At 37.2% G+C, this 70,777-nt stretch overlaps 5 protein-coding genes, 6 long non-coding RNA genes, 1 other non-coding gene and 1 pseudogene across 22 annotated transcripts in view; 5 read left to right on the forward strand and 8 right to left on the reverse strand.

The window, feature by feature from the left end:
• Positions 1-3,233: 3,233 nt before the first annotated feature.
• On the forward strand, positions 3,234-3,782 carry LOC147924407 (uncharacterized). The gene is made up of 2 exons (XR_015585741.1): positions 3,234-3,411; positions 3,492-3,782. It is a non-coding gene; the product is annotated as an uncharacterized LOC147924407 (long non-coding RNA).
• A 3,785-nt stretch (positions 3,783-7,567) lies between these two features.
• Positions 7,568-9,362, forward strand: LOC147924408 (uncharacterized). The gene is made up of 7 exons (XR_015587658.1): positions 7,568-7,707; positions 7,995-8,086; positions 8,253-8,343; positions 8,441-8,530; positions 8,643-8,692; positions 8,762-8,820; positions 9,112-9,362. It is a non-coding gene; the product is annotated as an uncharacterized LOC147924408 (long non-coding RNA).
• A 5,967-nt stretch (positions 9,363-15,329) lies between these two features.
• On the reverse strand, positions 15,330-20,701 carry LOC104757866 (uncharacterized). Its single transcript, XM_010480652.3, has 10 exons — positions 20,346-20,701; positions 20,134-20,258; positions 19,832-20,039; positions 19,204-19,741; positions 18,874-19,125; positions 18,595-18,783; positions 18,439-18,513; positions 15,994-18,342; positions 15,602-15,890; positions 15,330-15,500 (listed from the first exon to the last, which is right to left on the reverse strand). The coding sequence occupies exons 1-9, from the start codon at positions 20,552-20,554 to the stop codon at positions 15,612-15,614; spliced, it is 4,224 nt and encodes a 1,407-aa protein (XP_010478954.2). The 5' UTR covers positions 20,555-20,701; the 3' UTR covers positions 15,330-15,500; positions 15,602-15,611.
• Positions 20,702-22,063: 1,362 nt separating this feature from the next.
• Positions 22,064-37,581, reverse strand: LOC104757865 (protein disulfide-isomerase 5-2). 4 transcript variants are annotated; one of them, XM_087495169.1, is made up of 6 exons: positions 37,149-37,581; positions 36,788-36,891; positions 36,150-36,520; positions 35,726-36,033; positions 35,315-35,647; positions 22,064-22,478 (listed from the first exon to the last, which is right to left on the reverse strand). In XM_087495169.1, the coding sequence occupies exons 1-5, from the start codon at positions 37,356-37,358 to the stop codon at positions 35,336-35,338; spliced, it is 1,305 nt and encodes a 434-aa protein (XP_087351295.1). In that variant the 5' UTR covers positions 37,359-37,581; the 3' UTR covers positions 22,064-22,478; positions 35,315-35,335. The 4 variants fall into 4 exon arrangements, with proteins under 4 accessions (XP_087351295.1, XP_087351297.1, XP_087351296.1 ...); XM_087495171.1 differs by lacking the exon at positions 22,064-22,478 and adding an exon at positions 32,153-32,391; XM_087495170.1 differs by lacking the exon at positions 22,064-22,478 and adding an exon at positions 35,108-35,161.
• On the reverse strand, positions 22,861-23,769 carry LOC147924409 (uncharacterized). Its single transcript, XM_087496758.1, has one exon. The coding sequence runs from the start codon at positions 23,767-23,769 to the stop codon at positions 22,861-22,863; it is 909 nt and encodes a 302-aa protein (XP_087352884.1).
• LOC147924410 (uncharacterized) lies at positions 25,014-27,350 on the reverse strand. Its single transcript, XM_087496759.1, has 5 exons — positions 27,044-27,350; positions 26,390-26,463; positions 25,824-26,124; positions 25,657-25,730; positions 25,014-25,601 (listed from the first exon to the last, which is right to left on the reverse strand). The coding sequence occupies exons 1-5, from the start codon at positions 27,348-27,350 to the stop codon at positions 25,014-25,016; spliced, it is 1,344 nt and encodes a 447-aa protein (XP_087352885.1).
• On the reverse strand, positions 26,741-29,743 carry LOC147924411 (uncharacterized). The gene has a single exon (XM_087495172.1). The coding sequence runs from the start codon at positions 28,632-28,634 to the stop codon at positions 27,441-27,443; it is 1,194 nt and encodes a 397-aa protein (XP_087351298.1). The 5' UTR covers positions 28,635-29,743; the 3' UTR covers positions 26,741-27,440.
• LOC147924412 (receptor homology region, transmembrane domain- and RING domain-containing protein 6 pseudogene) lies at positions 30,854-32,998 on the forward strand (annotated as a pseudogene).
• Positions 37,582-39,790: 2,209 nt separating the features above from the next.
• LOC104757864 (uncharacterized) lies at positions 39,791-42,161 on the forward strand. Of its 6 annotated transcripts, XR_015587621.1 has the most exons (5): positions 39,809-40,022; positions 40,437-40,474; positions 41,174-41,225; positions 41,327-41,422; positions 41,784-41,841. It is a non-coding gene; the product is annotated as an uncharacterized LOC104757864 (long non-coding RNA). The 6 variants fall into 6 exon arrangements; XR_015587622.1 differs by lacking the exon at positions 41,327-41,422 and having other exon boundaries at positions 39,791-40,022; positions 40,437-40,554; positions 41,787-42,161; XR_015587620.1 differs by lacking the exon at positions 41,327-41,422 and having other exon boundaries at positions 39,811-40,022; positions 41,787-42,161.
• An 883-nt stretch (positions 42,162-43,044) lies between these two features.
• Positions 43,045-43,738, reverse strand: LOC104757863 (uncharacterized). The gene is made up of 2 exons (XR_762545.2): positions 43,609-43,738; positions 43,045-43,485 (listed from the first exon to the last, which is right to left on the reverse strand). It is a non-coding gene; the product is annotated as an uncharacterized LOC104757863 (long non-coding RNA).
• Positions 43,739-44,932: 1,194 nt separating this feature from the next.
• LOC147924413 (small nucleolar RNA R71) lies at positions 44,933-45,039 on the reverse strand. Its single transcript, XR_015587882.1, has one exon. It is a non-coding gene; the product is annotated as a small nucleolar RNA R71 (small nucleolar RNA).
• Positions 45,040-68,128: 23,089 nt separating this feature from the next.
• The window catches only part of LOC104770856 (uncharacterized), a 2,892-nt gene continuing 243 nt past the window's right edge, over positions 68,129-70,777 (reverse strand). For 2 of the 3 annotated variants that reach the window (XR_015585773.1, XR_015585772.1), the window contains exons 2-3: positions 69,902-70,048; positions 69,250-69,504 (exon numbers count right to left, since the gene is read on the reverse strand). This is a non-coding gene — a long non-coding RNA (uncharacterized LOC104770856). Of the gene's footprint in view, positions 68,486-68,574; positions 68,746-68,809; positions 68,904-69,249; positions 69,505-69,901; positions 70,049-70,777 lie in introns of those variants that run through there. The other variant, XR_015585774.1, reaches the window with a different exon arrangement.
• Positions 69,797-70,519, forward strand: LOC147924414 (uncharacterized). The gene is made up of 2 exons (XR_015585775.1): positions 69,797-70,094; positions 70,190-70,519. It is a non-coding gene; the product is annotated as an uncharacterized LOC147924414 (long non-coding RNA).

The following is a 70,777-nucleotide window of genomic DNA, read 5'->3' on the forward strand; positions in this document are numbered from 1 at the left end:
TTTTTTTTTTGGTGCAAAAACAAGTAAAATTCTTTTAACCCTTTTATTACTTTATTTCAGAATACGTTAAGTGTAATAAATAATATTATCGCATTACTAATTAACTATGGCTTCTTATATGAAATGACATGTGCCCTCCTCATTTGCAAGACCTAACAAAGTTTCACCATGGGAAATATAGCATTTAATGCCTTCATCAAACACTTCTCTGTAAATTTTGCTCAAGTAAAACAAATTAGTCAACTTAATGAAATTGGTAAAATATAATATTTTATAATCATTTTTTATACATTTATTCTTAAAAGGACGATGGTTGTTTTTGTCTATAATATCTATGTCTTTATCATTTATTCAAATAATTCATACTATATGTTTATCGTTGCTGACTATTTGATCTTATATATTTTCTTGAAAATATTTTTTAAAGATAAATATATATATATATATATATATATATATGTATAAATATTTAAAGTCATTTAATTTATTAAAGATTTTAGTCTACATAATATAGTATTTGTTAGACCAAATATTTTCGAGATTTAAAACAAAAAGATAAAAAATGCTTAGATTTCTTTTAAAAGGAAATTTTAGTTATCATTTATTTTAGATTTTTACTTAGTTTATCATTTACTTTTGGATTTTTTTCTTTGTAAAGAAGTACTATGAGAAATGTTTTAGAATCGGTTTATTAACGAAAAATTAATTTTTTGACAAGGAGATGTCATATTTACGTCGAATGTAGATGTATTTTGATAAATTCACTAAGAATTGATTTTCATTGCTATATTGATGTACACCACATTTATGACGAATTAACAACTAATTAGATAATTAATATACATAAGTTTCTTGTGGTTTAAGGTAAAATTAATTTAAACTATCAAACAAAGCTGTATTTAGAAACTCACCATGATTTTTTGTTTATGAAATCATTGAAAGGGGTGCTTTCCATTCTGGATCCCTGCACGTATAGGAAATTCTTCATAAAATCTTTCCACTGTAAGAGATGCTTCCACTCTAGATCCGTCTATTTGTTTTTCATAGTTTGTATTCTACATGATAAACAAAATATTGATTAATAAAAAAATTAAACAATGCTATAACATAGAAAAACTTATTAAAGAAATTTGCAATATTATTTTAAACTCCTGACAAATATTTTGAGAAAGTTTATGTCCCAAATATAAGTTGTACTGAAATATCCAGCTCAATTATACTAAATAAAAGTAGGAGTTATAAGTTTGTAAGGCTATCCACCTAGGATTTTAAACATCCAATAGGGATTTGACATGTCACTAATTAACATTTTTAGAAATTTGCAAAATGTTATATATTAAGAATTATTTTAAACAACCTATCAGGATTTGACATGTCATTAATTAACATTTTCTAAATTTCCAGACTTTTTTAGAAAAAGGAAAATTTTTAATTTATGGAAATAAAAAAAATATGTACAATATTCCACATTGGCTAGATAATTTTTAGACGATGGTTCAAACCAGTATAAATAAGATTAATATGCTTCCAACAACGAATGAGCAGGAAAGTTTGATTTATCAGGCGTCCAAGTTTAAAAGTTTTATTCGGTTTGATCCGGCTTTTTATTTGATCAAACTAAAACTTTAAAAAGTTTCAAAAAAATATTATAATATTAAAATTTTTAAAAATTTTAAATATTATAAATATTGAAAATTTTAAAAGTTTAAACTATTATAAATATTGAAACTTCTAAAAGTTTTAGCTTTAAAAAGGTTTCAAAATATTATAATTTTTAAATTTTAAAAATTTCTTAACATTTAAAAGTTTTTTAAAAAATTAAAATTTATAAATTTTAAAAATTTGAAATATTATAAATATTGAAACTTTTAAAAGGTTCAAATATTAAAATATTTCAACTTTATAGAATGTTTTAAAATATTACAATTACTTAACCTTCATAGAAATTTTAAGATAGTATATCTATACTAATAAAAAGTTGAAGCTATAAACTCCTAAAGTTGTCCATATAGGATTTTAAAAAACCAATAAGAATTAGATATTTCGCTAAGAATTTTTTTGGAAATATAGTAGTAATCTATATTATTAAGATTTGTTTTCTATATTATAGAAATATAGAAAAAAGAAATATGTATATAATATATTTTTTCTATATTATTTCTATATTATAGAAATAAAAATATGTACAACGTCATACATCGGCTAGAAAATTTTAGACAATGGCTGAGAACCATTATAAGTAAAAATAATATGTTTTTAACTTTAAATTTATCAGGTTTGCTTGATTTATGCTTATTTATCAAGTTTCCAAATTTAAAAGTTATTTGATTTATTTTAGCAAATTAAATTTTTTAAAGGTTTAAATATTTATTATAGAATGTTTAGAAATATTATAATACCTCCATAAAAATGTTAAAATATTATAACTATTTAAACTCTATAAAAAGTAAAAGGGTCATTAATATTTAACTCTAAAAAAAATGTTACAGATAATTAAACTACATCTAAAGTTTGAAATATTTTAAATATTTAATTTGTTTTAATAATTTAAAAGTTAAAGAATTACTAAATATTATATATCAATTTTTTTAATATCTTGAAAATATCTTATTTATCTCTGTTTGTGCTGTGTATCTCTTATGAGCTATAAAACATGTTTTTCTAGTATCACTTTACAGATGATTTGATATTTTTGCAGTAAAATTTTTATTTTTAAGTCTAAGAAAAAAGGATTGACGTCGCAAGACCTTGATTTGATGTTATTTGAGTTTAAAGAAGAAGGATCGACGAAAAACACAAATATTTTTTTTACTATCACTACAAGAAAATAAGTTTATTGAGACGTATTTTTGAGACAAAAAATTTCCGTCACAAATTTGTGACACTTTAAATACGATATTATGACTAAATTTATTTGTAACAAATTCATAGTATTTTCGTCACTATATTATGACGAAAAAACTCAGTAACAAAAGTTTATCACAATTAGTGACGAATATGCTATGATAGTATTAATCGTCACTCTTATGACTACATTGTGACCAATATGTTGTTGCAAATTAGTTATGAACTTATAAAAGATATGCAAGTTACAGTTTGTGACATAAAAATGAGTAAACATTAGTCATAAAATAGTATAAATTGTTATGTCATTTATACAAAGCCCATTAAGCCAAGTCTCTAACCCTAATTTAGCAAGACTTATTTAAGAGATGATTAAGGTTTTATTCTTTATAATTTCGTGCCTCCATAACCTAGAGAGAGATAGAGAACCATTTGAGAGAAAGAGAACAAGGAGCCACAATTGAGATTAAGGACAGATCTTACATGCTCTAGGAGATGGTGGAAAATAAGGGGTAAACGGACTTTTTTATGGACGAATTTTGGTGAGAAATTTCCCAACCCATATATGTAAGTTTTCCCCAAAGGATTTTGTAATCCCTTTTGTAGATTAAAAGTTATACATGTTTTCTCAAACCTATTCTGCGCAGATCCGCGAATTAACATCAGTCATCTTGTGAAATCGTTTCCCACTGCTACAAATTGAACCAGAAGCTGATCTACCAACCGTTAGAAAGATCTGAGTCTTACCTTTCCAGAAAGCCTGAAATCGTTTCCATAGGAGTTATAACATGGAAGTTATCATCGAATATGTTCATCTGGACGAATTTGTGATTTTTTTTTTTTTGTAAGAATAAAGATAGCTTATAATGTATATCTAATGTTTATGATTATAAAATTTGTATGATAATAAATTTAAAAAATAATATTGTTTTGAGATTGATTTTTTAGTTATAATTTTTATTATATGCAATGAATTTTTATTAATAACACCATTTGAAAATAACTTCTAATGATAAAATTGGACATTATGATAGTGACAAAATATCATGATTTTTGAGTATTTGTTAAAATTTTGCGACAAATTTCTAATTATCATTTGTGATCATTTGAGACTATAGTTTCGTAACAATAAGATACATAATTAAAACGTTATTTTAAACACAAATTGTGACGATTTAAAGACGTTTTGTTAGTCTGTAATTAAGACAGTTTTGTTACTTTTTGGTGTCGTAGTTATTGATGACAAAATGGTTACTAATTTATTCGTTGCAACTCTTGTGACGTTTTTGTTACAAATAAAAATTTGTGACCATTGTATTGCAACCATTCAAAAATCGTCACAAATTCGTAATAATGTTTATATTGTAACTAAATACTTTGTATTGTGACTAAATATTTCATCTTAATAAAATTATTTTCTTGTAGTGTATATATGTGTTCATATTACTTTCTGTGCAAGTAAGGATTTTGGTTTGAGAAGTATATGGATGAAATTATCAATAATTGGGTGCATGTGTTGACTATGCTGGTTTTCATGAATTGTACAATTTTTATGAGAAAAAAATGATTTTGGTCTTGGAGTTTGATAGGTTAACAAGTTGTGTGGTAGTCTAAAAAAAAAAGGTTTTTTCAGTGAAAGAATATGAAAAAGTTGAAAAGGAAGAACAAGAAGAAGAGTATAACAAAGAACTGAACGGTAAAAGTAACGATGACAATTGATATAAAATTTGACAATGAAAATGACGAGAAAGAATATGAAGAATAAGAAAACATTAAATAAAAAATACGAAAACATAGGTGATAGTGATCAATTAAATATGAAAAATGAGATAAATTCATGATTATAAAATTGTTTCGTTTTTCTGGTGGCCAAAGAAATGGTTTAAGATATGTGAGGTCACCAGTTTGATCCGCCTCGCCTGGACATCGAGTTAGATTCATGATTTTTTATCAGATTTGATTTTAGAACACAACTGATTTTTATATTTTTTAAAATTATGTATATGAAATTTAATTTTTTCCTTAATAGTAATTTAAAGTTTTCTGTAATATAATATTTCATTACCTCATCAATCATATATAATTTTTATCAAAATATATCAAACAAATCCACGCGTAGCATGGGTTCAAAACCTAGTGTAAATAATAAATGCAAATAAATAAAGAGAGATATTTGAATAGATGGTATTCATAAATTTCAATGTGAAAAATAATCTCAAATCAACTTAAGAAAATATATATACGACTAAATGGATGGATAGCCAAAAGTCGTTAAGATACAAATATATTGTTCTCGGGAAATAATTCATCAAACTTCTTAGAAAAAAAAATAATTCACGCCAAATCTAAAAAAAACTGTAATATTATGCTAATGGTTTGGCCACCAAAATTTGTTGCAAAAAAATTAACATGAATAGATTTTTATTCTAAAAATCAGTTTATTTAAAAAATACATATACTATGGTGGCAAAATTTTGATGAAATAAACAAACTCAAAACTTATAAAAACAAATTCGGGTTGAAAAAATATTCACCTCGATTTTAAGAACATGATGCTTCTAAAATTAAAATGACAAAACAATTGGAATCAATATACTAATTATGTCAATTCGAGATATTAAAAAAAACAAAGTATAATTAATTAGACAGTTTTGCGCTAGCTTCATTACTGTTGAGTGCAAAAATCTGTTGAAAAACTTATGAAAGCAGTTTTATACTTAAAAGAAAACGTTTGTAGGTAGATAATAAGATCTTTAAGAGATTTACCATGATATTTTATATGCATGAGCAATCAAAAATAAAGAACTCAACTGAATAGACAGAAATCATCTCTACATCTATTTGTTTTTATATAATCTTCGAAATCATAATTAGATTTTTGGTTGGATTTTTTCCTCTTTTTGTCAATATTAATTATTAAATGTGAGATTTACTACCATTAGATACTCTTAATTTAAAGTAATAAATTTAAAATAGTCAAAGTAAATAAATCTCATTGTGAAAAATGTGGATTGTGGACCACAAAGATTTATTTCCTTTTTTAAAATATATATGATTTGTTTTTCTCTCTTGTATTTAGTTTTTAATTGTTATTAGATTGTTCTTTCTTATATTGTTATAGAAACTTTTTTTAGCTTTCACTCCTCGTTGTTTATTTGGATTAATTATCATTTAAAAAATAAGTTTACATGTCGTGTTTGGGATTTTTCTTGGTTACTAATTTAAAGGTAGTTATATTCTTTTAAATGTAGATTCTAGTGTATGTATATTTTCCACAAAAGCTAAGCAAGTTACGCAGTTTGTTTTTAGATAGTCAAAGTGTTCATCGAAATTTTAGGATACTTCATGCTTTGGTCAATGTAGACAATTTGGAAATATTAACTCACGGTTTACCCCACATATTAATTTGTCGTATTTGGGTTTTTTCTTGGTTACCAATTTTAATGTAGTTGTATTCTTTTAGATGTAGTAAAGTCTAGTGTATGTATTTGTTAAAATAATTTACTTGGTTTTTATCCTTAATACTCCCTTTCTTTTTGTTTGTGCAAGATCCCTAATTCTATCTATTTAAAGAAGCAGAGACAAAAAATATTATTACTAGTTCACCGCTACGACGCTACGTCAGGGGAAAGACCAACCTCTCAACATTCAGTAAATGATATCAAAAATTACATCGGACGATGTGTACATGAGGATATACAGATTATTACAAAATTGATTAGATACTGATTTTTTTTTTTTTTTTTTTTTTGACAACGAAATGGAAAAGAATCAGCTCAAAAGAGCCAATTTGGAGGAAACGAGTTCACAAACAGAACATGCTGCAGAGACAGTCTCGCTTGACGAGCGATACTGATTTTTTAGTTTTAAAAAATAATTAATAGTGCCCTTTCTTACTAAGTCTTCTCTCTCATATGTATAAATTGGTCCAAGTTGTTCTGACTAAATGTGTAATCTCATATGTAACGAAAACGATTGTCTTAGTCTGTTATCGACCTTTAGCTTAGAGACAGAGTGACTTCTAAATATTTGAGTCATTTACCTTTTCGATTGAATTCTTTTCTTACTTTCTTGTCCCTTACTCTTCCATCCTTCATTTACTTGAATATCTAGAGACTTTGTTTTCAAAATAATAATAACTAATTTGACTATATAATGAACTTGAGTTGTTACCTCATGGTTCTCATGCAAAGAAATTGTTCAGTGCTATTTTCGCCGTATACGCACACCATCGTATCATGGGAAATTCAAACATTACATTGTAAGCTAGACAATATATGAAGACTACACTACAAGAAATATCCACATTGATAGCACAAGACAATAGCTCATTTTTTGTAACTGCTATGAAAGATAACTTTTTTTTTTTATTACTCTATAATAGCACTCAAACAACACTATAACAAAAAATCATGAAGCGGGAAGTTAAAATTACTTGTTCCGCCAATATTTGGGGAAAATTTTCACTTAAGCGTCGTATGTAAACAAGTCCATAGAAAAAAAAAAAACTTACCTTTAAAAATTAAAACATTAAACATATCTCAAAAGAAAAAAAATTAGAAACTCTCCTTCCTCAAGGGTTTCATCTGCGAGACCGTCGTTGTCTCCATCTACGACATTAGTTGTTGGAGATTCAGTAAAGTCTAATCCAATGTCTCTCGACTCTCTCCCGACCCAAATTGGTTTCTTTTTCTGAGATTAGTGCCCAATCTCTTGCCAAGGCGAAGAATCTGGCCCTTCTCCCAACAGATCTGAATTTAGAGGATGCAGCTTTGGTTTCTCCGGAAAAATCTCTCACTACTGCGAAAACCACAGAAGTGGAGGACCCAGAATCCGGCAAGCGTAGAGGAAAATTGGTCGAAGGTACTCTCTCTCTCTCTTTCTCTCTCTGACTTGAGACTCTGTTTATCACTGAACCAACTCATCCATATTGATTTATATCAATTCCACCACCATCGTCACAAAGAGGCTCTCTAAGTCTCTATCGGTAATCTCATCTTCTTCTGCTCATCTCTAAGATTTTAGGGGTTTCTGCAACATTTGTGTTGATTCACTCTCAGATTTTAGGGGTTTCTGCAACATTTGTGTTGATTCACTTCTCTTCTCGCTGTATGAATCCGTACTGATCTGGGTTTTCTTGTTAATCCAAGTAAATTCGTGAAATTTGTGTTGGAATTTTGAGCTCAGAGTGGATGGTCGTGGCCTTTATGATTACCACAAGCTATACTATCAAGTTTGGCAAGTTAGTTCTTACTCTTTTCTCCTATGTTGTTTAGCTTGAAAGCTTCGATTTTTGTGAGATGTATGAATTTAGTTTTGGGTCTCTTCAGTTTATTACTTTTGATTTCTCTGGTTTTTGTAATATTGTGAACTGATGGCAGATTTATATATGTGTGAGTTTTTAATAGGGAATATGGTCTCTATTTTCACGGAATTTTCTCCAATGGCTAATCCCTCGTTTGAGCTTGGCCGCATTATAGATCTTGCTCTAACTCTAAGGTAAACTTCTCTTTTGGATTGATCTCTGTTGATGTTATAAACAAAAACTTTTGGATGTTGTGTCTGGATTGATGTGTCTTTGTGTTGGTGGTTATAGAGAAAGTCGTGCAGTAGATACAGTCATACAGAGTCGCTCTCTGTTCTAGCCGGAAAACTGGTCTGGTCTGTTCGCATTGGACAATGGAGGGTAGGTTTAATTGGCTGCATTTCTTCTTCATGTGTAGGTTCTTGTTGTAACAATGATCTTTTATGTGAATTTTGTTGCTCACTCTCTAATATGAACTTGGTTTTTTTTTCAGAAGCCCAAGTTGTTGTAACACAAACTCGTTAAGAAGAAACCTGCAGAGAAGTAATACTTGTTAATTGTGATCTATCTGCATTTCCTTGCTGTGTATTGACAACAGTCGGATATATCTAGACTTGAAGCCAAAGCATAACTCCAGCAGAAGGATAGGGAAATTGCAGCTCAAGTTTCAGGTAAGATGCTTTTCTCTTAGACTTTTTGTTGACCAGGTTTGTAAACACTTTGAATATATTTTCCTGTTTTTCATTTCTCTTGTTTAATCCTTTGTGCGTCCTACGACTTCACCAACTGTACAAAAAATAAGATGTTTACCATTGCTTGTGAACCGATTCAACTTTTGACTCTTTTTTTGTTTTGGTTACAATTACAATTTAGGGTTTATTTATCTCTCGGTGATTGGTATGTGCTTATAGGGTTAATGGCAGATTGTGGCTTCTCATGATTCTTTTGTTTCATATGAGCAGATGCATATGGAGAGGATAACATGGAACATATCTTTTTCATATATTCAAAGTGAACTAGTGGCTGTTCATTGGATTGTTTCAAGGCAAAGTGAGCAGAAGAAAGGTTTGGATGGGTTACATGTACATGTAAAGTTTGTCTTTGTTCTTTGTAATGTTAGTTTTATTTTATTTAAGACTTGGTGACACTTGATGTTATGTAAGACTTATTTTGGTTAATGTAATATTATTTTATGAAATTTAAAAATATAAAATCTAATTTAATAAATTTTGAAAGAAAAAAAAGATATTACCATATTATATAAAATAGCACTAACTCCTAACATAGCGTGTAAAATGACTTATAATATTAGTTTAAAATTTTAGAAAAGCCCCATAACAGAGCATTTTGGTACTGCTATGGTAGAAGACTTTATCATAGCATACATATCTGGCGCTATTGTATGTGTGGTACCTATGATAACAGTGGCCTAACATAGCGTTTATAAAAGAGCTATGAATTACATATTATAGCGTTTCTCTCGGGCTAACAATGTACATATTTGTTGTAGTGCTATGAAGCCTGGCAAAACATCTTTATTTTTATTATTATCCTAATCAACACAGTATATATATCAACGTAGCACACATGAGAAGTTTCTAATTCTTATCTTTATATTGTGTATTGTTGTAAGTAAGTTGCAAAAATTATGATCTGATCCTATTTAATATTTAATTGAGAGAATTTACGTAGACTTGGTAACGTTGTTGGATACTTCTCTATAACTGTACGTCTCGGCTCGTCCATGTTCACCATGTTCAGAACCTTAAAACCTGCTTATGATGTTACTTTACATAACTCGACATACAATATACACAAAATTTTTCTAAGATTTGTTCTAGGCTTTTATTAATATTCATTACATACCTCAAACGCATGGAGAATTGACGTCTTCTTAATTTGAACAGACACTTAGAATCAGGTGGAGAGAGTATTATTTTTGGGATGACAACCTTGTTTTCAACTGCTGTACCAGTTAAGATCTTTGCTTCAATGACTCTAGCACCCCAAATGTCTCATAATTAATCTAGTTCCATTACGAAATCCTTCTTTTTGATGCATGTTTCATGAGAGCATAACTAGAGAATCTATCTTTAGTTTAAAACAATGATCTGGCAGACCTGAAAATTTGAGTGAGTTCGTATCAGAGATAATGTGTATATCATTATAAGTTTAGGGATCCACTTGTAATTATTATTGTAACTCTAGTCTCCTATGTACTATATATATGTGTGTGTAACTCATTATTATCAATCAAGTAATATTACAGCCTCTATATGGTATCAGAGCTAACGATCTGACCTAAACCTAATTTTTTTTTTTTTACACCACGCCTCCTCCTCTATGACTACATCCAGCAACGCATCTCCTTCCACTGGTGAAGTCATCATGACCTCTACCACTCCTCTCTTCAACGTCAACACATCTAATGTTACCAAACTCAATGACACCAACTACTTGATGTGGAGCCTCTAGATCCATGCCTTGATTGACGGCTATGAACTCGCCGGTTACCTTGATGGATCTCGCCCTGCTCCGTCTCCCACCGTTACAACTGATGCTGCCACCGTTCCAAACCCAGATTTTGTTTTCTGGAAACGCCAAGATCGCCTACTCTACAGTGCTTTGCTTGGTGCCATGTCTCCTACTGTTCAACCGTTGGTGTCTCGTGCCACTACTGCTGCTGAGGTATGGGCAACCCTTACGTCCATTTTTGCTAAACCAAGCCGTGGTCATGTTCAAGGTATCAAAACTCAGATTAAGGTATGGACTAAAGGTAACATGACTATTGATGAGTATGTACGTGGCCTTGTTATTCGCTTTGATGAGCTTGCTACTCTTGGGAAACCGCTTGATCTTGAGGATCAAATCGAGAAGATTCTTGAAGGTCTTCCTGAAGATTACAAACCGGTCATCGATCAAATTGAAGGCAAAGATGTTCCACCAACCATTACCGATGTTCATGAACGCTTACGTAACCGTGAATCTCGCCTCATTGCTGCTGCTGCTGCGTCTCCGACTCCGTTTCCGGTCTCTGCCAATGTTGTTCAACGTTGCATGGACAACAATCACAACAACACCAAAAATAACAACAACAACTACAACAACAGGAACAACGGTCGCTCCCGGAACCAACCAGTCTCGCTCATTCAACAACAACAACTGGCAGTCATCTCAAGGTAACAACAACAACCGGTCTTTCCGTCCTTACTTGGGTAAGTGTCAACTTTGCAACACTCAAGGACACAGTGCTAAGAGATGTCCTCAACTCCTCTCGATGCAACCTGCTTCACGCAACAACAACAGCCCCTTCACTCCGTGGCAACCTGGAGCAAACATGGCTGCTATTGTCGACTCGGATGCTACACACCACATCACTTCCGACCTTAACAATCTCTCGCTGCACCAGCCCTACAATGGAGGTGATGATGTCGTGATTGCTGATGGCTCTACTATGCCTATCACTCACACGGGTTCTATGCTTCTTCCTTCTCAAACTAGAGCTTTAAAATTGGATAAAGTTCTTTGCGTTCCTGATATACATCGCAACCTTATTTCTGTATATCGTCTTTGTAACGCTAACAGTGTTTCTGTTCACTTCTATCCTGCCTTCTTTCAGGTAAAGGATCTGAGTACGGGGTCCCATTACTCTAAGGCCGAACTGATCGTGGCTTGTATGTGTGGCCGGTGACGAATCCGAGTGTTGTGGCTATGTTATCTTCTTCTGGTCCAAGAACAAGTCTTGTTTCATGGCACTCTCGCTTAGGGCATCCCTCTCCACATATTTTAAACACCATTATTTCTACTTTTTCTCTTCTTGTTGCTTCTTCTACTCAAAAACACTTATCTTGCTCAGATTGTCTTATTAATAAAAGTCACAAGTTGCCATTTACACACTCCACAATAACCTCCAATCGCCCTCTTGAGTATATTTTTTCTGATGTTTGGACATCCCCAATTCTCTCAACTCAAAACTACAAATACTATCTTGTTCTTGTTGACCATTTCACCCGTTATACGTGGCTATATCCCCTTCAATGCAAATCTGATGTTAAAGACGTGTTCTTCACTTTCAAGGCACTTGTTGAGAATCGTTTCCAAACAAGAATTGGGACTTTGTTCACCGACAATGGCGGTGAGTTTGTGGCTCTACGACACCAGCTCTCCACACATGGCATTACACACCTTACTTCACCGCCTCACACTCCTGAGCATCATGGTTTGTCTGAGCGCAAGCATCGTCACGTTGTGGAAACAAGCCTCACTCTCATGTCTATGGCTTCACTACCGAAAGATCATTGGCCATATGCATTCGCTACAGCTGTTTATCTTATCAACCGGATGCCTACTCCAGTTCTTGGACTTCAGTCTCCATTTCAAAAGCTTTTTCAACAACCACCAAATTATGAGAAGCTTAGAGTTTTTGGATGCTTGTGCTACCCTTGGCTTCGGCCTTATGCACAACATAAGCTTGCTGATTGGTCTCAAGGATGTGTTTTTCTCGGCTACTCTGCTACTCAAAGTGCATACCATTGTCTTCACATTCAGTCTGGCCGCATATATACTTCGCGTCATGTTCAATTTGTTGAACACGTTTTCCCTTTTCGTGAGTTGGTATCACAAAGCACTGTCCAACCTGGCCTGTGTGCTGGTGCACCGTCGTCTCCGCCGTCAGTCACCACGATTCCAGTGGCTCCGTCTCCAGTGCAACCACCGCCATCTCCACCTTCGTCCTCCCCGTCGTTGGTTTTCCCATTGTCGCGACCTCCTATCAATCATACATATCAGCGACGTAATAAAAATGTGGGCCAGTCTCAAGGCCCAACAACAACACTTTTTACTACACCACATGGATCCAAGGCCCAACAACCAAATGCCACTTCAAGTCACGGTCCACTTATTTCATCTTCTTCCTCTGCTCCGACGTCGACAACGTCTTCTACACCACCACGTTTGGGACCCTCCGACAACGACCTTCACCTGCCATCGTCGATCTCTTCCGGTCAACACCCTCAGGTATCGTCTTCTTCACCCTCCTCTTCTTCTCCTCCACTCTCGGGGCCTACTGCTCCTTCTCACAATGAGTCGAGACCCACGACTCAGCCACCACCTCGATCCACTGAGCCCACTGCTCGACCACAAAATGAGTTGCAACCCACAACTCAGCCACAACCACAAAAAATCCACCCACCGCACCAAGCTGTTCCCACTCGACCACAGAACCAAATACGACATAATGAACCACCGCAAAATCACCACAAAATGACAACTCGCTCCCAAAATAATATACACAAACCTATCCACAAATACGGTTTTATGGCTACTGCTCGTCACTCTCGCTTGACTGAACCGACAACAATTGCTCAAGCCCTCAAAGATCATAGATGGGGACGGGCGTGTTCGGTTGAGTATGATGCTCTTGTTGCTAACTTTACTTGGAATTTGGTGCCTCCTAATGCTCAACAGAATATTGTCGGCTGTCGATGGGTGTTCACTACGAAATTTCTTGCTGATGGGACTCTCGATCGCAACAAAGCTGGCTTGGTGGCTAAGGGTTTTCATCAACAATATGGCAAAGACTATGCTGAAACTTTTAGTCCAGTTATCAAGTCTACAACAATTCGGGCTGTGTTAGATGTTGCGGTGAAGAAAGCATGGCTTATCAAACAACTAGATGTCAATAATGTCTTCCTCCAAGGGGAACTCACTGAAGAAGTTTATATGTCGCAGCCACCGGGTTTTGTTGATAAGGATCGACCCTCTTACGTTTGTCGGTTACGGAAGCCGATCTATGGCCTTAAGCAGGCCCTTCGTGCATGGTACATGTCTCTCAAACAATACTTACTTGATACTGGCTTCACAAATTCACTTGCTGATGCTTCGTTATTCATTCGCACCTCTGGCCAACACATCACGTACGTTCTTGTCTACGTTGACGATATCATTGTCACTGAGAGTAGCTCTAACATTGTCGCCTCTGTTCTTACTGCCTTCGCAGACCGCTTCTCCATTAAAGACCCTGTTGATCTTCATTATTTTTTGGGTATTGAGGTTTCCAGGTCTCGACATGGGATGCACCTTATGCAGCGAAAATACATCACTGATCTTCTTCTCAAAACCAATATGCTTGAAGCTAAGCCAGTCTCTACTCCATTACCAACATCGCCCAAACTCACACTTGCCAGCGGTTCACCTCTAGACGATGCTTCTCAATATCGGTCTGTTGTGGGAAGCCTACAGTATCTCTCATTTACTCGGCCAGACATTTCTTATGCTGTCAATCGTTTTTCACAATTCATGCATCGACCGACACAAGAGCACTGGCAAGCCGCAAAACGTGTACTGCGCTATCTTGCTGGTACCACAACACATGGTATCTACCTTTACGTCGAAAATTATGCAAGATATTTTTCTAAATAAAATATTTTCATAAAAGGAAATATTTTGTGTTTCTGAATTATAGCATTGTCGATATTTAGGGTTATCAAATAGAATTAATGATTATCTAATTTTTAATAGAATTAGGAATACATACAATTTACCATAATTTTGGGAAAAAAACAATAATTATGCCAACCACAATTTTTTTTTCTGTTTATTGTTTTGTAATGATCGATGATGATGCATTTTAATTGTTTGACTTTTTGGATTTAAAATAGAAGAAAATATATAGTTTTAGATTACAATGAAATGAAAATGTATGAATATGGACTACATATATAGATATAGTCCATTTTTTGAAGTTGGTTTTTGCATATTTGTGAAAGTTGGTTTTTGCGAGAATGCGATATAGCTATAGGGACTAATTTTTTTCTAATGGACAAATGTCAACTCCAGAAATGTAAGTGTCAAGTTCTCTAAAACAAATTTTAGAAGAGAATTCTACTTTATTATATAAGATGTCATAATAAAGTTGTTAGTACATCACTTCTTCTTGTTTTACAAAGACACAACAGTCCATCTGTCATAAAATTCTCTCCATCTCTTTTTTTTTCTCCATCTTTGAAAAGAAAATCAACTAAGAAAGAAAAATATGTAGCCAACATTCTCACATTCTTGGAATACGACAAAAAGATATAGATTATAGGCCATTTAATCGGTAAGAAATCTATGAACAATCATTGACTTGGCTTAGAGCTTTTGATAGAGTAATAGAGAATTGTGGAAGTTATTAAGATAGTTTATGATATAAAATTTATAATATTGCCAAGAAATTTAAAATTTAAAATACCATTCTTTTATGATTCACACTATCACACTTATTCAGAAAACTAGCTTTAGTTCTGATACCATTTTATACTACAAAAGATGATGGTTTCGCAATCGCATCATTGCCCATGTATGAGATTGCCTAAGAAATATACAAAATATTAAAAAAAAATATTAAGCATCATTAATATTAAATAAAATTATCAGTTTGGTCAGAAACAAGCAGAGAGAAGAGAACATTACCTAGTTAAAATTATGATGTCCACAAGACATGCATAGCGTTCAACTCACCAAGGTTTGTTGACTTAAGTGATGCTTTATATAGCTCTCTTAGTTTTCTGGAGTCTTCGGATCTTCCACAAGTCTGAGACTTGCTTGCCGGTAATGATAAGGCCAACATACGCTTTAGAACCATCTGCAATTGGGCCCAGAATTTGGTGTAAAGCTCTGGGTCCTCGGTTCTTAAAGATTCTGCATATGTTTTGGGGATGTGACGGCCTTCCAGCAAGCGAGACAAAGCTGACTCAAGCATCTTAAGCAAAAAAAACAAGAGAAGTTAAGAATCTATATACGATAAATCAATAAAAAAAAAAATAAAAAAAAACAAATACAGCTAGAAGGAATTGAGCACTTACAGCGTTTAACTGCCAAAAGTTTGAAATGCTGAAGGAAAGAGCCGATCTCTCTATCAGGATCGTAAGAAACATGGAAGGACGATTCTCGGGGCCATAAAAGTCCATTGATTTCTGCCAATTTCTATCTGCCAACAAAGCGTACTGCTTGGCTCTCTGGATGACATTAGTCTCGGGTTTAGGAGAACTTCCTTGACGCTCCGTCTCCAAAAACCTCAAGCAGCAACTTTTGTGATACCGTGCTAACTGAAGGTAAGCGTATGCGGCTTCTTGTTTGCGAATTTCCCCGAGAGATTCATATAGAGCCAATGCCTCTCTTATAGCATCGCTGGCTGATAATACGTCATGTTTTCTCAAGTCGCTGGATTTTCCATCAGAAGAAGAATCATGAGTGTTTTCTAGGATGATCTTCTGTTCGCGATCTGCAGGAGTTGTATCTTCGTTTGCTAGAAGCATTCCAAATCTGAGATATGTATGGGCAAGCTGTGTATAGACTTCAACTTTCAGATTGTCTGGAACCGAACTAGCCTCTTTCGTGGCAACATCGAGTTCTGTCTTTGCTGCCATGTAATACCTAAGTGACTTGCTGTATTCTAGTTTTGCAGTCCCCAGAGCTTGTTGGTAAGCATTTTTAAAAGCAGGATGCAGTTTGAGAGCTTCCGTCTTTGGAACCATTTCTTCAGCCAGAGCTCGTCGTCCGTGACCCAAATTGCAGTTAATTAGTATAACATTTGGATGATCGCAGACTTCCTTGAATGCCACTATAGCATCAGCAAAAACGTCTTCAGCTTTGTTGAGCTCTTTGCTCCCGAGACGGTTCCGACCAAGTTCATTACATACCCACCCTTTCTTTCTGAGAACAGACTGCAACTCAAGACAGCCGCTTGGAAGCTCCTGTAATGCTCTTCGAGTTTCCTCATAACAATTTAGGGCAGCCAACAGATTGCTTTCTGCATCATCAGTCTTAGACACCTTAATATATTTGAAGATTCCACCCTTTTTTGCTCCTGGGGATCCTTTAGAGTTGAATTCATTCTGCTCCAGAGGAAATGCTTCCTTTCTTCCCTTGGATGTACTTTCTTCTTTATGGCTCGTGTTCTCAACTTTGAAATTAACACGTTCATCTTCAACATTTCGTGAGAGCCTGCTAGCGACATTCTTGGACTGTAATTTTCTATTGTGCTTCCTGCTATGAGGCACAGTACGAGCACTACTTCCATTGCTGGTACTGCTGCTACTTGCGCTGCTTCCACTGCTTGCTCTATCACTCTTACAGCTGCAATTTACTAATGAACACGAGGCACAATTTTGACTATACTCAGTTAACTTTTTCTTGAGCCGCTGTACTTCCTTAACTACTTCAGACGGCATTTTTAAATGATTGGTTGATGTCTCCTTTGTTCTTCTGGAGAGCTCCTGACCTTTAAGAATGTGGAACTGAACATATATGTCGCCAACCAACATCCATACTTTAGCCCAAAAGAGGCGTGTTGATGAAAGTTCTCTGACACTGATGTCACATGGCCCTGATTTTTCTTCTAAATCTTCCACTTGCGTTGTTGCTTGCGATTTTGACTGCAATGAAAGAGACTTGTTCATCGAGGAAACAAACAATGTCTCCTCAAACTTCTGGGGCATTGATCCATAAATCGAGCAAGCTAACTCCACAGTATTCAAAGCTTGGTGCAATTGTCCATCTTCTTTGTAAGCTTCCCCTAGAGACAGATATGATTCACCGAGAAGCAGAACGAGGTTCCACAATTTCCTGTCTAGTTTGGATGTTGGAAGCCACTTACGTATATCACAAACCTCAATACAATCAGGATCACCACATGCACACTTGGAAAAATCAGGCAACATATCATGAAATGCATCCTCCTGTTCTGAAGATTGTAGTTGACGTGTCCACCTCAGAGACTTTATAGCTTGAGAAACATGGTTTACTGCAGCTACTTTAGATGAAATCAGACTAGTTGCAGTTTGGCATACCGGACCACAATCGAAATTAGTATCTGAACTGGTGTTCACTGCAGAGCTTTCAGTATCGTGGGAGTCTGGAGTATCTGAATGTACGAGTTCATTGCAAGGCGACACATTTGTTTCCAACTTTGGTGTAACAGATATTAAAGGCGCTATAGTAGAAACTGAGCAATCTTCTGTGAACTTGTCCTCTGAGAAAATCAAGGCCTCATTTGCACGGTCAACAATAGTAACAGGATCAAGTGATTCCTCCTCTAGGTCTGTTATTTTCACTTCACGTTGCACACTATTAGACTCAAAAGTCGAATCAAATTCCTCGTCATTGTTCAGAATAAGCCTTGCAAACTGCTCGTGTGCATATGCTCGCACAACCTACCAGAATGGTATCACTAATGAGTACCCATCAAAAGTTTAAAGAGAAAACAGTTCACTGATATTAAAAAATATATATATTTTAACGACCAATACCATATGATCAGGCCCGTCCAAGCAATTTAAACATTGTCTGAGGAACCTAGCGCACTTGTTCCTATCATTCGGCACCTGCAAAAGATGCAAAGTGTCAGAAAGTGGAAGTTAATATCTTATTGATGTTACATGAAGATTAATGCTCGCCCTACTCACCACTGACAAAGAAAGCCTATGACCAACACGGTAAAGAAGATTTCCTAAAGAAAACATAGAGTCACTTCTCCCAGTGTGAATCAAAGAAGGTAATGAGCTTGCACTGTCGTTATGAACGCTTGAATGGTTCTTTGAAATAATGGAAAGATCAAAGAGCTGAAGCACATCTTCACCAGCGCTTTTGTAGAGCTGAAGAAGACATAACCAAATCATTCTGAGTACGCAAGGAAAATTTTTGGAGGAATGATATAACAATTTCAGAGATAATTAAAACATTACCCAATAAGCTCCAGGATCCTCTTTGCAATTTGATTGAAGAAACCTTAAAACAGTAAGACCGTTTTGCTGAACAACATGAGGATTGAAGGCAGGTGTACCATCCTCAGAGATACCTTTTAGTAAAAAGATATCGTCTGTTTTCAAAAGCTCATACCCTTGGACAATACCATTCTCATGATAGCAAATTGCTAACTCGGGCACACTGGCCATTACATTATCAAGCCAAGCTTCAAGCCAGGTTAAAGGTGTAACCTGCGTGAAAAGAGAAAAATTAACAGAGGTCTACAGAAAAATTGGAAAAGCAGAACCACTTAGAGTTTTAGCAGCAACCTTTTGGCTAACATCCCACAAGTGCAAGCTTACAGCCAGATATTTTTCATTGCTGAACAGAAGCAGATCACTGCCCAAAAGCATGCGGAAGTTGTGGAATTGCCAAAACAGAACTCTTAAAAATTCGTTGCTCCCACCTCTTCTATGTTTATCAGAGTCTCCGGAAGGCTTGATCTTTTCACTGATTTGAGTGTTTTTTTTTACCGGCTCACGTGCCTTGGTTTTTTTGCTCTTCTTAGGTTGACAAATGAAACCATCCCGTTTAGATTGTTTACTACCTCCTGCAGGGTTATCAAGTCTGTCGTCTGGAGCACTATCACAATTCTGTTGAAGCCCATGAGAGTTCTCCCCCGCAGGGAGAGCAGACGAACTCGAGTAGTTCTCTGTATGTGGACGATGCGTCGGGGGAATATCACAAGCCTCCATCCTCACTGAATGCATAGCAAAGTTTAGAAACAAAGATTCATCCACGTTTTTTGTACATGTGGGTTGATTGTTATGCCTCCTAATCAGTTTTTCTCCCTCCTCAACATCAGGTCTGCAACACACAAGATGTAAGTCCCAACATCAAGACTTGCTCATTGAAAACTACAAAGATTGAAATAACAAAAATAAGTCAAAGACGCACCCAGGATTCAAGACTAGAGTCTGTCCAACCCGCTGAACTGCTATGGAAACGCGAGCTTTCGAGTAAGGTATCTTAAAGATTTGCTTAAGAATATCAACAGGAGCAATCACATCTATCTCATCCCCATATTCCACTAAACCAGACACAGCAAGGGCTTCACATTTCTTGCTAAGGTTCGAAGCAATCACATTAGCCTCCTTAGATATATCTGTCAAGTGAAAACACCATAAACAAAATAAATTGTGGAAAACAAAGTAGACTAATTAAACGCCACAAGTATAACTAGAACAACTAAACCATACCTCCGGTGATCCTAGACTTGACGGCGGCGAGGGGTAAAACATTATCGGGAAAATCCGTCAACAAAGGAGGCCGATTAAGATCTGTCTCCATCGGAAGCATCTGGTACCTTGGAGCAGTGACGACGCTGCAACAAATTGAAAATAAAAAAGCTTCAAACAAAGTGTAAGCAGAACCGTTATATGACGAAGAAGAAGTGGGAGATGTAACAAACGTTTCCTGAGGAGGGAGGAGAGCCGAAGTAAAAGCCGGATACGAGTTATCGGCGAGAACAGGTATGGTGCCACAGAGAAAACCGACTGGCTTTGGCCGGACGATCTCCATAGTTCCGATACATTGAAGGTCATCTCTCGAAGCTTGAACGGAGCTTGGAAGATATGGTAACGGCATCGACGGAGGTTGTGGAGCAGCCGATTGCTCCATTAGTTCTCTCGTTCGTCGTGAAGATTGATCTCAATTTTGGACTGATGAAAGTGGTCGTGTCGTGAGAATTAGAGCTTAGAAGGTCCTGGAAGGTTCGCCGGAGAGAATATGGAATTGGGAGAGACCTTTAGAAATGGGCTGGACCCTTCTATTGGGAGAGCTCTCTAGAAGGTCATAAAGTTTGTTTCAAAGCCCATTCTTTTTTTTTAACACTTTTCAAAGCCCATTCTTTATGGGGATTTATTTTTTTTGTCGGCCATTTCATTTTTATTAAAATGAAAACCCAAAGGTCATTACAGATGGTGTAATAAAAGCCCAATTCCCCCAACATTTACAACTTCGTTTAAAATTAAGCCCACTTATCCTACCCAATTCAAGATAAGAATAACAGATTAAAGTGCCATGTGTGCACATGTGTCCACACGTGAGAAGGAGGAGATTTGACACGATCGTAACCGACCAGATCCACGACCAGGCTCAGCTCCATCGCCGGACTTCAGATCCACCATCGCTAACTTCTTCTACTGATTCGTCCGCAAGATTGGAATTCTTGAAAATTTTCAGATTTTTTCCGACTTACAACTAAATCTGAGACAGAAGCTCCGCCTTTAGACCTAATCTGAGGTCTACTCCGTTATTCATCAACGAAGAATTTGTTAGCGAAGATATTACTCCATCTTGAGATAAGTTAAGCCGATGGCTAAACCAATCTTTCTTTTGCGGGATCTGATTGAAGTTCCTGTAGAAAGAAGAAGAAAAACAAAAACAAAATCTAAAATCCAATCTTAGCTTAATAAATAATAACTATAATAGCTAAGATGGAAATATATACATCCGACACAGCACAACAGAGTCAAGCTTGTCGGAAAGAAAAAACAAAAAGTCCGGTGTTCACCGGAAATCTCCTTTCTCTCTCTAAAAGATAAGAGTGGTGTTAAGAGAGAGAAAGTCAGTATTTGCTTATGGAGATTTTTTAAGTTGAAAATGCTAAAGTTGTTTCTCTTTGAATTTAAAACATAGACAAATATCAATTCTGTTGATCATAAAAAGAAAAAAGACACATATCAATTCTAAGAAAAAAGACACATTGTAAAAAATTGTCTAAACTACTCCATTAGACTTATCTGCAGATCAATTGGTGACATCTTGTCCCGTGGGAAGATTGTTAAAAGGTGGAAACCAGGGTTCGAGAAACACCTGGCACACCAATAACCTACTGGTGGATTTGGATATCCATAGTGATGGGCTATGATCGATGCCCTGCAGGAGCAGCTTGGGATTCGTTAGGGCGACTAGCAGTGAGGCTAGTGGGCTAGCAGTGAGGTTAGTGGAGTCCATGGGACAGATTATTACAAATATCAATAGAAGCTTTAGTAAAAAAGTAATACTAGTACTATTCTAAAATAAACATGTGAATTTGACGGCACATTTTTGCAATTTCCCACGATGTACGGGGTCGAGTTGACTAAATATACTTAGTATATATAATATTTGATTAAAACATATTAATGGTGAAACACATGGTATTATTATACTAAGTAAATGAAAGAAAATTTACCAATGGAAGTCTATGGGTGTGCAACTGTGCATCTCTTCCCTTGTTTTGTATCCCTAATTAATCTTTTCCAGTTTTCTCTCTATACAATATATAGTTTTGACTTTGCATGTTGTTGATTTGGCCAGTAGTGATTTATTCGTTCGAGTTGGATTAAAACCCTAGGGTACGTACAGTACAACATGAGCCGTAGTTGGATCATAATCCTGTCTCTGTGGGTAATATTGCAGCTGGCTTCGTCGAAAGTTTTGTTGATCGGGAAAAACACAATTCTCTCCTTTGATGATGTCGAAGCAAGTTTCAGTAAGTATATCTCTCTCTCACCCTTTCTGCTTTGGATAATTTGAAGAATATAATTCGTTCTACGCACTACAAAACAAAAATGGTTTTACATCATTTATATTTTATATTTGTATTAGGTTTAAATGATCAAAAATATATTGCATCACTTAAGTAAATGATTTACATCAATTGAAACAAATATTTGCTTCAGTTATTAGAATTGATGTTCATTTACATCACTTCTAAAAAATGTTGCAAGTCTTACATCATTTTTACTAAATTGATATAAAATATTTGCATCATTTATCAAAACTAATGTTAAATATTTATATCATTTCAGAAAACTGATGTTGAAATCAATAATATAATAAATTATATGAATATAATTTTTTCTTTAATATAATACTTAATTATTTATATTTTAATCATATTTGTTTATATATTCATTTCATAATTACAAAAGATCAGCTCAAACGAGCCAATGGGAAGAAAATTTGTCTACAAACAGAACATGATGCGGAGAGGTACGCGCTTGGCGTGCCAAAGAGTCCGCAGTTACATTAGCTTTTCTTGAAATATAAGATAAAGAGAAAGAAGAAAATTCTTCCCTATCCATCGTGATGTCGTCCAAGTACGTCGAGAAAGCTGGCCAGTTAGAAGAAGAAGACACCATCTTCACCAAATCTGCACAGTCCGTATAGAAAGACACGTCCCGGAAATCATGGCCAATCATGCACTGCATCGCCCACAGGAAAGCTTCAGCTTCGGCATGTAATGGAGATAGACTTCGTCGAAAACTCCTAGCGCCCATCAACGGCGACGCAGCCTGTAGTGAGGTACAACACCATCCAGCGCCTGCAAATTGGTCTCCTGCTTTCCAGGAACCATCTATAAAGTAGCAGTAACCCGAGAACTCAGTTGGAAGTGAGGTTGTAGCCGCCGGAACCGATATACCTACAGGGAATGAAACAGAGATACCGATATCCTCCTCGAGTTGTGCCTTCTGCCACCCTGTAGCTTCTCCTTCTGCAATCCTAACAATATCCTCCGGTTTCTCCACAATATTTTCAAAAACTCGTACATTCCGGGCTTTCCAAATATACCACATAAGCCAAAGAAAGGCCACAATATTTGCCCCTGGATTTTGCTGCCCTAAGAAGTGGTCCACATTTGCATACACCGATTCCATCGGAAAGGAGAGTGGGCCCACCAGGACATGGGCCAAAGCCCATACCTGATGAGCAGGAGGGTAGACAAAAATTGCATGATTTATTGTCTCCTCATCCGATCCACAACGAACACATCCAATGTCACATGCAATACCTCGACGCCCCAGGTTAGCCGAAACCGAAATGCATCCAGTTAGGACTTGCCACATAAAATGTTGAATTTTAGGAGGGCAACGGACCCTCCAAACGCTAGCTAGGAGGGGGTAATTTCCGGCCCAGAACCACAGGGCTTAAAAGTTCGCTTTTCATCAAAACGTGCTGTGTGGTAGCCCGATTTGACTATATACCGCCCTGTTTTCGTAAAATGCCAACCGAATAGGTCGACCCTCTGATTACCACCTAGAGGTATAGCCTGGATCAAAGCCACATCGTCTGGAGCAAAATGCTCATAGAGCATGTCCATCCGCCAAGAATTAGTCTGACGATCAATTAAATGAGTCATTTGAAGGGAGAGGTCCTTTACCAGGCCCCTACTTAAAGCTGGTCTCGGGAATTGAGCTGGCACCCAAGGATCAGACAATATGGAAATGGTGTCCCTGAAGCCAACCCATTTAATAAGTCCTTTGTTAACCAGAGAGCGAGCGGAACAAATACTCCTCCACCCATACGATGGGGAGTAAGACCTAATTGGATCCAACGGATGCGTATTCCTATAGTACCTACTTTTAAAAACCCTGGCAAACAGGGAATCCGGAGCATCAATTAATCGCCAAAGCTGTTTAGCCAGCAAGGCTGTATTAAAATCATCCACATTCCTAAATCCAAGACCACCTAGCTGTTTACTAACGCATAATTTTTCCCAAGCAAGCCAATGCATTCCCCCTGATTGTCCATTAGAACTCCACCAAAAATTCGCCACCGCACTAGTAAGTTTGGATGTGATTGTTTTAGGGATCCGAAAACAAGACATCACGAAGGTCGGCACAGCAGTAGCTACAGATTTAATTATTACTTCTTTCCCCCCTTTCGAAAGCAAATTTGCCGTCCAACCATTCGTGCGACTCTGAAGTCGTTCACAAACAAAAGAGAAAACTTTGGTAAGCCTTAATCATGTCTGTTTTTATGGCCATAAATTTCGTCTTACAAGACGGGTTAGTACGTAAACTGTGAAACATCTCTTGTGCAATAAGTATATTATCTGAGATCAACTGGCCGGGAACAAAGGTCGATTGGGTCTCAGAGATAAGACCAGGTAAAACCCTCTTAAGCCGCTGACACAGTATTTTCGAGATGATTTTATATCCCACATTACATAGACTAATCGGACGCATTTCTGCCATCCTAGTAGGCTTTGCCACCTTTGGAATAAGACAAAGATGAGTACGATTCATATCCTTTTCAAAAATCCCCTCCACAAAAAACCTATTAACCAAAGCCACTACGTCCCTTTTCACTATTCCCAAGCTTTCTGGAAAAACAGAGCAGTCATCCCGTCCGGGCCTGGGGCTTTATCCAGGTGCATCATAAACAAAGCTGACTTTACTTCGGCCTCTGTTACCGGACCTATAAGCCGCTCATTCTCCTCATCAGTAATTACCGGAATTACCTCCCTTAAAATCTCCTCAAAGTTGTCCGGATTTGTTGATGTAAACAATTCCTCGAAATATGATACTGCCGTGTGACAAATGTCCCCATCCTCAGTTGACCAGACATTGTCCTTAGAAAACAAGCCAGTAATCCGATTGCGAGCACGTCTTTGCTTTGTTTGGGCATGAAAATATTTTGTATTCTGATCTCCTAATCGCATCCACTTACTCCGACTCTTCTGATACCAATGAATTTCCTCATCCCCATAGGCCTGGCGCAACCTATTCTGTAAATCTGAGATAACATCAGGAGGAACAGTATCATCCTCCAGAGCGACCTCTAATTGTCTTTTCAAATCCTCAATGGTTTCCCTACCAAAAGGAACTTGTGCCTTGCGCCACTGGGAGATTTCCCGTCTGCAATTCCCAATTTTTTCCACGAAAGAACCTGGTCCCTGGTCCGAAGCCCCTCCCATCCCGAATTAATCGCATCCATCAACCCTGACTTACCAATCCAGCGCCGGTATTAACCAAGAGTGGCTTATGATCGGATGCTATCATCAGCAAATATTCAGTCACAGTATCTGGGAACAAATCATGCCAATCCTCATTCCCTAAAGCTCTATCCAAACGACAGCGAATAGGTTTTTTATCCCATCAGCCCCTCCTGGACAAACAGTCCCCAAGATAGGGGAACTCCAAAAAACCACAGTCCTGGATCATACCATTAAAAGAGAGGAAGGAGGAAGGATGACGTAACTTCCCCCCACGCTTCTCATGATTCCCTCTCAGCTCATTAAAATCCCCAACCACAAACCATGGAGAGGAACGAGTAGTACTAATCCGTACAAGACGTTCCCAAACCAAATCTCTGTTCTTAGGGACTGGATCACCATAAATAAAAGTTAAGTATATTATCCGTCCTTTGAAAACCGCTTCAATATCAATTAACCGATTAGACTCAAATAAAACATTTACCTGAAAATCAGCTTGATTATAAAAGAGGGCCAGACCCCCACTACACCCAATAGGTTCAATTGTTTTTAAATTTTTATACCCAAAGTGTCCCACAAATTTCTCAACAAAAAAATATGATTGTTTCGTCTCCATAAGAAATAAAAAATCAGGCCGATGGTTAGACCATAAATCCCTGAGATGTCCAATAGTGGCCTTGTTACCCAGGCCTTGACAATTCTAACTTATTATATTCATAAAAACTTTTAACAAAATGGGTATGAGAAACCCCGAGGTTTCCTTCTCCCACCCTCTGGAAAAGGATACCATGACAAGTACCAGAAATAAACCGTTGTACCAAGCCTGTCAAAAAAGTGCACACCAGAAAAACCCATAGTAATATGAAAAGAAGCAAGATTTAAAATAACAGCGGAAATGGGATGAGAAGGTTGAAGAAAAATATAACCCACCGAAGATATTAAAAACCAGAAACTCGAGACTAATTTATCCATAAAAGGCCCAAGGAACGAAACTGTCATGAGACAAAGAAAAAGGCCCGATAAGGGCCCATATCCTGATTCACACCGAAACCTCAAAATAAAAATACGACACATCCCATAATTATCCCAATACCGAGACATGTATAACAGTAATTCAGTAAACCAAATTAAGGGCGAACAGGAAGGTTTTATTGCTTGAATACATAAGAAACAAAGGGCACAACCCAGAATGAAACAGAAGAAAAATAACAACCAAACCAAAACAAAACTACAACCATGCGGAATAACCACTGGTGCCTTATTCAAAGAAAACAAAACAGGATAAACCAAAAAGCACACCGAAGCCCAGACCAAGGCTTGCTCATCACCACCATGCTGCCCTCGTCGTAAAACACACATAAATTAAGCTGGGTGAGTTGGAGGCTTTCTTCCTTGGTGAGAACCGACTTTCCCAGTCAGTCCACCCCCTTTGGCAACCGCCTTCTTACGCGGAGATGTCAAGGAAACCATGTTCCTTTTCTTTGTACTTGCACCCGGAAGAGAACCCTTCTGCTTCACCACTCTGGCCGATACCGGAGGCACAATACCACCAACAGCCTCAGAGACAACTTCCTCACCAACATTAACCTCTTCACTCGAAGCTTGATCCGTAAGAACCACCCCAGCAGAGCCCTCATCAACCTCTCTCTCATCTGTTAAAGCAATATCCTCTTGGGAAGACCCCTTGGACACCCCACCTTGCTCCTCCATGATAGTATCCATAAAGCTCAAGTCATTCTCACCCCTAGACGAAAACTCTTGCCCCAACAAATTACCAAGATCCTCAGAGAAAAGAACCTCTTATTGTGACAACTCCATGGTCCCTGAGGCTGGTACACTGGGAAACAGATTCTTACACACCTTTTTTTCAGGCCCCTGCGCTGAAACCACCAAGGCATCATCCGCAGCCACATACACATCCCCTTGAGGACCCAGAAGATCATCAAGCATCTTCTGCTCAGTTGGAGAAAGGTTAATGCCCTCAATGGTAGTGGGGATTTGAGCTGCACCACTCGCTGAACCAACCACCTGAGATGTTGTTGTAGAAGGTGGAACCACAGGTATGTCCTTCTTCACCAAACTCTCATCCGCAGAAGAAGAAATTTTTTTAGTCTTTCTCCACTTGCTACCCGAGCCCTGATAAGCTCGATAATGCCCAGCCTGATGTCCCACACCACGCCCATTCCCATGAGAAGAGCCCTGAATAGACGCCCCTGAACCAGCACCACTCACACCCGAACCATTACCCTGAACCCCACCATTCACTGTCGCACCCTTGTAGCTCTGTAACTTATCCACGGATCGAGAATCAAAACCATCCTCAAGGCGTTGTTTCCCCTTATCACCAAGCAATGGGCAACGGCTCACGTCATGACACAGACTGTGACATCGCCGACAGTAACCATACAAACGTTCATATCTCAGAGAGATAGTCGTCTCCTCACCGCTATGAAACTCAACAGAGGCTTCAAAGATCAGAGGTTTGAAACCGTTCAATAACACCTTCACCCGACCATTATCCAGATCAACCTCTTGCACCTCTCCCAAATCAGCTCCAATGGTCCGAAAGCTTTCATCTGCCCAGAAATGCAAAGGGACACCCATCACACGAACCCAGAATTTGATGAGACAGGGGTATCGCGGATCCACAACCGGCTCCCATCTGACCAAAGAGAGCATCCAATGGTCAAAGTGGTAGGGTTCCATCTTCAGAACATCCTGGATGTCCTCCTCTTGGTCAAAATCAAACTGAAAACGCCCTAAGCCAAGATCAACCCCAACAACTCTCTCCTCCATCTTCCATATCCGGGGAAGCATGAACAGCAAAGTCTTCATATCCTGCATAGCTGGATTCATGCATCGCCCAATCAAAGTTTTAGCATACCCCTCGATCAAAGCAGTGTTGTCAAAGTGTGCGACCTTGATCTTCAGCTTACTCCCAGACCCTGAGGAACTCCCAGCCGTACCATGAAGCAACAGACCACTCTGAGACATAGCTTGCTCTGGAAAACAGAAAAAAACCCAAGAAACCGAAAGAAAAGAACAAAGGTATATGACACTGCAAAGGAACCCAAATAACTCGAGACTGGAAAGAATGATGAGAACTGAACTCAACCCGTGAGAGGTGTTTATAGTTCGTCACATAAGACCCAATCGCAACAAGACATAAATCCGGATCCTCAAAGCTGGAATACATCTCCATCCCACCATATCCGCCTCTTAAAACCCTAGAATCACGCCCCTGAACTGAAGCCCGAGACAAACCCCTCTCTGTAAATTGAGAATCCAAGAGAATCCGTACAACAGAACCCCTTAATCCCCGAATCCATTCCCGGTCAAACCAATTTCCACCAAAAATCCCGAGATTACCGCTAAGACGAGATCCTTCATGTCTTGAATTAAGCCCCCGTCGCACACTCCATGGGACCGAAGTGAATCGACAAAACCCCAAGATACGAAACCCAATCTGCCCAAATCTCCATCGCGAATCCACAAAATCAAAACCGAGTACGACCCAAACAAACCAACAGAATCTCAAGGGGAGATCCGCCCTCATCCAACCCAAACAAGAGCAAATCCAAATCCAATCCAAACCCTAAAGACCAGTCTCCATAGACACGAGAGAGAGATTTTCTCGAGAGAGTTTTTTTTTGCTAATCTTTTCTAAAGAGAAGTTTCTCTCAAGAGAACTGAGATTTCATAATTTACCTATATTATCTGTACTGTATTTATGATGGGACCCACACAAATAGTTGTTATCCAATTAAAGATGTACAACTAAGTGAGAGAATATATAGGAGCAATATTGAGAACTTTTTCTTGATACAGTCGATGTGGGATATAGGTTATTCTGTTTTTTTTTTTATTGTTTTTTTTGTGTGTTGTCAATTTGAATTTTAGTTTTAGCCGATTAAAAAGCAACATATTATTCTTTTTTATTTCTTTTAGTTCAATTAATATATTAATTTGACATATAATTTGATTAGCATCATTTTTAAAATGATGTAATTTTTGGATCATTTTTCTAAGTGATGTTAATATAAATTAATAAATACATCAATTATTAAGTGAAGTAGAATTATATATTTTGTGTCAGTATTCTGAAAGTGATATAAATGATTTATATTTGCATCAATTATAATGAAATGAATCAATAATAATATCGATTATTGTTACTTATGTAAAATTATAATTTTTAGGAAAAATGATTGCCAGCTACGTCAAGTATATGCCAACACATCGCCACACATACAAACAATATAAATGTTTTAGTAACTACACGAACTATTGTCATTACATACGGACATGCATAAACAAACATGAGTTATGTGTACAACACCATAACCATCTAATTCTGATACTTTCTTTGCCGGAATCTAGTGTTTACCGGTATTGACCGGCGTTGACCGATATTGACCGGTGTTGACCAAATTTTTTTTTTCATAAAGAACAAAAATCAACAAAATAATTACATAAGTTTACTAAAAGATTATATAATAAAATTTTACTACAAAATAGTATAACATATATACATTTTCTTTTTGTAAATCCAAAAGTTAGTTTTAAATTGTATACCATATTATATTTATTATATACAAAAGGGAAATGTATATTTGTTATGTACCATATTATATTTGTTATATACAAAAGGAAAATGTATATTTGTTATAATACTTTGTAGTAAAATTTTGTTATATACAAAAATTTCCTTTTATATAACAAATATAATATGATATATAACAAATGATGAGACATATAATCTTTTCTTAAAATCTTTTGGCTTAAAAATGTTCATAGACTTTTTATAATTTAGTCTAATTTGTTTTTTTTGTCAAAGTATATTGCACCTTGCTATATATTTAACCTTTGATTTACCATTATTTTTTAAATATTTGTTATATAAAAATATTTAATAACATGCTACATAATAAAATATAATAGGGTATACAAATGATATGGTATAAAATTAAAAACCAAATTTTGAATTTATAAAAGGAAAATGTATATTTGTTGTATTATTTTTGTAGTAAAAATTTATTATATAATTTTTAGTAAAGTTATGTAATTTTTTTAACTTTTGTTTTTTGTAAAAAATAAATAAAATTTTTAATTTTTTGGTCAACACCGGTCAACATTGGTCAATGCCGGTCAACACCGGATTCCGGTAAACAAATCATCGGAATTAGATGGTTATGGTGTTGTACACATAACTCATGTTTGTTTATGCATGTCCTTATGTAATAAGGATAGTTCATGTAGCTAACAAAACATTTATATTGTTTGTATGTGTGGCTATGTGTTGGCCATTACTTGGCGTAGCTGGCAAACATTTTTCCTAATTTTTATATCAACTATTGAAAAGTAATTTGAAATAATATCACTTACTAGATTAAGATCCGTGCTAGAGCAGGGTTAAAATTCCTTTTTTTTTGTCAAATTCATTTTTATATAATTCATTTTATTTATATTGTAATTTTTATATAAAATATAATTTATGTGATTGTTTTTAAAAGTTTTTTTGGATAAAATATTATATAATAAAATTATATGCTAAATATGATGACTTGAAGAAAACACTAATTTTGTAAGTTTTATATTGTTAATGATTTTAGATAAGTACTTGTGCTATAACACTGATTAAATTTATTTTATACAAAATTTTGTATATTTTCTATTAAAATAAATTTTTAATATGTTGTATTAGTTTATGTACGTGAAGTTATTTCAATAATGTATAACTTGAATGTCATTATAAGACATAATTTTGTGAAGTTGGTTTTTAAAAAGCAAGTTATTATACTATGAGTAATTTAATACATTGTTATACTTTTTGTTTTAATATACTTGGATTTTTCAAATTCTTTCATATTATAGTGACATTATTGACATTGCTATAACAAACCAATTTAGAGTGTTTATAGTTTCTAACTTTAATATCAAGTTTCAATATTTTAAAAATATTTCAAAATAAATTGTTTAAAGTTTTTTATATTATATAAAATTATAAAGTTCAACAAAAAAAAGTATGAAATTGAATTTAAATATTCGAATTTTGACCCGTTACTCAGTAATTTTTTTAATTCAATAGATATTATTTTTAAAGAATAATATTAAGAAAACTTGAATATTTTATAGATTGAATCATTTATATTTGTTTTTAAAAATTCAACTTATGGTATATTCGGAAATAAAACTATTTTTTAATTATAATAAATAATATGATAATTTATTTGTTTCACAAAATAGACTCATATATAAAAATGAGAGGTGAAGTATAATGATAATTAACAAATTAATATGTTAAATTAGATATCAAAAGATTTTATTTGATGAATAATTTAATAAAGAAAATTAATATGGTAAGTTAGATGATGATTCTTTAGAATATTCTTTTAAGATTTTTAGAAACAATAAATCTAGACTATACAAATAATATAAATTTTAATCTATAACCTATTTGTAACAAACTTATTAAAATTATATAGTCTACAAAATAATGTTGTGTACTTCCATTTTATTATATAGGGGATTTATTTTATTATATAGGGGATTTAAGTGATACAATATGTCTATTTTTTGTGTAGTGGCGTACCGTATTGATTGAAAAGTTCTCAGCTCCGATTATTGGAAGTTCGGTGGAATGCGGATTGTTGTACGCTGCAGATCCTATTGATGCATGCTCGGGTTTAACGAACACAGCTGAAAAAGGATCTAAGTTTAGGCCCTCTTATGTATTGATTGTTCGTGGTGGCTGTAGTTTTGAGGAAAAAGTTAGAAAGGCGCAGGAAGCTGGATACAAAGCTGCTATTGTCTATAACGATGCATACGATGAGCTCTTAGTACATAGTAAGCACATTTAAGTATATAAGTCATGTTAATACGATGGCTGGTTTGGTTTTTATAATCTTGGTAAAAAACAATATGTAGTGGGAGGAAATTCATCTGGTGTGCATATACATGGCGTGCTTGTTACAAGAGCGTCAGGAGAAGTACTCAAAGAGTATGCAGGTCGAAGCGAGATGGAGCTTTGGCTCATCCCGGGGTTCAGGACTTCATCATGGTCAATCATGGTTGTCACTTTCATATCTTTGTTCATCGTGTCTGTTGTTCTCGCCACTTTTTTCTTTGTCCGTAGGCGTCTTCATGTGACGCCTTTATCCCGTGGCGGCGGCCAAGGATTTTCTCGCATACCTTGTAGTTTGGTAATACCGACTGAAGTGTTTTTAGGTGTTTTTGAACTTGGTTTGACTTCGATTACTTGTGCTATATGCATTGATGATTATTGTCTTGGCGACAAACTTAGGATCCTACCTTGGGAAAATTGGTATTTTCATACCCCAGCTAAGGGGGTATGTTGAATTTCTACCCCAACTTTACTAATGAGCAAATCCATACATTAACTTAAATAAAATTCAAATTCACTACTCCAACTTGTAAAACGGTGTTGAATCATACACAAGCCGTAACGGTGTTAATAAACCGTTAACAACTGTTTACGTGGAAGCCACGTAAGAAACGACGTCGTTTTGAGAAACAAAAGAAACAGCTTCTCTATCTCAAAACGACGTCGTTTAACGCTTCTTCTTCCCTTTTTCTTCATTCCCGACTCGAGTTATTTTGCTCCATCCCGACTCTCGTTTCTTCTGTTCTTTTCACCCATATATCAAAATCAATTGGTCAATTGATTTAATTAGCAACAATTATCGTTAACGGCTGAAGAAGCATTTTCTATACACAATTCGTAACGGCTGAAGAATCAATTGGTCAATTGATTCAAGTTCAACCAACGAGACTCAGATTTTGTCGGAAACGAAACAAACGTAAAGCGAAGAAATGGGAATAGTGGCCAGGATCGGAGTTCTGTTGCCATTTTCGTTCTACTGGTGGCTGTGGACGAATCCTCAGTCATGGGTCAATCTCTGTGGCCGAGGAAGAGACCCATCAACGATGATGGCGCGTGTATCTCACGTCCTCAAGGCTGCTAAACTCTTCTCTCTCTTCTCTATCGCTTCTCTCTCCTGGCCGCCTCCGCTCTACTTCTGGCCCCTAATGGCCTTTGGCTAGTTTCTCAACTTCAGGTACAATCTTCAGCAACTCTCTTTGTTGAGTCAAAATCGAATGCGTTAGATCGATGAAATTAGGAATCTTTTAGTCAACCCCAACCCCATTAGTTAGCTTGATTCCCTATTGTGTAATGCCTCACTTCTCCACGGTCTAATCTTTACTGGTTGTTAAAGTTTTGTCTTTTTCAAGTTTCAACCATCGAATCTGGTTTAAGCTTTTAAGCTCGAATCTGTCTTAAAAGGTCACATCTTTGACAGCTAGGTGAAGTTGATGTTTGATTCAATTAGCAGTTTGGTTCTTTTCAACAATTTATGGGTGAAAAGAAGAGAAGAAACGAGAGTCGGGATGGAGCAAAATAACTCGAGTCGGGAATGAAGAAAAAGAGAAGAAGAAGCGTTAAACAACGTCGTTTTGAGTCACAGAAGCTGTTTCTTTTGTTTTTCAAAACGACGCCGTTTTTTACGTGGCTTCCACTTAAGCAGTCATTAACGGTCTATTAACACCGTTACGGCTTGTGTATGATTCAACACCGTTTTACAAGTTGGATTAGTGAATTTGAATTTTATTTAAGTTAATGTATGGATTTGCTCATTGGTAAAATTGGGGTAGGAATTCAACATACCCCTTTAGCTGGGGTATGAAAATACCGATTTTCCCCTTGCCAACACAGTAAGTCCATTTTGTTCTCTTTAAAGAGGGTTCTAATTGATTCTGTTTGTTCACATACGCTTAAAGTGGTTTGTTGTCTTATTTTGGACTTTAGAATTCCATGCTTTGTGTATCGATTCTTGGCTCGGTCATTGGAGATCTTTTTGTCCGGTTTGTAAACATGATGCAAGAGTAGCAAAGGGTGATCCACCCGCATCAGAACAGACACCTCTACTTTCGCCTAGCCTGAGCATGAGACAAGAGTCTCTCTCTCGTTCCACTGCACCGCAGCCACACGCAGTTCCTATGTGCCACGCACAAGATCTCAGAATCGCCTTTTCCAAAAGATTTACAAACATAACAAGCCCGGTCAATACACCACCAAGCTAGGTTTGGTCGTCAAGTATGCTTGAGCATTTCCCTCACCAGAGTGAGTTTGTTCAGGTCTCTCTCTTTTTGCCTCTGCTAATTCTCTTCCAGGAGGCTGCTTAACTAAACCATAGAAGCTAATAAACCATTTTAACAAGAGCTGTGTCACTCTGCAAGACTCAATAGACTCCCACCAAGATTTCCTCAAAGTTGCAATGTGATACCGTGTCGCAACCAGGTTGTAAATACAGAGTGAAACCTGTTTGGCCTTATTTTTTACCTGCTTTATTGTGTATGGAACATGACATGAGTGAATTTGAAAAGTGAGCATATGTGATGCGTCTTTGTAAATCGGTACCACTGAGTTAACTTTGTTACTTACGTAGTTGTGTAGTAACTGCTTGATTGGTAAACGCAAAATCAGTATCTAGCACCAAGAACTAATGCATATGGCAATTAGAGGGCCAAAATGATTCATAACTAAAAAGGAATAATTGTGTGTAGATAGGGTGAAACATAAAAATGCTCGGAAAACAAAATAAAAAAGACTGTAAACTATTCAAGTTAGCTTAAAGTGTAAAAGAAAAACATACCACATTCAAGTTGTAGCAAAACTAGTCCTCTTTTTTGTCACTGGCCGTATGCTCACTGGTTTCACCTTCAGGGACACTAGTGGTCTGATGAACTCTTTCGTGGGCTGCAGCAGGCTCATCCACTTGACCGAGGCTCCGTAGCATCATAATGACGGCAACCAAGAACACAATGACGTACACTGACCTGATCCCAATCATTGAGTTAATGAATCCCATCAAAGATGGTCCTTTGAATTTCTTCTTCTCTGTTCTTCCTTCTCTATATCCCTCTAGAAACCGAGAGACTTGACTCAACTGATCTTCCTCTTGGCTAATGGTCTCTATGCCAGTCACCTGCATATCGTATATTATTAATACAGAGATTTAACTACAATTGACTTGTCATTCAAGTCCTAAAACCAATTTTGTTACCTGATCATACTCCTCATCCCCATCCCATACAACAATCTTCGGCAGATTTGTCTTCTTGTCAACATGAAACGAGTCTGCAAACTCTTCAAACTGCTCCACACCAACGTAGCCAAAAACAAGGTCACGGTTTGCATGAGCAGCTGCTCTCAGTGCTTTGGTCAGTTTCCCTAAGCTTTCGTGAGTTTCATCTTCCACAATTGTCAAGACAATCTTTCTCTCATCGTCCTTCAGCAGCTTCAGGGTGTCCTGGTTAATTGGCAGAATCAAAGGAAGGAAACTTTGTTTCACAAACTCCTCCAAGAATCCATCTGCAAACGAAAATTATACAGTCAATCTATTTACTATTATAAAGTTCTCAGCACTAGTTTACTAGGAGGATACATGACGTTACTCCTTAAGATCACCAAAAGAAATAAAGACTGACCTTCAAATGGACCATAGAAGACGCTATGCTCATCGTACGATGGATGTTTCGCAACTAAAGCAGGAGCCTTATCGAAATCATAGGAAACCATTACATCTTCTGAAGCATCCTTTGCAACAGCAAACCATGCCTTCTTCTTGTACTTGGCACCTAATCCTGATATCAACGATTCATTCAAACCAAACCCGATAAACACAGGGAAGAAAGTCCCAGCATCTTCAACAAACTCCTTGACGGCTGAGTCTGACTCAAGAACTGCAACATCTGGAGCAACAAACTTCTTCAAATAACGGACGAGCAAATCTGCTTTCCTTGGTCCATAGTACTCCATTGGAACTCCATGGTTATAGAGCATGAGAGTCGGGAATGCACTGCGCAAAAGAAAGGCAAATCAGCCAAATAAGACTTAAACATGATAAACCAACAGTGCTGCTGCTTAAAGCAATAGATCAGAGACTCCTGAGTTAAAGCAATAGATCATCAGCAAATATAAACCGAAAAATCGAAACTTTTCAGACTCCCGAATCAAAGCAATTTGATAAAGTGATTGCAGAACTCTAGGAAAGTCTCAAAACTCAAAAAAAAAAAAATAATAAATAAATAAATAGAAGAACACATATGAAGAAGTATACACATACTCGATCTCAAGCTTCCGAGCGAGACGGGAGTACTTATCAGCATTCAGCTTCGCAATGATGATAGGCTTCTTCAGTTTAGCAAGAATAGGAGCAGCTGCATCTAACTGCAAACACAGATCAATAAATAAAACAGAACATAAGTAAGCAACAAAAACTGAAGCCATTGAACAGTACCATAATGGTTTCTAGATTCAATCCAAAAAGCTACACAACTAAAAATTGGATCTATACAACTAAAATTCAGATAGATCTAAAGTTGAATTTAACCAATCTTAAACCTAAAAATTCGACTAAGCAATCGTAGTACTAAAGCAGAGAGCTTAAATTAAAAAAAAAAAAAAAAAAAAAAAAAAAAAAAGACCTGAGGGTTAAGACGCTTGCAGTGACCACACCATGGAGCATAGAAATCAACAAAGATGCAATCGAAAGTTGAAATCGCCGAGTCGAAATTGGAATCGGTGAGTTCGAGTACTGTTCCGTCTACGGTGAATTGATCATCCGAAGAAGCAGAGAGTGAGACTGATAACGTTAGAAACGAGATCCAACAAATCATTAACTCCAACGAACGCATCTCGATGGACGACGATACCTAATTCAGTTCCGATTCAAGTTTTTTTCGGATTTCGCTGCAGACTGTTTAACGAGGTTTTTTTTTTTTTTGTGTGTGTTCGGTCTCAAATGTCTTACTTTTACTTTAGGAGAATCTAAAAACCCAGTTTAACATATAAAGATCCTTTAAGTAAACACAAATCACGGTTCTGTCCCCAAACTGTCGTACTGAGGTTCAGGTCTAGGCATGTAATGTATATAACATTCGACTTTATATGATTAACCATTTGGAAATTTTATTTATTCAAATTCAAACAAAGTGTGATACAAAATAAAAACTAGATCCGTGCTAGACCACGGGTTGAAATTCATTTTATTTATATAGTAAATTTTCTATAAAATATAATTTATGTGATTGTTATTAAATATTTTTTTGATAAAATATTATGTAATAAAATTATATGCTAAATATGATGGTTTATAAAAGACATTTATTTTGTAAGTTTTATATTGTTAATGATTCTATATAATTACTTATGCTGTAACACTGGTTAAATTTTATTTTATACAAAATTTTGTATATCTATATTTTAAAATAAAATTTCAATATGTTGTATTAGTTTATGTATGTGAAGTTATTTCAACAATGTATATTTTATATCATGACTTGAATATTATTAGAAGACATAATTTTGTAAATTTAGTTTTTAAAAAGCGAGTTATTATATTATAAGTAATTTAATATATTGTTATACTTTTTGTTTTAATATACTTGATTTTTTGAAATTCTTTCATATTATAGTGACATATTATTGACATTGCTATAACAAATCATTTTAGAGTGTTTATAGTTTCTAACTTTTATATCAAGTTTCAATATTTTAAAAATATTTCAAAATAAATTATTTAAAGTTTATTATATTATATAAAATTATAAAATTCAACAAAAAATATGAAATTGAATTTAAATATTCAAATTTTGACCCGTTACTCAGTAAAATTTTTAATTCAATAGATATTATTTTTAAAAAATAATATTACTAAAGCTTGAATATTTTATAGATATAATAATTTATATTTGTTTTTAAAAATTCAACTTATAGTATATCTGGAAATAAAACTATTTTTTAATTATAATTAATAATATGATAATTTATTTTTTTCACAAAATATACTCATATATAAAAATAATTGAAGTATAATGATAATTAATAAATTAATATGTTAAGTTAGATATCAAAAGATTTTAATATGGATGAATAATTTAATAAAAGAAATTAATATGGTAAGTTAGATGATATCAAATGATTATTTAGAATATTCCCTTTAAAATTGTAACAATGCGTCCCGTGAACCCCACTAGCCTCACTGCTAGCCCACTAGCCTCACTGCTAGCTGCCCCAACGGACCCCAAGCTGGCCCTGCAAGGCATCGATCCTAACTCATCACTGTGGAACACATCCATCAGTAGGTTATTGGTGCGTCAGGCGTTCCTCAAACCCTGGTTCTCACCTTTTAACAACCTTCCCACAGGACAAGCTGTCACCAATTGAGCTGCAGGTCAATTGGTGGCAACTTATCCTGTGGGAAGGTTGTTAAAGGGTGGGGACCAGGGTTCGAGGAACGCCTGGCACACCAATAACCTACTGGTGGATTGGGATATCCACAGTGATAGGTTAGGATCGATGCCCTGCAGGGCTAGCTTGGGGTCCATTTGGGCGGCTAGCAGTGAGGCTAGTGGGCTAGCAGTGAGGCTAGTGGGGTCCACGGGACGAGTTGTTACAAAGATTTTCGGAAATAAATTAAAGTTGCACCCACTATTTAACTTGTAACCAATTAATCTATCAATTAATATATAACCTATTTGTAACCAACTTATTAAAATTATATAATCCACAAAACAATGTTGTGTACTTCCGTTTTATTATAAAGGGGATACAAGAATTATTATTAAAAATACTCAATTTTTTCTTATGATGTCTCAATTTTCCTTGGTTTTTTTTTCAAAATTAATTTGATATAATTCATTTTTGAGTTCATTTTAGTTTTTTACTCAATTTAGTGAGAGTTTGAGTAGTGATTTTAATGAGATTCTGAAAAATAGCACCAACTTAAGGGTGCAAATGGTTGCACGATTGAATAGATTGAACAGGTTGAAAAAAATAATTCAACCAATTTTCACTATTTGCATTGTAAAGATTGAAGATGTTGAAAAAAACTATTCAGCCCGTTCAACCCAAAAAGTTGAAAAAATAAACTAATCCTACAACAAAAATCTTCAACTTGTTCAACCACTATTTTGGAGATGAATGAGTTAAATATTATTCAGCCCAATTTTGTTCAACCAATTTTTTCAATTTTGTACATCCATTCGCAGCCTAAGTTTTTGTTCCAAAACTAGCATACAGTCTTAATTATTCCAAATAAAGCACAATTTTAATTTTGGGGAAAATTACCTAAATAAATAAATAAAAAATAAAATTAAAAGGAAGGGGAAAACACATCAATCGTCTATGCACAAAACCTTAAAAATTCCAGTTGAATCAGAGAGGCTCGGAGAAAAAGGAGACAGAGCAACAGGTGTACGTATGGGGAAGAAGCAAGGAGAGAGAGGCAAAGCTTTGATTTTGAGGAATGATGCAACAAATGAAATCGGAGATGATGCCACCGACGCTTCTTTCTTGATGTAACGCTTTTCAATCTCAGATTTTAAACTCAAGATAAGATCAATATTCTGGATGCTCGATGTGAAGCTCGATTCTGGATTCGATTCTTAAGTGTTATTGCTTTGTCCGATTGAAACCTATGTTGTGATTAACTTCCCTTTCTCATTTTCAAAAGTTCGGAATTTCAGTAGATTGGATGATTTGTGATTTGGGTCTCTTAATTTCCAAACTGCGTAGCTTCTTTTCCACATTTTCTATGTTCAGTAGATTTAAGGAGTACTAGATTCGTTAAGTTTAGTTTAGTTTTTAGTTGAGAAGTGATGGTTATATAGTGGAGAGGCCACTGACTCCTTCTAAAACGGTCTTATAATATGTTTAGTCTAAGAGCCCGTGGTAGCATATTAACGCATTTAACATGTTGGATAATGTTATAGCATGGAGGGACATTCTCTGTTGACATACATTGTGCAAGGTGCCCGCCGAGAGACTTCATGGCTTTATACTATGTCTTCTTTGCATCTGGTTGTTGGAACATGTCCCTGCCTCGGTTTGGTATTACTTTAATTCTGCACTGTCATCTTGGACATTTTCCCTACTTGTCATTCAAGGGGTTGAACCAGCTGGTAGGGGAATGTTTTTCTGAGAATTACGGGATCTAAATTTTAGTTAACCATACATAAAGCTAGTTTTGAGTCTTACAACGATGCAAAATTATAGTTGCTTCTTGCTATTGCTTAAGAGGATCCTTAGTGTGGTTGTGAACTACAGAGTTTCTATGGAGTTTAGACTCCATAACTCAGATTTAAGGTTTAATGTTCTCTTAGCTATGGTAAGGTTTCAGGGTTCATGACCAACGTTAACAAGCTTTTTTTTCTTGCGTTTTGTACTTTTGTTAAATATCTGAGATTCACATTAAGCTGCACGGTAAGCTAGATTTCAACAAATCCATCCCTTGCATCATGAATCTTCAATTTAGATATTTATATCTATTTTTGTTGAAAGTGTTCTGGTTATCTATGCCTAACGTGTCCATGGACGTATTGCTTTGCTTTTCTGTCATTGCTGATTAGCTATTTATGCTTGTTTCTTTTTCCCTATCTCGTCTTCAATAGAAACTATATCTTTTCTTTAACGGTTCATCTTCTTGACGTGACTCTGTTTCTCATTACAGTCAACAAAGAGTATTTGCGGTTCAACTATTTGAGTTACACAGACTGATTAAGGTAAAGTCATACAGAAACTTCTCCTATGTTTCAGTGAATATTTGTTTATTTTATAGCTGAAACAGACGTATTCAAATGTGCTTTAATTCTGTAATAATCAGGTTCAAAAACTTATTGCTGCATCACCGGATATTCAATTGTTAATATTATCACCCACTGAGATTTTTGAAAGAATTCATGAAGGATTTCACGAAATTCAGGAAAGATTATTTGAACTTCATTACGATCTTCATAAAAAACATAAGTATAGACTATGCTTTGATTAGTTAGTCTTCGATTCATCTATTTCAGACTCTCCTTTGTTAATTAACCTTTAGCTTCTCTTAGATTGCTTGTGAATCTTAATTAATATCATATTCATTTTAAGCTTCTCAAAAATTTACTGCTTTGATGATCTAGACACAACAAGAATGAGTAAACTAACTAGGTTGAGTTCTTTGAATATCAAGTGTTTGTTTGCATATTCTGTTTTAATTGTTATGAGTTGACCATGTGTGCTAGTTTTGCTTTGTTACTTAAGACACACTAAAATATTTGGGAATTTTGTCTATTTTTTTACAGAATGCAATAGTTAGCTATTGTTGATGGTTTTGCGGAGATAAACGAGACCTTAGCCGAGATGATAAAATATATTGCAAACAAACCTGCTTTACTACATCCAACATCACGTCCAACATGCAGCACCAAATGTTTTTAATCTCAACAATGTTTTGGAGAAGTCCTGTGAAGCATGCTTGCATACCGAAGACTTAGAAGATTTTATAGCCATGATGAAATCAATAAAAGAGTGTGGTCCACCTATCATGTATATTTGTTGTTAGACATCTATGATGGTTGTAAAATATTTTTATATTGTTTTGGTACTTTTCTGATGTTTCTGCACTATAAGAATGTCAAAGGTTTCTATTAGAGACAAGTTAATAGTTTTTGAGGTAACTGTGATTGAGTTTGATACAAGTTCTCTTTAATTCAGGAAGGATTCCATGAACTTCATGAAAGATTTCTTAAATTTCAGGAGGACCTTCATTAAAACTAAAGGATGAATTTCAGAATCACATAACACTAAATACTTTTTGGCTTCATTATCACTTACACGAGATTGTAGAAACATAAATTCAAATTCTGGAAGGAAAACTTGAAAATTAAGAAGGATTGCTAGATATTTAGGAAGGAATTCACAAATTTCATGAAGGCTTTCATTGAGAGAAAAAAGAAGAAGATATGTGTGATACATTACCCATTACTAGTGGAGTAATATATCATATATTACCCATTTTAATGTAATAATTTGTGATACATGGGATAAAAGATAAATGAAGATATTTAAATACATATTTCTCTAAGTTTATGATGGTTTTCAAAATGTTTATGAAGATGTTCTTGAAGTTCATGAAGGTCATCCTAATATATGAAACAACATCTATGTGGCTAACTTTCGATTTGCAATTTGTATGTCTCTGAAAAAATTTTCACACTCTGAAGAATATAAGCATTAGCTTATACTACTGACATTATTATTTTTGAGAAACTCTGAAAAATTGTCAAACTCTGAAAAATATAAGCATTAGTTCATATTACTAACATCATTATTTTTGAGAAACAAAGCAAGTTTCCTTGAGAAGTAAACTATACTAAATAAGATGACCCAATTCTACATTAAACTCTAGCTACATGTTGTAGTCATTAATTCCACCTTAGTTAACCACTTGCTTCCTCATTCTTTTACCCGTTAGGCCGTTAACTTTGAGACCCATGGTTGAAGTTACAGTAGCTGAATCTTCTAGTTTCTCCTCTTACACCACCAAATAAAAACAATAGCTAATTAAACAGACACAAAAAAAGTTTTTAGAGGAAAGAAAGAATAATCAGGTTTACATAGGTTTTATTCATAGTTCCTAGAACTAAGACTTGCTTCCGTTTCAGTGGAACATACTTGAATTAAAGAATGTGAGAAATTATGACCTATAAACTCAATTACTTATTTCTCTACTCGACGTGGTATTCTCTCACTAAGTTATTAAAACAATCCAACAACGCTTCATATTTTCTATTGCATCTCATCTCCATTGATTCAAATCCAGATCCGGTACTCACTCCATCCTTTCCCATCCTTCACTTGATTCGATGAACTGTGGCTCAAAATCGTCACCTTTGTCTTCATCATCATCACGATCGATCGATCTAGAATGCTCTATGTTCTTCCCTCCACCACCTCCGCTGCAGTTATAAACCGAGACCACAAAATCTCATCCAATTTGACCTGGACATGAAACCACAACAGAGCTATGAGTCTGAATCCGATTGGTCATGGATGAATCTCTGATGTAATAACTTATTGAAGCTGCAATCGATTAATTTATCACTTAATTGAAAGATTCCAGACCATAAATGAAAATTTCAGATTAGAACAAGCTTCATCGGAAAAAGCTAAAAGAGATCGTGAGTTTGATTTTTTATTTTTTAAAATTTTTTTTGATTATTTTAATGAAATATTTAATATTCACAAATGCTAGATTTGGAATAACTGAATGTGTGTACTAATTTTGGCAAAAAAACTTAAAAATGTGCTATTTTAGGGTATTTCTCTAATTTTTAACTATTCAAAAATTTTCAAACTCGTTTTGTTATCCAATTTTATTAATATTGCTTTTAGTCCAAATAATTTTTAATATTTAAATTATTTATTTCTGATCCTTATCCGTTATATATATATATATATATATTTAAAAATAATCAATGTACGAAACAAATATATAACTCGAAAATCAACTTTTCATATTAAAATTGTTCATGTTATGTCTTTTTTTGGGTTTGGTTCAACGGGGTACGATACGAATTCTTCCCAATCAATAAACAAAGTTGCTTGTCACATACTCACATCTAAACTCTAAAGTATAGATGCTTGTACGTGTGGTATTAATTGGAGTTAAAACGCATAATTTTCATGGTGAAAACTAGTCTATCAATTTGGCGCCATTGCCATTTGGTTGTTTTATTTTGCTACGTTTAGGATTTCAGGACTTGCTAGATCAAGTTCGTTTGTTTATATTCGTTTCGGATACTGACTTGTTTGCTTTCGCCTTTGTTTGTTTTGACTCTCAGGTACAACCCGAGCACCCACCCGACCCGTCACTCGATCACCTGGATCAAGTTGATCCTCGAGTACACACTCGGATACTTGCCTGTGCATGCAAACGCGATCCAGAGGTAGCCAGAACCTGAGTCCTTTCATCGACAACATCGAAAGACCTCGGCTACTCAGACAATAACAAGTTCAACCGGAACTAGCAACCATTGAGGAGACGATGAATAATGAGAACGGTACACCAGCTCCTCAAGCAAGGACCAACATAGGAGCAGGAGATGCTCCGACTACTCACACTCAGAGGAATGGCATTGTCCCACCAGCTGTGCAGAACAACAATTTTGAGATCAAGAGTAGTCTCATCCAGATGATACAAAGCCACAAGTTTCATGGACTGCCAATGGAGGACCCATTGGATCATCTAGATGAATTTGATAGGCTCTGTAGCCTAACTAAGATAAATGGAGTCAGTTAAGATGGATTCAAGCTCAGGCTTTTCCCATTCTCTTTGGGAGATAAAGCACACATCTGGGAGAAATCGCTCCCTAAGGAGTCCATCACCACTTGGGAAGCGTGCAAGAAGGCATTCCTGGCCAAATTCTTCTCAAACTCCAGAACCGCAAGGCTGCAAAATGAAATTTCCAGCTTTGTACAGAAGAACAACGAAACATTCAATGAAGCTTGGGAACGTTTCAAGGGGTACACAACTCGATGTCCACATCACGGATTCAGTAATGCTTCATTGCTGAGCACACTATACCGAGGAGTGGTCCCCAAGATACAGATGTTGCTGGACACCGCAAGCAATGGTAACTTCCTCAACAAGGATGTTGATGAAGGTTGGGACCTAGTTGAGAACTTGGCTCAATCTGATGGCAACTACAATGAGGAATATGATCGCTCTGTGCGATCTATAGGAGGAAGATGCCAAGTACAAGAGGGACATGAAAGCCCTCAATGAGAAGCTCGATTAGCTCCTCAACCAGCAAAAGCATGTACATGCTATATCAGAGGAAGAGCAGTTTCAACAACAAGATGGGGAGACTATGCAGCTAGAGGATGTTAACTACATCAACAACCAAGGAGGTTACAACAGAGGGTACACAACTTCAAGCCGAATCCGAATCTGTCTTATCGGAACCCGAATGTTGTGAATCTTCAAGATCAAACCTACCCATCTGCAGTTCTAGGGAACCAGACCCAACATAAGCCTTTTGTCCAGTACAACCAAGGCTATGCGCCTAAACAACAATACCAAGGGACCTACAACCAACCACCAGGGTTCCCACAACACCAAGGTCCACCGAACCAGTCCCAAGAAGCCGAGTTACGTGGTCTTATTCATCAAATGATTCAGCAACAGGCTACAACTTCTATGGACATTGCGAAACGATTCGCCAAAATGAGCAACAAGATCGACTCAGGATACAATGACCTCAATGCCAAGTACGAATCACTCAACACAAAGGTTCGACACCTGGAAGGCCACCAAAACAACCAACCCGCACCAAAGATCAATCAACTGCCGGGTAAAGCTGTTCAAAACCCCAAGGATTATGCGACTGCTCAAGCCATTTTCCTGGATGATGACTATGAGGACTACCTCACTGGGGACAGTGATGATCAAGATGGGGAGGATGTGGATGACTCAATGAAGAATGAGGCCAAATACTATATATCCGAGTATGAACCTGAGCTTACACCCGAAGAGACTGATCAAGTTGATGATCGAGCACTGGTTCGAGAATCACAAACTGACAAACAATCCGAAGTGGAACCCGATGACCTACACGATGGTGTTGATCGGATGATGCATCGAGTAGATATTGAGAAAAGAGATCAGCCTCAACCACCTGCACTGGTAGGAGGGGAGTTGGAGGAAAGGTTCAATGCTGCACTTGACATCCAGTTGGAGGCGCTTGTAGAGCGAATGGCTAAGCGCAAAGCTCCACCACCTAAGCTTTTGCCCCCACATGAGCTTCAGCAGGAAGCTGCAAAAGAAGCAGCTAGATTGGAGAATGAGGTTAAGGAGGCTGTCAAGGAGATCGGATTTGAAATTCTGAGAAGTGGAATTTGTTTGGATCCCGAGGTAAGAATTGAGGAAAAACTTGAAGATCCTGGCTCGTTCACATTGCTGTGTTCAATAGGATTTCGGATTTTCAAGAGCTGTTTGTGTGATCTTGGAGCTTCGGTCAGCATTATGCCGCTTTCAGTTGCTAACAAGCTAGGATTCACCGACTTCAAACCAAGTAAGCAGTATCTGGTTTTAGCTGATAGAACGGTAAGACATCCGATTGGCATTTTAGAGAATTTGCCTCTAAGGATTGGGAGACTAGAAGTGCCTACCGACTTCATGATCCTGGATATGGATAAGGAACCGGATGATCCACTGATTCTTGGAAGACCATTCTTGGCAACAGTTGGTGCGATGATCGAAGTGAAACGAGGCAAGATCAGGATAGAACATGGTGAACATCTCAAGATGGAGTTTGAGGTGAAGAAAGGGGTTAAGAGGCCAACCATAGATGGTCAAGCTTTTTCCACCATGACCAAACAAAGAAAAATGCTACATCTTGAAGAGGTTAACACCACATTTGCCATGGAACCTGGACAAAATCTGGGAGATCTTTGGAACCAACCTACTGTAGTGGAGAGGATTCCAGAACCTCTTCCACATGGATCCCATGCTTAAGAAGCATGAAGAGTCAAGCTTAGTGACTTTAAACAAGCTCACTTGGGAGGAAGTCCCAAAGGTATCTTTTAATTTTAGTCTATTTGCTTTATTTTCTTTTATTCAATTTTTCTATTTTTGCAATTTAAAAAAAAAAAAAAAAAAAAATAGAAAATTGGGAAGAGGAAATTGGTAAACTCGAGGGTCAACCCGACACCGTACTCGACGCGTCTGATCGTGTCCCTGCTCGGGTAGCGAGTGGAGTCCGGATTCCAAAAGCAAAGCCCACTCTCGGCGAAGCCCACCAACTAAACCCTAGATTATTTAAGGGTTTCGACTTTCTCTCCCCAAGCATCACCGATAAGTTTCTCTCAACCCTAAAGCTTTTGTGTTTCATAGTTTCTATTATCTCTCAACCTCAAGTCTTACTCGATTTTCTTTGGAGACTAACCCTATTAATCCTAAGAACTAGTTTTTCTTTCTCTTCTCAAGTAATCGATATGGAACCAACCGCTAGAACCTACTAAAGGAAAGGAAGAAGATCCACCTCCGCCGCTGCTACAATCGGAGGAGACACCGCTGATGTTCAACAACCCCAGAAGAGGAAACGTTCCACATTCCCGACCGTTAGGTGGACGTTTAGCCTCCCCAACCCGATGCACAACTCGATCCACCACCCGACCAGATGCTCGAGTAACCGATCGAGTAAGCCCCCGAGTTCGCTCACCGAGTCCAATGGCAAATGCTGTCCGCCGTTCTCCTCGACGTAGGGACCTGTCTACGTCTGAAAAGACGCTTACCGACCCTATGGAGGTCGATTCTGATGCTGGAGGAGAAGAACAAGGTGAGATCCAAACCTCTCGATCAAGGAGTAGAGCCGCAATTGCAAGGGGGAAGAGACCGGCTTCGGAGAAAGCTGAGAAGGTGGTTGAGAGAGCAGTGGTTGAAGAAGATCAACACGCTGAGGAGGAAGAAAGAGAAAGAGAAGAGGAGCATAGAGAGAGGACCCGTCAAGCCTCGCGGAGGCTGAAGCAAAAGGAAGTCGACACTCCGGCGAGATTGTTCAAAGTCTTCTGGAAGATGAGCTTCGTTGGTACCCGATACCCTCACCGTGAGACCATGAAGCAATTGGGCATTACTAGAGATGTTGAATTTCTGTTTGATATGTGCCACCTCGGCAATATGATGCGATCCCATCTAGAAGCTTATAAGGAGGAGACGGTCCACTTCCTTTCAACCCTAAAGCTGCACTATTTCGAGGACCACCCGACCCTACTACCCGATGGGGGGATCGGGTTCATCACCTTCTCCCTTTGGAACACGGAATACCGGCTGACTTTCAAGGAGATGGAGACGCTGTATGGGTTCAAAGCTGGTACTGGGGAAGGTATGGAGGTCAGCAAGGAAGAGATGAGGTCCCTATAGCTGACAATAGGAGACAAACACCCCTACAAGTCCACGAGCTCCAAATCTGCTCAAATAAGGAGTCCTGTTTTGAGGTATTTTCACAAATCCCTCGCATGCACTCTTTTTGCTAGAAAAGAGACTGGGAATGTGAACGACCACGAGCTTCAGTTGTTGGATGTTGCATTGTGTGGAGTTTTGGATAGTGCTAGGGATGGAACACCGCTAGTTGGAGACATAGCTGATACTAGTATGTTGTTCGTGCTACTCGATCAATTCCTGTACTTGAAATCTTGGGCTGTGAAAAGGAGAGAAGGAGGTGGAGAGATCTCTATTGGGGGACTAGTTACACCAATCTTAGTGGCATGCGATGTGCCCTTAAAGGGAATTATCCACGAACCAAGGTGGCTGGATACAGACTACCTCGTGCTGGTGAGATTCTTGGCCTATGAAAGGCCTAATGACATGACATTGTTCAAGTTTGTCCATCCAACCGCCAGAGCTGCTCAAATGGTTTTACCCAATGTCGCATACACCAAGGTTCGGTTAGGGCACAACATTGACTTCGCACCGCCGTTGGAAGAGCTGTACAACCCGGAGGAGGAGTCCGAGGCTGAGAAGAGAGAAGAAACCGGGCAGAGACAAGGAGATAGCTCAGAGGAGTTTGATTTTGAGGAGTATACATGCTCTCAAAAGCAACCGGTTGGAGTGAGAGAAGCTCAGAAAAGGATCGGATTGTTGAAAAAGATGAACAAGTTCTTGGTGAAGAAGGTGAAGGATCTTGCCGGTTCAGTGAAGGTAATGGGAGGTCAGATCAAGGAGTTGCAAGACAAGGCAAGCTGTGCCTCGTCACCTACCTCGGCACAAGCACCTACATGGATGGGGAGAAGCGGACCACTAGGAGGAACTCGAGGACTGCCACCTCCTGTACCTCAAAGAGCATCATCATACGAGCCCCAAGCTGAGGAGGACATCACCCGACCAGAAGCATCGAGGAAAAGCCACTCTGACGCTTACCCGACACCCAATCCGATGGGGTACACGATGCACTATCCGATGCACCCATCAGGCACCCAATTGGGTGATTAAGCTGGACTTTTTCCTCCACCATACCAGATGCCATTCACGATGCCATACACGATGCACCCTGCGAGTGGATACACCGGTGATCATTCTGGGCCTCTTCCGCCATTTCCGTCCTACTACCCGATGCCCTACCCGATGAGCTACGCGATCCCACCCTCGATCAACACCTCGGATGCTGGTTCGAGTAAGTCGTCCGTGTACATTACTGAGCTCTCTAACGAGCAAACACCGGCACCTACTGAAGCCGGAGACGACCCTGGCTATACGTTGGTAAGTATGGAGGCTGCTGCAACCTCCTTCTTCACCAACCCATGAGGTACCACATTGATCCAAACTTTGTAAATAACATTGCATTTAGTTTAATTCATTTTGTGTGATTCTTGGATTCTTTTCCAACTTTTATTTACACAGGGACTGTGTAATTTAAGTTTGGGGGAGGGTCCTATAATGTATTTAACATTGTGTTTTATTTTATTATTTTTATTATTTCAAATTTTTGCATGCTAGTTTTATTCATTTGAGTCTGCATTTATGTGTATTAAAAAACCCAAATTTTTTTTTTGGAAAATTTTCGAAAAAAATAGAAGAGTGTTCATGTAGTTGCATTTGCATATTAGGATTGAGTCTAGTTTGTTTCATATAGGATTGTTGCATATGCATCTTAGGGGACAATGATTAAAACCACCTTGTTTAAAAATCAAACCTTAGGATTGAAGCTATAGCCCTTAGTCACAGTTCATTGTTGCTAGATCAATCTTTGGAAAAAAATGAAAAATCTTTGCTTAGACCCTTTGTGTCGATTGAATGCTTCCTCCACTTGCTTGAACATTAGAACATCTCTATATTATTGGATTTAATTTGAACTTTAATTGTCTTGCTTATGGAACTTGAATACTTGCTCATGGTAACTCTAAACTCGGGTTAGCACTCCTCATTTTACCAATCTTTTTGTTTAACCCGATTCATTTGTCCTACCCATGAACCCAAACCTTTCTTTCAAACCTTGATGTGAATTGTTCAGTGAGGCCTTTTTCATTGTGTTATAGGTTGTGAAACCTTGAGAGTATTGAGAACGACAAAGAACTGCCTCTTGATTTAGCTAAGTTAGATTTGAACTAGCTAATAGATTCCGTTTTGAAGGATAGGTGGTTAGAATGTCTATTTGGGGATGGGTTGTGGAATATAAAAAAAAAGAGAAAAGTCCCTAAGGTTAGAATTAATTAGCTCTAAGTCTCTAAGTAAAAAAAAACGAAAGAAAAAGTTCTTGCTATAGTCTCCTAGAAAGAAAGAAAAAGAATATATGTATATTAGGAGTTTAGCAAAGAAAGAAAAAAAATAATAAAAAAAAGAGAGATTAAGAGCTAGAATTTTAAAGTCTAAAAGTCCAAACCTTAGGGAGTAAAAAAAAGAAGGAAAAAAAAAAAGAGTTAAAAGCAAGGGTGTGGGTAGTTAAATTCTAGGAGGTTTAAATAAAAAAAAATATATTATGAATGTATGAGAAAAGGGCAAATCATCAAGAGTTAAGCTTTGTATGCCCAAATTGTTCTCAGTCTTAGATAGTTTTCACGACTGTCTAGCATTCCATTTTTTGAGAGAAACCACTAAAGAATTTGCTTGAAACCACCTTATCAAAAAGCCTTACCCTTTAAACCGATTGAGCTTGATTCACCTTCCATTTGCAAGAATTCGCCAAACACTTAATTGAATGTGAAAGAGATGTTCCTTATCTTTAGTTGGAGGTTGAGCTAGATCGATGCATGGCAATAAGCATAGAAAAATATTTGTAAGTATGTTGATTGATCTTAGCACCATTAAACTATCTTTAAGGACTATAGCTTGCATCCTTCGGTTAGCATCTTAAGGTTATGAGTACCCACTTTCAAACCGTACCTTCTTACTTACTTGCTAGAGGACTAGCAAGATTTAAGTTTGGGGATCTGATAACACTCTGATTTACATGTTTTTAGCATCCTTTTTTGTCCATATTTTGCATTGTTCATACCTGTAACTTAGCATTTTTAGACCATTTACTGTAGGAATCAAGTTTTAGAGCATTTAGGGTGTTGCATTTCTGCATTTGCATATATTGGATGAAAACAGGTGCTAAAGAGCCAAAAATGGGGAATAACAAGGACAACTCGAGCATGTACCCGAAGGAGCCATCGAGCTACAAGAACAAGTCCGAACCCCAACACGACCGAAGAGGATCCAAGAGCGCGAAGAGCAACCCGAAGATCCATCCGAGGAGTTACCCGACTCAAGCCTCGTGTACCCCATCGAGTAGACCATCGGGCAGGTGTGGGAAGCTAGGTCAAATGGGTTTCTGTATATAAACCCCCTCTTTCCCTAGCTCGCAAACGAGCATGCCGCAGACCCTCAAACCAGAGAGCAAGAGCTTCTGTGAGAGAACTGAGCGACTCAACATTTTTTCTTGTTTTTGTACTTTTAATTTGTAGTTTTCATAGATCTTTTATCCCTACTCTTTTCTACTCTACTCTATCTTTTAAATAATGTCATTTTCGTTTATTTCTATGGCTTTATCATTCGTTTCTATGTCCGAGTAGTGTAGCAAAGTTTCTAGGGATCGGATAGATGATTAGGTGTTCTTGATCGGTTAGGATGCTTTAGTTGATTGTTATGATAGATAAATTTCCTTCTAGGTTGATGTTCTTAATGCGGTCAACAGACCGACAGGTTGAGATTAGATCTAGGGCGTTTACAATGCCACAGGCCGAAAGGAGTAGATAAAATGCTTGATTAGGTCAATGCTAGAGGTATACTTAACTTTGAGTGACAAAATCAGATAAGTCTAAGTGTACTGACAAAAATGAATTGTTCTTAATGCCTGCTTGTTCATATTGCTAGTGCGACAGTGTGGTAGTATGTTCAAGGTTGATTGTTACTAGTGCGACATTGTGGTGACAAGGTTTTAGAGGTTCATTGTGTAGGGAATAATTGCTTGAGGCATGTAAGGCATCCGTATTGGTCTAGAACACTTAGGATTCGATTACCCCCATCCTTAGGAACTTTCGTATTTCATTTCTTACATTTTCCTTACTACTCGACCACTTACCCGATCAGGTACACGATAACCTGCATCGAGTAATACCTCGAGCTGTTCATAGTGCACTTGCATACTCGATCACCCCACTCGATCCTGTACTCGATTGCTTGCATCGAGTGCTTAGGTCGTGTGGTTTACTTGTCTATATTCTTTTACTCTGTTTATATTAGGACTGTTAGAACCAAACCCCCTATTGCTTGGCTTGACTTGCTTGATTCTGATTGCATCCTATCTGCTAGCAATACACAACCATTTGGATTGATAACCCTTTGTACTACAACTGCATAGGGAATTGATACCCTTGGTGAAAATTAGTCTATCAATCCGCTTCAACCACTTCAACTCTTGAACAAGATCAGCCATCGCACGATACTCTGATTCAGCGGAAGACCTGCTGACCGTTTTCTGTTTCTTTGTTTTCCAAGAAATTGGTGATTCCCCAAACTGAACAAAGTAACCAGTAAGAGAACGTCTAGTGTTTTTACACCTTGACCAATCTGCATCACACCATCCCGTGACTTGATTCCTTGTAGTAGCCCGTAACAGTATGCCTTGACCAGGATCTGATTTCAAATACTTAACCACTCGTAGCGCAGCCTGCCAGTGATCCTCTCGTGGTTCTTGCATAAACTGCGCTAAGACATGAACCGAGAATGCTAGATCAGGTCTTGTAACACCCAGATATACCAGCCTGCCTAATAACCCTCTGTATGGTTTAGGATCGTCAAGCAGCTTTGAAGTGTACAATGCTAGACCATGGTTCTCTTCTAAAGGAAACTCAACTGGTTTGGCGCCTAGATAACCCGTTTATGAGATTATGTCTAGAGCATAATTTCTTTGACACAGATAAAAACCGCTAGCATTCCTTGCTACCTCTATCCCCAAAAAATATTTCAAATGTCCCAAATCCTTCATATGAAACCGTGAGGATAAATATTGTTTGAATCGATTCGTAGCTTCATCACAACTACCAGTAATGATCAAATCATCTACATAAACAAGGATGTGAATTCTAGTGGAGCCTTTCTCATATGTGAACAAAGAATAATCACCCAAAGCTTGAACAAAACCGTAATCGAGTAAAGCACTTGACAACTTGGCAAACCAACATCTAGGAGCTTGTCTGAGACCATAAAGAGATTTCCTCAGTCTACATACCTTTGTTTTATCTGCAGTTTGATATCCTGGAGGTAACCTCATGTATACTTCCTATTCTAGGTCCCCATGCAAAAAAGCATTATGGACATCCATTTGATGAACCACCCAACCTTCTTTTGCAGCTATATCCAGAAAAAGTCTGACTGTTCCCATTTTTGCAACCGGTGAGAAAGTCTCACTGTAATCAACTCCCTCAATCTGTCTGTTCCCCATTGCTACCAACCGTGCTTTGTATCTTTCCACTGTTCCATCTGACTTAAACTTCACTTTAAAAACCCAATGACTGCCAATTGCAGTCTTCCCCGGCGGTAAGTCCTCAATTGTAAAAGTATTATTTGCCTCCAAGGCATCATATTCAGACCCTACAGCTCTTCTCCATCGTTCGTCAGTCATAGCAGCTTTAAACGATTTAGGCTCAATTTCGGACATCACCGTAGCAATATATGCGACATGTGACTCAGAAAAACCTTGGTCCCTATCGTGATTCTCAATTGGATAAGAAACAACACAATTTACTTCCTCTGTTGGAAGTTTGGCTGCTTTTCGCACAACATAGTCGTTCAACTTCACAGACTGTGTCTTTTTCCGGTGACCTTTACCCAGCTGCAATTGAATTTGGGTTTTGGCATCTGACTGTTGTGACGAAGAAGATGCATCAAGTGGAGTGGGCTCTGTGTCGACATCTTCAGTTCGTGGCATTGGCTCAGGCCCAATAGCGTCAGGCCCAACCGATAACACAGGCTCATTCGTGGATTGAGGAACATCGACGGGCCTCACCTGTTGGACCACCTCTTCCTCCAAAAGCATACCTTCACAAATCGGAGCCCATAAAGGCTGGCCGTCGTCGTCATCATCAACCAGAGGCAGGGATGTTTCCGGCAAACACGGGAACCTCGTTTCCGAGAAAACTACATCCTGGGAAACAAAGAACTCCTCTTTATCCAAATCATATAGTCTCCAACCCTTCTTGCCATGAGGATAACCCATGAAAGCACACTTTCTACTTCTTGATTCAAATTTATCTCCTCCATGTTTGTGATTATGAGCATAACACAAACTTGCAAAAACTCTGAGATGATCGTATGATGGTGGTTTGTTGAAAATTCTCTCAAAAGGAGTAACATTACCAATTACTGACGAAGGTGTCTGATTTATCAAATATCCTACAGTCAACACACACTCTCCCCAAAACTATGTTGGAAGATTAGCTTGAAACCGCAGAGCTCTTGCAACATTGAGTATATGCCTGTGTTTCCTTTCTACCCTTCCATTTTGTTGAGGTGTTGAGACACATGAAGTTTCATGTAACACTCCTTGACTCACGAAGAACTGTGTTAATGAAACAAATTCTGAGCCATTGTCACTTCTAATACATTTCACCTATGTGTTGAACTGTCGTTTGGCGAGAGCAAAGAAATTTTGTAAATGAGTTGAAGCTTCACCTTTGTCATTCAACAAATAAAGCCAAACCCCTCTAGAATAGTCATCAACAATAGTTAAGAAAAACCTTGCTCCAGAATGAGAAGGAGTGCGATAAAGACCCCAAATATCAACGTGAATCTACTCAAACAACTTTGAAGTTTTATTCAAACTTTGTGGAAAACTATCTCGAGTTTGTTTTGCTCGAAGACATACATCACATGTTTTATTCAATCTAGCTACTGAATCAGAATGAGAAACAAACGGAAGCAATCCCACAACATGTGCAGACGGATGACCCATACTATTGTGCCACAGACCCAAGTGTTCTTCATTCCTGGTAGTGACAGCAGCAGCGAGTTCCGTACCACACAAGTGAAATGTACCACCACCTCTCCTACCAGCTCCAATCACCATCCTCGAATGTCGGTCCTGAACAATGAGGAAATTGTCAGCCATTTGAACCACACACTTGTTTTCATCCATTAACTGTCCTAAGGATATCAAATCTGACTGAAAACCTTCCACATAGTAAACTGACTTTAACACCAAATGAGAACCAATACGAACTGAACCTTCTTTACGTGAAACCCTTTCACGTCCATCAGCCAAAATAATCAAAACCGGTGGCATCTCTCTCAAATCAGATAAACTATCAAATCTACCAGTTAAATGATGGGAAGCTCCTGTATCCATTACCCAAGTAGGTAGAGAAGACTTACCAGAAGATTTTTCAACAGGTGCATCCTTGCTTGTGCCAGCTGCATGGAGGATAGTCTTAAGTTCCTTGCATTGTTGATCCGATAACCCAGTGACGAAGACATGGTTTGCCTGTTCTGCACCAGCTAGTTCCAGATTTCGAACACTCACACGGTTTGCATAAACCTGACCACGTCCCCTGCCAGCACTGACATTGCCTCCACGACCTTTGCCTTGCAGTGTACGGCCTTTCGGCCTATCACCCCACCATTCAGGATACTCAATCACCGCATAGCAGTTTTCCGCAGTGTGACCAAAACGGTTGCACAGCTTGCAAACACCAGCCTTTTCCTTTTCATCCAACCGGAATTTTGGCTTTGTGTGAACAGCAAAGGAGACGACTTCAGGCTTTTCCCCTCCACTGATCCTCAAATCCTCCTCCTGTCTTACGATGTTGTAAACCTCCTCAAGAGGCTGAACATGGACGCGTGCAACCAGACTCGAACGTACAGCGCGGAAGTGATCATCAAGGCCACATAAGAACTGATGTACCTTGTCCTCCTCACGATCAGTTTCTTATGCCGTGCCTAGATCACATGTACACTTGCCACATTTACAAGTGTGTATGGGACAATACGCAGCAAGACTGTCCCATATGCGAGTCAATTTTCCATAGTAAGCCTCAATTTCAAGCCCTCTCTGCTTGCAACAAGCTAACTCAGATTTGATTTGTTGTATGCGAGACCCATTCATGATAGCAAATCGTTTCTTCAGATAGTCCCAAAGATCTTTAGCAACCTCTCTGTGTGAGATTGTCGATCTCAACTGTGGATCAATACTCATCTTGATCCAAGACACGATCAAAGCTTGTATTGTCCACCAATCCTCCAAGCTAGTGGATCCTTCTGCAGGTCGAACAATCGAGCCATCCAGAAAGCCAAATTTCTTGCGTGACGTCAACGCTGTCTTCATTCCGCAAGCCCATTCATCATAATTCGTTTCCTTCAGAAGTGGATGAGAGATCACAGTTCCTGGATTGTCAGCCGAGGTCAGATAATATGGTGAGATTGTTCTTCTCACCTCCACAGTCGCATTGGCAGTCGCCATCGTCGGAGTCGAAGCCATTGTTTCGATCAGAGAAAAAAAATCAGAATTCTTTCAAGGTATTGTCAGGCTCTGATACCATAAAGTATACGCAGTAGCCAAAGAAGTTCTTGTATTGATCAATGAGATGAGAGAATACATATATAACAGAGAAATAACAGACCTCTAAGATATAGGAGAATCTATCTAAGTACAACCTCCAAGATACGTAAAACAAATATACGAATATACTCCCGTAACTAAAGCTCAACTAACTCTAATAGCCGGCTCATTCTGGTGGGACTTGTATGGTGGCGGTGCTGGTGGTTGCAGATGGAACTGACGTACATATGGTGGTGGAAGAGCATTCATGTATGGTTGCGGTTGATTTATACAATAATTAGGCGGAGGATAATTTGAGAAACCGTTAGAAGCATTCAAAAGGTCTTTTCGATTTTCCGGTTGCTTATTCGTTCCACAGTTGCTCCATATTATAACAGCTTTTTTGCCTGCTTTTGTAATCTTTTCAAGTATTATCTGTGGATCGATTTTTCCAGATACATATAATTGTTTGACTTCGCTTGTCAATCATGAAACTCACATCTGTTAAAAAAAAAAAAATCAGAGTAAAGTTATGAAAATATATTCGTTTAACAATTTGTGGAAGTATAGTAAAGAGTCCAATATTAACAAAGTAGTTACAATATCGATTGGTTCAATAATATAACAAAGAAATTTGGCAGATGATACGCGCGCACACATACAAAAAACTACAAAAAAGGTTTTTGTAAATGCAAATGATGATACACATAATTTTTATCATGTACAGATTATGACTTTAGGGAGAGAAAAAAAGTGAAGAAAAAGTAAGAAATGAATGATAAAATTTAAGGAGAAAGGTGATATAGATTAAGAGACTCTATCTATATTACCGGCATAGATAGAAAAATTTTCAAAGATTTCCAAAGATTTCCAAAGATTTCCAAAGATTTCTTCCATCCCAGCATAGGAGACTCTATCTTCAAGAGACATGCCTGCGTTTAAACACATAAGAATCATACACACTTTGAAATCATAAAATATATACACTAACTTTACAAATCTGTTATGAGTGAACGCGTACCATGTGATTGGAAGAAGATTCCATCGATCTAGATCAAAGATCTTTGTTATTGTTCTTGAGGAACTGTAAGAAAAAAATAAGATTGGGGAGGTTTTTTGGGTGGTGAAGAAACGTTTGGATAATCAATATATGATGGTAATGTATGGATTTATTTTCCTTCATAAACATTTCTGAGATTCTTTTGGTTTCCTTATGAGTGGAATATCTTATTATACACATCTTATATGGAGCATTATACATCAATATATTTAGATTAATCCATATATTAGTTGCTTACAAGTTGATAGTTCATATATTAATGGTAACAAATAAAACCTTAATTGTAACCGAAAATTTTAAACGGCATATTCCAAATTGATAGTTCATGGATATTCCAAACTTTATTTTTAGAAGATCACATTGTTTCCAAAGATCTACAATCACAATATTACCAATTTATTTTCCACAGATTTTATTGATAGACCACAACATTAACCAAGTTATTAAAGGGGATAAAACTATACTCTCAATCATAAAAAAGAAGTACACAACTTTTTTTTGTATAATAAAATGGACGTACAAAACTTTTTTTGTATACTATATAATTTTTATAAGTTGGTTACAAAATAGATAATATATTAAATATAGGTTGTTTACAAAAAAAATGATAGATTAATTGGTTAATCTGTGTGCTATATGAAATTACGAATATACTTAAGAATATCTCAAATAATTTTTTTAAAAAAATATTCCAATGATTTATACAATTTCCAAAAAAAAATCTTGATTATTCCATATATTGTTACACCATATATAATATTAGGCATAAAAATATACTGTTAGGCATAATAAGAAATAAAATCTTGACAATTAATCACACTTAATTGTGTTTTCCGAGATTTTATTTTTCAGTTCAAAATAAAATCTGACCTAACACCCTTCCAACCTTTTAATATAAATCAATGTCGTTAAAACCGGACCAGAAGGTGAACAGGAAGTTATTCGGGTCACTGGGTCAACCAGTCAGACCGATTGAATTATGGGTCAATTAGTTTATTAGTTTGATTACATTTTATGAATATAACATCTACTTTTTAATAAATATATGAACAAAACATAAATAGTTAAATACTAAACAACTAAAATTAAACTTTTAAATTATTAGATAAAATAACTAAGTGATTCTTTTATAAATAACAACATTTATTTTTAATTTGGTTTGAGTTTGAAGTGTGACCAAAATAAAATATTTTAATTTAAGACCGACAGCCCGGTCCGACCCACCGGTTCACGGGTTTTTAGCGGGGTTTTCTGGTTTTTTGCGGGTTTTATTTGTTCGGTTATTAGAAGTTACCTTGACCAGAATACCTATCGGGTTGCGGTTAGACCGGCCGACTGGCCGGTCTGGTCCTAGTTAAAAAACATTTATAGAAATCATTCAGATCTCTATTCACCAAAATACATCTCTCATATTCATACCAAAAAAAAAAAATGGCAATCGTTTCTCAGTTTACAATGCTAAACCGTCTTATAAATTATATTTTATTTTAAAATTATAATATAAATAAAAAGAATTTCAACCCGTGCTCTAGCACGGGTCCAAATCTAGTCTATCTTAACATTTTTGAAGTACATTTTTGTTCGATCTTTTTTTATTTTTGTATCCAAACAAGTCCCAATTCAATTCTCTACAATCCTTACAACCAAACATAATCATTTCCTTATTTGATAATATTAATTTAAAATTTCCTAAAATCTATCTACCTTTAAAGCAATATGATAGATTAAAATATTATTCTCCATTCACTTTTATTTAATTTTATATATAATTATTTAAATTACTATTTAATAAAGTAAATTAAATTTAAGATTTTTTTCAGCATATGATATGATTTGAATTTTTTATAAACGAATATATTTTTTAAAATTTGTTTTAGGAATTTGGTAACCAAACAAGATATAGATTTTTTTACATTTTAGTTATTTTAATATATAATGAATATTTACACTTAAAATTATTAGTATCAAATACAGATTTTCTATATCTATTATAGTTAAAAATGGAGGAACTAATTTATTGATTAGAAATTATAATGACATATTTGAATTAATTTCTTCAGAATGCACGGTTTTATCATTTATCCTATAAAGCACAAGTCACGTCTGCAATGCAGCAAATGAGACGATAGCTCACGTTCTCTTTGGATGCTCTCTTGCTTCTCGAGTATGGGAGGCCACGGCTCTACCCCTTCCATCGCAAGGATTCTCAAACTCTATCACATTGAATATAGAGTATCTGTTCGGTTTAATGAACAAGAGTACCGTATTGGAGAAGTGGAGAGTTGTTATCCCCTGGCTACTTTAGGAAATTTGGAAGGCAAGGAATGTTTTTGTTTTTGAAAACAGAGACCAAGATCATCATGTTCTAATTGCTTCAGCCTTGGAGACATCAGAGGAGTGGATAAAGCAGCAGGCTCTTATACTTACGGAATCACGGTTTGAAGCTCTTGGAAGAGGAAGTCGGGTACAGGGTTGGCGGAAACCACCTCAAGGAATACTTAAATGCAATATCCATGCTTCCTGGGTGTCCGACTCTTGGTTTAGTGGCGGAGCTTGGCTTCTACGGAATCATACTGGGGATGTGCTGTATCATGCGCGAGACGCCTTTGTTCCCTGCAACAACAGGATCTCGGCGGAGCTCAGCTGTGTTATGTGGTGCTTTCAAAGCCTGAAGATCTTACAGATTGTCATGTGAAGTTTGGTTGGACTGTAATGCTGCGTTTGCTGCGTTAACATCGCCTTCACACGGGCCGAAATATCGTTATGTAGTTGACAGAATCACAGAAACAATATAGGTGATGGGGGAGGTTTCTTTTCACCGAAAGCCAACTGGTTGGCTAGGGCTATTGCTTCTAGTGTGTCACGCGAGGGACGTCTACCTTCTTATCTTGCACTTGGGGGTCCATCTTGGTTACATGACAAGATTGAACAAGATCACCTAGGTTAGGATAGATTTATCTAGCTTAATTTTCTCCAAGTCTATTTGCAAACTTTGTTTTCTATGTTTACATTATTGTATTTCCACTCACTTGATTCTAATGAATAAGAGTTAAAAAAAAAAAAAAAGCACAAGTCACATGTCCAATGAGATTAAACCACATCAGATTGTTTTTAATTTTTGAAAGAATTACTCAAATGTTATCTAAAAGTTGGTTTGTTACTCATATCTATAAATCTTTTGAAAATTACTAGAATGTTTAGTGCCCTGGGTGTAATTACAATTTACCCCTTGGATTTTGTTTCTCGAATTTGAGTTAAAAATAAAAAAAAATACACATCAGCAAATTAAAATACACATCAGATATGATTTAACACAATCATTAAGCAATTTTTTTTTAGATCCACAGTTTTGTTTTCTTGTTTATATCAAAGAGAGGGAAAGTGAATAGGTTTTAACTGTTCACAAACCGCGAAAAAAAATAATATCGAAACTCTCGTTGTCTCTTGTCGCCGGCGATACTCTGTTGTTGTCTACTCTCTTGCCGTCAATCTCCCGCCATCATCTCTCGCCGTCATCTCTCACCGTCTTTACTCGTTCTCTCTATCTTCGTCGTTGCACTCTCTTTCTTCGTTGTTGCTCTCTCTTTCTCTTTGTCTTCTTCATCTTCGTCTATCCGGTATGTGTCGACTGTTTAGTTTCGAGTTTTCCGGCTGAATGTGGGTTTTTTTCGATGATTTACCGCTGATTGTCGCCGTTGTTAATGACGGCTGATTTGTTAGATCTATTCGATTCGATGGCTGATTTACTTTTTGTTTTATGTTGCGGCTCAGTTATTTTAGGGTTTATGGCTGATTTGTTAGATTTATTCGATTCGATGGCTGATTTACTGTTTGTTTTATTTTGCGGACGGATGAGTTGTGACTGAGATATTTTGTGTTTTAGATCTGAGTTATGTGTTTGTGGCTGAGTTATGTTATGCTTTGTGTATGAGTTTGTTTTATGTTATGGCTGATTTATTTTATGATTTACTTATGAACTATAACAGATGTCGATGGTGATTATTTCTTCTGAAGAACAAGCAAGGGATTAGCCCCCAAGACTATACGCTAAAATAGAGTCTAGAGATATAAACACAAATTTCAGGATGAAAGAATTCCCTCAGATTAGGGAATCAATAGGACTGGATGCGTGGGAAGAAACGAAGAAAGTACCTATTGGAATAATCTCTAAGCTAGTTGATAGCCAATTCGTCTGGTCTGGTAAGGTTGTTCATTTCCTACTATGTAACCAGTTAAGGGTACATAAGAAGGAGCTTTGGTTTGTGGTCGGCGGTCAACCTATCAGGTTTGGGTTGAATGAGTTTCATTATCTGACGGGGTTAAACATAGACCCAATGCCTACTGAACGGTTTGAACTTGAAGAGGAACACAAAGATTTCTTCAGACTTTTGAAAGTGCCTGGTGGGGCAGGTCCAACGCTACTTGAACTCAGGGAAGCATTAAGAGTGTGCCGGGGATGGGTTAACCTTGATCATCGTAAATGGTTGGGGTTGTTGCTTCTTCAACACATTGGACTTTATGGTTTGCATCATAACTCTAGAATTCCATATGAAAGTGCCAAAAGAGTTTTTGATGATGAAGCAATGAAGACGTATCCGTGGGGTCGGTCAGTATTTGAAGCTCTTGTTGATTCCATAAAGATGTTGAACCCTATGGGAAAGTCGTACACCCTCAGTAGGTTTACACCCGTGTTACAGGTTTGGGCGTATGAGTCCATCAAATGCTTTGGAGAACGGTTTGGGAATGCATCAGCTGAAGATGGTGGCATACCGATGCTTCAATGGGGTGGATACCGTACATGTTCATCGCTGGAAACCGCAATTGCTAAAGAGATCAAAGCGCTTGGTAAGGTAAGGTTTATATCTGGTTGAGTGATTGTTTAGTAATGGATGAGTTATGATTTAGTTATGGCTGAGTTATTGTTTAGTAACGGCTGAGTTATGTTTTAGTAATGGTTGATTTATGGTTTAGTGTTGGATGAGTTATGTTTTAGTAATGACTGATTTATGCTTTCATTAGTAATGACTGAGTTAAAACTTACTGATGGGTTTCATAATCTCTTATGTTACAGCTGCGTGTGACTAATATGGTTATGAAGGAAAATGGCTGCGAGCTATTTCATTCGTGGCCAGAACAAGAAGACGACCTAGCAATCGATCGCCTGATCGAAGACATACATATGAATACGTTTGTTAAAGGTTTTTGGGATGTTAAGGGGAGTGATAAGAAGAAAAAGAAAAAGAAAGCTGAAGCAGTTGTTGAGTCTGAATCTCCTCCCGCAAAGAAGCGGAAAGTCCAGAAGATGAAAGTTTCCAACAGTCAGGAAACTAGTGAAGGAGTTGCACAGGGGAGGAAGAAGAAAGGAAAAAAGGTAAGTGAGGAGGAAGATGTTGGGGAAGATGGGTCGGTTAGAACTATCGAAGATGAGTCGGTTAGTACTATCTATGAATTGATCTCTAAGTTATACACAAGGTTTGACACCGTTGATAGGAACATTGAAAATGTATCGGCGAATTTGGAGAAGAAGATGGATGAAAGGATTGAAACCAGGCTTGGATCTTTTGTGACGGACCTCAAACAGATGAAAGAGCTCGTGCTTCCAAAGAGCACGAGTGACCAGACTTTAATTTTGGGATAGGAACTAAATAACCTGGGACATGGACAGGAACTTCAGACATCAAAAGGTCCACCAAAAGTTCCGGTAATGTCTGATTTATCTTTGTTTTATGGCTGATTTTTCAGAATGTTTAGGCTGTGTTATTATAATTTTAATTGTCTTCACTATGATAAACAGGAAAAGAACTCTTTGATTTCTCCTAAGAAGTCTCCAGATGCTAAGAAGTCTCCAGCTGCTAAGAAACCAGCTGATACGAAAACAGGGCCTTCCACGAGGAGAAATGCCAAAGAGTTAGAGGCGTCAGAGAAGGCCAAAGAGTTAGAGGCGGCAGAGAAGGTAATATCTGATTTATCTTTGTTTTATCGCTGATTTTTTAGAATGTTTAAGCTGAGTTATCATAATGTATGATTTATCTTTGTTTTATGGCTGATTTTTCAGAATGTTTAGGCTGAGTTATTATAATTTTAATATACAGGAAAAGAACTATTTGACTTCTCCAGATGCTAAGAAGTCTCCAGCTACTAAGAGACCAGCTGATACGAAAACACGGCCTTCCACGAGGAGAAATGTTAAAGAGTTAGAGGCGGTAGAGAAGGCCAAAGAGTTAGAGGCGGCAGAGAAGGCCAAAGAGTTAGAGGCGGCAGAGAAGGCCAAAGAGTTAGAGGCGGCAGAGAAGGCCAAAGAAGTAGCTGCGGCTGGAGGTAGAGGTGGAGATAGAGGTAGAGGTAGAGGTAGAGGTAGAGGTAGAGGTAGAGGTAGGGCGCCTAAAAATCCTACTTCTGCTGTTGTTGCTGCTGGTGTTAAGCCGTTGAAATTTGTACTACCTGGAGAAGCTGGTGGAGAAGCTGGTGCAGAAGATGGTGCAGAAGATATTTCAGACGAGTTTATTGCTGAAGCCAACTCACTTGAACCTGAATCTGAGGATGATGAGGAGGAAAAGATTAGGATTGATAGAATTAAAGCTTTAAGGCTGGAGAGTGTTAAGCTGTCAGCGGATGGGAGTGCATTGAATACACAACAAGATCATCCAAGATGGATTTTCCCTAATATTGGAGACAACGGACTGACGTGCATGAGGAAGAACTGTTCACCTGGACTTGGAATATATGATCCTCTGGCACCTGTTGATCCGGTCAAGTTGCAGAAACTTTTGGAGTACCTAAAGAAAGCCGAGTATGACCCTTTAGACCCTTTTGCTTAACAAGTTAATAACAGCTTGTTAACATTATATTAACTTGTGTTTATTTGTTTGTTAGGAATATTCCGTTAGGCGAAGGCGGAATCGAAATTGAATTCTATAGGGAGCTAATCACCGAACGAAAGGACTGGCCAGTGAGGCTAGAAGAATATGGTAAATATGGGTGGCTTACTGATGAAGTAAGTTTATCTTAATGTCTTAGTTATTATTGTCGTTGTCTGACTTATATTACATTATGGCTGCGTTGTTGTTTACTACTCAGTTTTCTGTTGTACAGCACATGGGCGCGTTTATGAGAGTCCTTAGGTGTAGGTACAAACGAGATCCCTTTCCATTCCACAACAAACGCATTGCGTTTATAGACCCGTGGTTCACCAATGAAATGGTTCAGCGTCATTATCCGATGTTCTTGATGAGTCCCAAGTTTTTTACAATGACTGGCAATGGTTATGAAGAATTAGTTGAAGGTTTGATTCCATCAGATGAACAAACTAATTTGAAGTGGAAAGAAGATGTGGATCACCTGTATATTGCTCCACAAACTGGAGGCGATCACTGGGTGGCGCTGCACGTGGATCTCAACAGAAGGCATATTGATTGCTATGATAGCATCGTGGGAAAAGTAACCAATGACAGTGAGCTTATAATGCTGAATGCTTGTAGGGCGTTTACGCGGATGATTCCAGCAATGATGAACGCGAACGTTCTTCACGAAATTATTACACCTACTTTCCAACAGTTTACCTTCAGGAGGAGGACAGTCTCCAAGGTCCCGCAAAATGTACAGATTGGTGACTGTGGCGTGTACGCTTTAAAGTTTATAGAATTTCTAGCGCTTGGTGTGTCTTTCGATGGAATCTGTGATCAAAACATCCAGGGTATACGTGTTAAAATGGCAGCAGAAATCTACGATGAGTCACCTGATTTTATGAATCAGTTCACGTAAAAAACATTTGTATTTCTTTTGGTAGGTAGGACTTGCACTTGGATATGTAAAAAAACATTTCGATTTCTTTTGGTAGGAATTGTACTTGGATATGTAAAAAAACATTTGGATTTCTTTTGGTAGGAATTGTACTTGGATATTGGAAAAATTTGGATTTCTTTTGGTAGGAATTGTACTTGGATAAGAAAGTCCTTTGTTTAGTATCTTTTCAATGTTACGGCTGAGTTATGTACTTCACACGGCTGAGTTATAATTAAATATTAAATAAACATATATGTTATGGCTGAGTCATATATTTCGAACGGCTGAGTTATCTACTTCGTACGGATGAGTGAGTTATGGCTGAGTTATGTACTTGGTACGACTTTGTTTAGTCTTTCGTGCCGTGCCTCGATATTACTAAAAGTGTTGTTGGGGAAGCCCAAACAATAATTCTGTCCCTGCTCAGATCCACACGCGTAATCAATTTATAAAATAATTAAAAATTGAACTCAAAATTCGAATAAAAAATATTAAAATTCCGACAAAGTGACTAAGTGATGACTGAGTTATTGACTTACACGGCTGACTTATAAAATATTCGTAAATTTACATTATTATAACTCAACATTTAAATGTAAAATTGAATTATGAATATTACAATTATTATAACCAATAAAAAGTAATAATTATAGAGAAAGATTGATTTTTACACATTCTCACCAAGGACGTGTAAAACATACAACACATGACGTTTAGGGGTTAGGGTTAGGGTTAGGGTTAGGGTTGGGGTTTAGGGTTTGAGATGTAGGGTTCAGATTATTTGATTTTTTGATTTGGTTCTAATGTGTTCTAATGTGTATGGTTTAAGGTGGTAATATGGATATAATAATATTATTACCATTTGAATATTTTTCTAAAAAATCAAAAAATCAAAAAAAAATTTGGTTATTTCCGGTTATGGGTCGGTTATATTAATATCTAACAATAAATAACCCAAAATATATTGTAATTAAGTAGATTAGCCTAATATAACCGAAATCAAGCCGAATATATCCGAAATAAACCAAACATACCAATTCAAAAATATCATATTGGAAAATTTATTTTATCGGTCGGTTCGGTTTAGTCGGTTATTTAGTCATTCTAATTTGAGGGTTGGCTGAGATATCGTCTATTGACGGCTGAATTATAATTAATCAGCGAGATTCTCGGGACGCAGCGAAAATCTCGCTGCACTCTGATTGGTGGATTCAGCGGTGGTTACTTCCCATAATCCCGTATAAATAGGTTTGAGAGCCTGAGAGATTGAAATATTCCAACCTCCACAACTTTCCAAGATATAGAGAGAAAGAGATGGTGACTACTCGATCTGCGTGGCTGAGACGGGCTCGGGAAAGGATAGCCGCTTCGGCGAGCGGTTCTAGCCGAACTGAAACGTCGAATAATCCCTCCGCCCAAGAGGGCGTGGAAACGTTCCGCGTTCGCGCACCTGTTCTGCATGTCGATATGACGGGTGCAGAAGGGAGCCTCGTATGTCAGGAACTCCGAAGGTATCGAGCTCGCCGCTATAGGCTGGGGCTCCGCTTATGGCGAGACGCCGTAGATTGGCCGAAGTCTGTCGGCTTTATTGTTTGGACGGGACTATTCGGGTCTCGAACAAAATAATCGCCGAAGGTTTCTTCTTGGAGAAGTGGCGTATGACCGGGCTGCTCGCCGTGCATGCGGCGTGCCAAGAGCTGGTGGCGAGTATGGAGGTGCCTCTCCTTTTTGAGGCCGACTGTCAACCTCTCGAAGATACCGTGCACCCGTTTACTGTGGATATCTGGGCCTACCGGGCTTCCATAAAGAGATTAAGGCGGTACGCCAATTTCCTGGAGTCGGCCGGCCCAATTTTCCGTGAGAGGCACTTGGTCGAGGGCCCGTGTTCGTTTTTGGAAGACTTGGCGTCAAGAGGCGTCGAAGTTCCGAGGGAGAAACTGGAGACCCTAAGGCAAGCTCGTCAGTTCTGGCGAACCGAACTGGACAAGGTAACGGTGGAGGAACCGCTGGCAGACGATCTATCAGGTCCACGGCCTCCACTTCGTCTGCAGGACCAACCCAGACGGTGATGGTGAAACCCCGACCGTTCCGGACTTAGAATTCGGACGGTTTTTTCTTTTTCTCATCTAGGACCCTGAGTCGTCGAAGGGGTTTTATTTTATCGGTCGGTTCGGTTTAGTTAATTAAACATACCAATTCAAAAATATCAAATTGGAAAATTTATTTTATCTGTCGGTTCGGTTTAGTCAGTTATTTAGTCATTCTAATTTGAGGGTTGGCTGAGATATCGTTTATGACGGCTGAGTTATAATTAATCATGACTGAGTTATAATTAATCATGACTGAGTTATAATTAATCATGATTGATAAAACACCACAACATAGAAAGTTCATATCAATTCCAAAAAAAAAAAAAAACAACGGAGCTTGACTAATCTCACAGATACTTGTTCAAGCTCTCAAACTTCTTCTCCAGCGCGTCATATTTTTTTTCCAAATACAAGATCATTTCTTCTTGAATCTCGATGCGCTTCTTGGATGCATCCAAGTCCTGCTTTATCTCATTCTTCTCCTCCTGAATAACCCTAAACTCTTCGCGCACTGCATCAGTCCACCACTTCCTGAAACCGCAACCTTGACCGGGACCCTTACAAATAGTACATAATTCATATTAGACTAAAAAAAAAGTCAGAAACAGAACACAAAACTCAAAAATAAGAGTACAAAAATCTTTACATCTGTGATGTCATACGGACAACTGAAATAACGTTCTCCTCTCGTGGTAGGATCATTAGAAGTGGCAACGAGAAGCACCGCACCGCAATTACACCCGATTGGAACGCCCTTGTCTCATCTCCGGATTTCGCCGTACCTCATTTTCATATTTATTTCATTACGATTCAGCTCCTACAGTTCCACAAACACAATATTAAGATAATGCTTTGAGATTTCAGATAGTCGAGAGATCTACCTCAGCTAGTGCTTCAGAAGCAGTTTTCTCATCAGCCCTGGAGTTGCCGCCGTAGATATCTCTATTTGCCATCATCTTGACTCGATCTCGATTACTAAAGCAACAAATCACAACAAATCCCTTAATTTATACTAAAACAATATATCAAACGACGTCGTTTGACAATAATATACTTGAAGGCTGAGTTTTGTTCTTTACACGACTGACTTAGGATAGTCAGTTAAATTAACAACTTTATTATGACTGACTTATGCAACAGACATAATAATGGTGTTACAGCTGAGTTATCCGACGGCCACCCTATTAATTTATTATATACCCGCTCGGGAATGCAAAAAGGGTTGTTGGGGAGACGCAAACAATAATTATGTTTCTTGTTATCATCCATACGCTTAATAAAAATATTTTAAACGATTTATTATTAAAAATAAAATCAAAAATTTGAATTCAAATTTTTATGTATTTTTATCTTCTTATAATTAAAAGAGGAGTACGCTTTTAAAAATGTCCGAAATCCTCACTGTATTTACAGCAATTGCCACTGAATACAGGACAATGAATCGATTAATTTAGCAGGGCCCAAAAATTTAAAATAAAAAAACCCCGACCCATTAAACGTAGGATCCGCGTCTTTTTCCAGCAAACCCGGTTCCATCTCTTTTGGGCCTCACACGAAAAAGGCCATATTAGCATTCCTATTTAATTATAAGAAGATTGTCCATCAGCCAATACTTGACACTATCGACAATCAATCTCAAGACTATTCCAAAGGATAAACTATGGAAACTATAAACACAATATTTACTGTATCAATCCCACCCTCAAATCTCTCTGCATTATCTCCATTTGCCTGACTATCAATCAACATTGATTTCAAATTCAATCACAATCATAATTTAATCCTAAACAGAACCAATAATCTCGCAATCATCAACCACTCAATCAATAACGGATCCTATACGATACCCTAAACTACTAGACCACTATAAATAATCCAACATTAAACACATTCATCACTCATCAAGCAAAAAAACATTTCTCAAGCATACAAGTCATTAGAACAAGAAACCAATGGTTGCATCTTACGCTTACCTCCGAGAGACGTGAAGCCAAAATCACTCAGTGATGTCCAGAAGCAGCCAAGTCATCTTTCAAAGAAAGAAGCTGTTCGAATGAACAAACCTCGGTACCCATAAGGGCTATCATTCACCTCACCCAAAATCACCAAGCTCGACCCGACTATTCCAAAGCACAAGCAAACAAATTAATTTTGACATCTCCAATGGTTCGTTTTCTTATACTTCTACTATGATAATACTGTGTTATATGAAGCCCTTCTATATGTCGTATTAAACATGCTCTTTTAAAAAAAAATGCCAGGTGACTCCATTTACAAAGTGAGTGTTGAAAAGGAGAAATCATATATTATTACCAAGCAAACTTCAATCATTATGTGAGCGATTTCATCGACAGATACAGAACTATATATATATATATGAGTTTGTTTCTAAACTTTGTCGAGATTGGTTGCTAATATCTTAGCTTCTTCCTTTTTTTTTTGGATCATAAAGTGGCACCTACGAAGCAAAACAATTGTACATATATATATATATATATGAAATTGTCAAATCTAAATTCACTAAACAACCCAAACCTTGCCTGTATTTTCTTCTATTAACAATCATGTAAGAATTTTTCTTGGCCAACCAATTAAGTTGTTGAATTCTTAACAAAATTGAGTACATAATCAATAGGTTAACTCTTATAACAATTGGCTGTCCAAGAAAGACATATTAAAAAGAGAAGAAGAAGACATATTAACGCGATGACTATAAGAATAGCTTAGCTATTCAAGAATCAATCGGAAATTTCGAAGTTTGATCCACTATCCGCCGATAAACTCTTTCGAGAACACCACTACATATCAATCAACAAATTGACTACGAACCCACGATTTCAGCAGCATAC

The sequence above is a fragment of the Camelina sativa genome, chromosome 17, assembly GCF_030686135.1.
Source record: "Camelina sativa cultivar CO46 ecotype springtype chromosome 17, ASM3068613v1".
Classification (NCBI taxonomy): Eukaryota; Viridiplantae; Streptophyta; class Magnoliopsida; order Brassicales; family Brassicaceae; genus Camelina; species Camelina sativa.

What these genes read in the sequence shown, in the direction of transcription:
- LOC147924410 (XM_087496759.1), bottom strand. Translation starts at nt 27,350, where the DNA reads ATGGAGGAGCAAGGTGGGGTGTCCAAGGGGTCTTCCCAAGAGGATATT. An exon ending in TGGACTGACTGGGAAAGTCG is followed by an intron (nt 26,464 to 27,043) that starts GTTCTCACCAAG and finishes CTTTTTTGACAG; the next exon opens with GCTTGGTACAACGGTTTATT. An exon ending in TTAATACCGGCGCTGGATTG is followed by an intron (nt 25,602 to 25,656) that starts GTAAGTCAGGGT and finishes GCTTCGGACCAG; the next exon opens with GGACCAGGTTCTTTCGTGGA.
- LOC104757865 (XM_087495169.1), bottom strand. Translation starts at nt 37,358, where the DNA reads ATGCGTTCGTTGGAGTTAATGATTTGTTGGATCTCGTTTCTAACGTTA. An exon ending in CTTCTATGGTCCATTTGAAG is followed by an intron (nt 36,034 to 36,149) that starts GTCAGTCTTTAT and finishes TTTCGTTTGCAG; the next exon opens with ATGGATTCTTGGAGGAGTTT. An exon ending in GGGATGAGGAGTATGATCAG is followed by an intron (nt 35,648 to 35,725) that starts GTAACAAAATTG and finishes TACGATATGCAG; the next exon opens with GTGACTGGCATAGAGACCAT.
- LOC147924409 (XM_087496758.1), bottom strand. Translation starts at nt 23,769, where the DNA reads ATGTGGCAAGTCCTAACTGGATGCATTTCGGTTTCGGCTAACCTGGGG.
- LOC147924411 (XM_087495172.1), bottom strand. Translation starts at nt 28,634, where the DNA reads ATGTCTCAGAGTGGTCTGTTGCTTCATGGTACGGCTGGGAGTTCCTCA.
- LOC104757866 (XM_010480652.3), bottom strand. Translation starts at nt 20,554, where the DNA reads ATGGAGCAATCGGCTGCTCCACAACCTCCGTCGATGCCGTTACCATAT. An exon ending in TGTGGGATGTTAGCCAAAAG is followed by an intron (nt 19,126 to 19,203) that starts GTTGCTGCTAAA and finishes CTTTTCACGCAG; the next exon opens with GTTACACCTTTAACCTGGCT. An exon ending in ATAGGCTTTCTTTGTCAGTG is followed by an intron (nt 18,514 to 18,594) that starts GTGAGTAGGGCG and finishes CATCTTTTGCAG; the next exon opens with GTGCCGAATGATAGGAACAA.